The following is a 60,948-nucleotide window of genomic DNA, read 5'->3' on the forward strand; positions in this document are numbered from 1 at the left end:
TAAAGTTTAAAAGCACGCAAACAGGTACGTGCACAAATGTATACAGAGAGAAGAATCTTATATATTAACTTCTGGCTCAAATGCTCCTTAAATATGGAGCATTTCACCAAATAACAACCACTCGGCTGCTGAAAGCCCACCGATCTTTTTACCGGTTTGCAAATTTGTCCAAGTCGTACCTGATTTTCCAAGTATATTTTTAACGAAACAAGACAAAAATCTACAGTCGCCCCCAGACCATTTTGACACCATCCCGGCTAGGCCACAAAAAGCTGTGAATTCTTTTTAATCTGTGTACTCTATTGATCAGCTGAGCTATCATTTATGACAGATTCAGCTCTTCCATTTTTAAAGCCTGGGGGACTGAATTTAGGACTGTCTGTGTGCAAAATAGGAGTCTTATTTATTCATAAATAGCATTTATACAAGTAGTCCTCGACTTACAATAGTTTGTTTAGTGATCTTTCAAAGTTACAGTGGCACTGAGAAAAGGACTTATGACCGTTTTTTTTCACTTATTACCGTTGCAGCATCCCCACGGTCATGTGATCAAAAGTCAAATGCTCGGCAACTGACACATATTTATGACGGTTGCAGTGTCCCGGGGTCATGTGATCCCCTTTTGTAACCTTCTTCTGACAAGCAAAGTTAATGAATGGGGAAGCCGGATTCATTTAACAACTGTGTTACTGACTTGACAACTGCAGTGATTTGCTTAACAACTGGCAAGAACGGTCGCAAAATGGAGCAAAGCTCACCTAACAAATATTTCACTTAGCAACAGGCGTTTTGGGCTCAATTGTGGTCGTAAGTCGAGGACTACCTATCTATTATAGAATAGAATAGAATAGAATAGAATAGAATAGAATAGAATAGAATAGAATAGAATAGAATAGAAGCTGAAAGGGACTTTGGAGGTCTTCTAGTCCAGCCCCCCACTCAAGCAGGAGAACCTATACCATTTCTGATAAGTGACTGTCTAGTTAAGTATAAAACATTAAAAACAATACGATGACACTGCAGCTCTTGTTTTTATAGCTTTCCAGAGCCCGACACACTCTAGAGTCAGCATCATAATATCATAGAGTTGGAAGGGACCATAGAGGTCATCTAGTCCAGTCTCCTATTTGAGGCAGGATCCACTGAAGAGCCTTTTGGATGTAGTGGTTAAGAAGCTGGGTTAAAAACTGGGACACTGTGAATTTTAAGGCCCCATAAGGCACGAAAGCTGGCTGGGTGACTTGAAGCCAGCCCTTCTCTTTCAACCCAACCTGACCGACAGGATTGTTGTGGTGTGGAAAATAGGCTGTGGGAACATTATATATGCCACTTGGAAATGCGAAATATGTAAGGTCCTATGATAAATCTAATAATACATGTGAAAACTTTGGACAGCCTCCAATGAAAGGGGACATATTACGAACTGCGGAGTCCTTGGCGTTCTCTGAGCTTGGTTGTTTTTCTTGTAGACCTTTCATTACCAAACAAAGTAACATCATCAGCGTTACTAGGGAGTGGAGTTTGTTCTCTTTTTATATAAACAGAGAGCAAACCCCACGCCCTTCCAGCACTGATGATGTTACCTAGTTTGGGTATTGAAATGTCTGCAAGAAAACAAGCAAGACCAGAGAGCATCAAGGTCCCCGCAGTTCAACCCTGAGCTACAAATATTATCTTCCACTGTACACATCATGAAACGTGGATTTGATTTGCTATGGCATTTGATTTGAAACTGGCATCAGGAAATTACCCCTAAAGTCATACCTGGAGATGTATACAGGTAGCCCTCGACGTATGATCATAATTGAGTCCCAAATGTTTGTTGTTAAGCAAGACAGTTGTGAATTTTGTCCCATTTTATGATCTGCCTTGCCACAATGGTTAAGTGAATCATTGCAGTTGTTAAGTTAGTGATATGATTGTTAAGTGAATCTGGCTTTCCAATTGACAGAATTTCACAAAAGGCCCCAGGATGCTGCAACCATCATAAATACGAGCTTCTGAATCTTGATCACATGACCACAGGGATGCTGCAACGGTCATAAGTGTGAATAACGGTCATCAGTCACTTTTTTCCAGTGCCGTTATAACTTCATACGAACTACCTGTTAATTGAATAAAATTTATAGAAGGAGAATTGGAAGCGCCCAAGGCAGATACTGTATGCCAGCACCAAGCTCACTTCGTCCCGTGCGCTCCCACAGGGAGGGCCTTCTCAGGATACCGACGGTTAAGGAATGCCGGCAGGTTATTCCCAGGGGAAGAGCGTTCTCGGTGGGTGCGCCGGCCCTATGGAACCAACTCCCCATGGAACTTAGGACTGCCCCTGACCTTCGCTCATTCCGCAGGGACCTGAAAACTTGGCTCTGTGAGCTGTGTGGCCCAGGCTGAGGGGTTTTAATTTTTATTGGGTTTTAGTTTTAAATTTCAGGGACTTCATTTAATTAATTGTCTTAATCTGATTTTAATTTTTGTATGTTTGTTTTAATCCTCCCTGTACACCGCCCTGAGTCCTCCGGGAATAGGGCGGTATATAAATTCTATAAAATAAAATAAAATAAATAAGCAATCCACCACACGGTTTCCTCAAGATCCTATGTTGATATCCCTGACTGACTGCTTTATTTTTGCATTGCTTTTCTTTGAAAAGCATTGGATGGCGGGTAAAAAGAAAACAGATGTATTAACAGCAAAGGACACCCCATCCCTTTTATACAATATTCATGCGGTAAGCTCATAGCTCCAGGCTGGGCTTCAGATGTTACTGTGTCTCCTAGAAACATTTTACGGATGAGGAGAAACTCTTTTGTGCCCAACTGAGAATAGTAAGAATTCAAAGGCAGCAGATAAGGGGAACACCATGGCACTTGGTGAAACTGTGGAACTTACTACCACAAGATAAAAGGACAGCTTGAAAGAGAATAGAATAGAATAGAATAGAATAGAATAGAATAGAATAGAATAGAATAGAATAGAATAGAATAGAATAGAATAGAATAGAATAGAATAGAATAGAATAGAATGGAATGGAATAGAATGGAATGGAACAGAATTATAGAATAGAATAGAATAGAATAGAATAGAATAGAATAGAATAGAATAGAATAGAATAGAATAGAATAGAATAGAATAGAATAGAATGGAATAGAATGGAATGGAACAGAATTATAGAATAGAATAGAATAGAATAGAATAGAATAGAATGGAATGGAATGGAATGGAATGGAATGGAATGGAATGGAATAGAATAGAATAGAATAGAATAGAATAGAATAGAATAGAATAGAATAGAATAGAATAGAATAGAATAGAGCAGAGCAGAGCTGGAAGGGACCTTGGAGGTCTTCTAGTTCAGCCCCTTGCTCAAGCACGAGAACCTATAGTACCATCTCAGACAGGTGAATGTCTAGCCTCTTCTTAAAAACCTCCAGCGATGGAGCGCCCACGATTTCTGGGGGCAAGCTGTTCCACTGGTTGATTGTCCTCACTGTCAGGAAGTTCCTCCTTAATTCCAGGTTGCTTCTCTCTTTGATCAGTTCCCAACCATTGTTTCTCATCCTACCCTCTGGTGCTTTAGAGAATAATGTGACACCCCCCCCCTCTGCCTTGTGGCAGCCCCTCAGATACTGGAACACTGCTATCATGTCTCCCATATTTCTTCTTTTCTTTAGACAAATTCATGGAAGAAATGATTATCAACAAGCAGTCGTCACAATACAAGTGTCCTTCACTTACTGACCATTCATTTACTGACCATTCAAAGTTGAAGAATTCTGAGAGTTGAAGTCCACGAGTCATAAAAGAGCCAAGGTTGCCTACCCCTGCCCTATACCATTTCAGACAAATGGCTGTCCAATCTCTTCTTAAAAACTTCCAGCATTCACAGCTTCCGGAGGCAGGTTATTCCACTGATTAATTGTTCTAACAGTCACAAAATTTCTCCTTAGTTCTAGGTTGCTTCTCTCCTGGTTAAATAAATCTGGACTACCTGTGCAATAATATTAGCCACTAAACAGTGGCTAATATTAACCCCAATGGTCCAAAACAAGCCATATTCACACCCCAAGGCTGCAAACTGGATTGGTTCATTTTAACCAAAGTTAAACCGGAAGGAACACACATTTTTCAGGCAGGGGTCTTCAAACTTGGACCTTTGATGACTTGTGGACTTCAACTCCCAGAATTCCTCAGCTAGGCACGCTTTGCAAGTTTGAAGACCCCTGCTTTAATGCAACAGCAGCTTCTGTTCTTTCCCCGTGGAATTTGCTCTCTCAAGAGTCAGTTGATTGCAGTAACACAGATGTTGCAGGAAATAATTAAATAGAAGCAAATCAAAATCGGGTTGGGATGTGATGAGAAGTTGCAATTGGAAAAGGAGCCAGATCTAATCTTGTTCAATGCCCAAGATGGCACCAGAAGACAAACAGGATAGGAGCCACAAGATTACTGAGGCTGATTCATAACTTAGATCAATGTTTCTCAACCCTGGCCTCTTGAAGGTCCGTGGACTTCAACTCCTACAATTCTGGGAGTTGGTCCACACACCTTCGAGCGGACCAGGTTGAGAAACACTGGCTTAGGCAAATAAAAAAATATATGATCTAAATCAAGAAGAGATCACTCAGAAACGACGATGGTGAAGAAAAAGAGAAGGAGGGATCTAACTGAAAGGTAAGAAGCCAACAGTCCTCCAGACCGCTCAAGTGACAACGCAAGACTTAAGTCAACTAAACAAATCCAAGACAATTTAAGTCAACTAAATAAATCCAAGACGATTCTACTTCATCCATTCTGTTTGCAAAAAAAATTGGAAACCACTTTCTCTTATTCATCAGATGGAATTATCAATTATTCAGGGAATAAATAGGCAGATTATCATCATCATCATCATCATCGTCATATCACGCATTGATTGCAGTTGTCTCTGCCATCCACACCGTACGTTCACGTTGCTTCTTGATTGGAAAGCTAAATCTGCTGTGCCAATGCGGGGTGGGGAGGTCATTGTTCCCCAAATTTCTAAATTCACCCTCCCTCCAACAAAGGAAAAAAGAGGGGCGGCCTCTTGCAAACAATGCTGCTGTTTCCTTCTATTTACCCCACCCACCCCCATTAACATGCTCCCCAGCCCTCTTTAAAAAAAAAAAAACAGGCCACGTGCTGCCTCCTGCCCTTCGCCCACCTACCCTTGGGGGCGGGCACCTAGATTTCTCAGTAGTATTCTCTATTTCCCTCCCCCCCCCCGTTTCTATACCCCCCTCCTCCCCAAACCTTCGCCCTACTCCAAGTATCCGTCCTCTGGAGCTTTGTCTACTGAAGGCAGGGCTGGCTGGTGTGTGTGGGGGGGTGTTTGTTAGGGGGAGTGGGGAAGGAAGGCAGAAGTCTCCTTGGAAGCCTTACCGCCTTCTCCTAGCGGAAAAGAGGAAGAGCCCCCCCCACCCAAAAAAGAAGGACCCACCCTCTTTTTTCGGGGGTTTTTTGTGTGTGTGTTCTTTCTCTCTGTGTCCCTTTCGCCTGCGGTCCTCCCTCCCTCCCTCCCTCCATGGCTCCATTCATTCATTCCTTCGCTCATTCGTTCTCTACATTCCTTTCTTCGTAAATGCTCCCGTCTCTTCCCCCCCCCCCGCACATTTCCCTTCTTTCTTCCTTCTCTCCCTCTTCCTTCCCTCCCGCCTTCCTTCCTTCCTTCCTTTCTTCTCTTCCCCTCCCTGTCTTACTTCTTTCTTTCTTTCCTTCCTTCTCTTCCCTTCCCTGTCTTCCTTCTTTCTTTCCTTCCTTCCTTCCTCCCTGCCTTGCTTCCTTATCTTTTTCTTCTTTATCCCCCTTTCCTTCTTCTCCTTCCTCTTCCCTCCCTCCCTTCCTTTTTTCTTTCCTCCCTTCCTTCTCTCCCTCCCTCCCTCCCTCCCTGCCCTGCTTCCTTATCTTTCTCTTCTTTTATCCCCCTTTCCTTCTTCTCCTTCCTTCCGTCTCCCTGTCTTTCTTCCTTCCTTTTTTCTTTCTCTTTCCTTCCTTCCTTCTCTCCCTCCCTCCCTCCCTCCCTGCCCTGCTTCCTTATCTTTCTCTTCTTTATTCCCCTTTCCTTCTTCTCCTTCCTTCCGTCTCCCTGTCTTCCTTCCTTCCTTTTTTCTTTCTCTTTCCTTCCTTCCTTCTCTCCCTCCCTCCCTGCCTGCCCTGCTTCCTAATCTTTCTCTTCTCCTTCCTTCCTTCCTTCCTTCCTTCCTTCCTTCCTTCCTTCCTTCCTTCCTTCCTTCCTTCCTTCCTTCCTCCCTCCCTCCCTCCCTCCCTCCCTCCCTCCCTCCTTCCCTCCCTTCCAGCCTACCTCGATCTTGTCCACGCTCCGGGCGCAGCCCACCACTTTCAGCCCGTGCTGCACCAGCGCCCGAGCCACGGCCGCTCCGATGCCTACCGACGCGCCCGTCACCAACGCCACCCGGTTCTTCCAGCGCTCCATGATCCCCGAGCCGCGCTGCGCCGCCTGCCAGCGCCCGCCTGCCTGCCTGCCTGCAACCGCGACCGCTTCCTCCCTCCCTCCCTCCCTCCCCGAAGCGCTGGAGCCCGTCCGGCGAAGCTTCTCCCGGGAGGCGGAGGAGGGAGGAGAGGAGGAGGAGGAGGAGGAGGAGGAACCGACCGGCGCACTCGCCTCCTTCTCGAAGGGCAGCCTCGCCATTCGGCTGGCGAGAGAAGCCGGCAGGAGGCGGGGAAGCGACGCGGCCCCCTCGCTGGGCAGGGTGGAAAGTTTCCCTTGCCCCAGGGCTCTGTTCTGGGCCCAGGGCTCTTCAACATCTTCATCAACGATTTGGACGAGGGGATAGATGGGGAACTCATCACATTTGCAGACGACACCAAGCTGGCAGGAGTAGCCAATACTCCAGTCCAGAAGACAGGCTTAAGATACAGGAGGATCTGGACAGACTCGAACACTGGGCGCTATCTAACAAAATGAAATTCAGTGGTGAAAAAAGTAAGGTTCTGCATTTAGGCAGGAAAAATCAAATGCACAGGTATAGTATAGGTGGTACCTTGCTCAATAGTAGCAACTGTGAGAGGGATCTCGGAGTCCTAGTGGACAATCACTTCAATATGAGCCAGCCGTGTGCTGCAGCTGCCAAAAAAGCCAACACAGTGCTAGGCTGCATTAACAGAGGGATAGAATCAAGATCACGTGAAGTACTAATACCACTTTACAATGCCTTGGTAAGGCCACACCTGGAATACTGCATCCAGTTTTGGTCACCACGATGTAAAAAAGATGTCGAGACTCTAGAAAGGGTACAAAGAAGAGCAACAAAGATGATTGGGGGACTGGAGGCTAAAACATATAGGGAACGGTTGCTGGAATTGGGTATGTGTAGTTTAATGAAGAGAAGAGTGAGGGGTGACATGATAGCAGTGTTCCAGTATCTCAGGGGCTGCCACAAAGAAGAGGGAGTCAAGCTATTCTCCAAAGCACCTGAAAGCAGGACAAGAAGCAACGGAGGGAAACTAGTCAAGGAGAGAAGCAAGCTAGAACTAAGGAGAAATTTGCCAGCGGGTGGGGCCTCCTCCGGCCGCCCCCGGGAGCATCGGAGGAGTCTACTCGCGGGAAGGGGCGAGCATCGGGACAGCCCTGCCTCCTAGCCGGGGCCCCAACCTGCCCGGCCAGCTGGCTTTCTGGTGCCTTTGCCTCCACTTGTAGCCCGGGAGTGAGCCAGGCTTAAGATATTTAGGGGCAGTGCTTTTTTTTTTTTTTTTTGTAAAAGAAAAAGGTGCCGGGAACTCACATATGTCATACAACCTGCCTTGCCTACCCTACAAGGTTCCATCCAAAAAAGGTGCCGGAACTCCGTTCTGAGTGTTCTATGACAAAAAAAGCCTGGGACTGGAGGCTAAAACATATAAGGAACCGTGGCCGGAATAGTGACAGATTTTATTTTCCTGGGCTCCAAGATCACCACAGATGGGGACTGCAGCCAAGAAATTAAAAGACGCTTGCTCCTCGGGAGGAAAGCCACGGCAAATCTAGACAGCACCCTAAAAAGCAGAGACATCACCCTGCCAACAAAAGTGCGTATAGTCAAGGCTATGGTCTTCCCAGTTGCAATGTATGGCAGTGAAAGTTGGACCGTAAGAAAGGCTGAGCGCCAAAGAATTGAGGCCTTTGAACTCTGGTGCTGGAGAAGACTCCTGCGAGTCCCTTGGACTGCAAGGCAATCAAACCGGTCAGTCCAACACTGACTGCTCTTTAGAAGGCCAGATCCTGAAGCTAAAACTCAAATACTTTGGCCCCCTAATGAGAAGGAAGGACTCACTGGAGAAGAGCCTAATGCTGGGAAAGATTGAGGGCAAGAGAAGAAGGGGACGACAAAGAATGAGGTGGCTGGATGGAGTCACTGAAGCAGTAGGTGTGAGCCTAAATGGACTCCAGAAGATGGTAGAGGACAGGAAGGCCTGGAGGTACGTTGTCCATAGGGTCGCGATGGGTTGGACACGACTTCGCAGCTAACAACAACAAGTTTAATGAAGAGAAGGGGGAGGGGGGACATGATAGCATTCTTCCAGTATCTCAGGGGCTGCCCCAAAGAAGAGGGAGTCAAGCTATTCTCCAAAGTGTCTGAAGGTAGGACAAGAAGCAACGGATGGAAACTAACCGAGGAGAGTAGCAACCTAGAACTAAGGAGAAATTTCCTAATAGTTAGAACAATTGACCAGTGGAACAACCTGCCTCCAGAAGTTGTGAATGCTCCAGCACTTTTAAGAAGAGATTGGACAACCACTTGTCTGAAATGGTATACGGTTTCCTGCCTGAACTGGGGGTTGGACTAGAAGACCTCCAAGGTCCCTTCCAACTCTGTTGTTCTGTATTCTGTATATATCCTTAGGGTCTGGTTATAAAACGGTCTTTTCCTGTTATTTGGATCCAGCCGTGTGAGTGGATAGGGGTTCTCCGATCTTCCCAGCCTTGGCACCCCTGGCAGAGTCTCACAATAGAGGCAGAAAGGGTCAGCCAGGCCACGCCAAATGTCGTGCCAATCTAGATGTCTGCTGACTCAAAGGTGGTAGTGAAGCCTTCATCGTGAGAAGGTCCTCAAAGAAGGAACATGGACCTCCAAGCCATCCTCAGCCATGGAACTCTGCTGGTTAACTTAAGCCCAGTCCTTTCTGCACCTGGTCTACCCTGCTGGGCTGTTGTGAGGCAAAATGAGGTGCTGGATGAAATCGAAGCTGTGGTTGTAAACCTCAAATCTAGTGAAATATGAATCTTTAAGATAATCACGGTCTTTTGAATAATAACTAGGGGGAGCTAGGGAAGTAATTGAGAAGAGGCAGTCTCTCTTCTGCTATTCCTGGCTATGAAGCATTTACAAAATGGTGGCTCATGACCATCTAAAATGCGGATGGGGCCTTGATCACATGACCACAGCCTCCATTTTGATTTTTTGGGACACCCTCTAAAAAAATCACCTTGAATCTTCAATTGTGGTGGCAATAATCTGTAGTCCTAGGAGAAAAGCCCCGAATCTAACTTTGTGACGCAAGGAGAGAAAACACACAAGGAGACACAACAAACCAGACTTTATCCAAGCACCTGCTGGGCATAACCTGGGGTGGGTGGGGGGTTCATGTTCTCTATTGAAGGGTCTTCTTCGCTGCAAGTTTTCAATCTCTTTGTCCCTATTTAAGGCTGTGTCAGACCTGCCACCTATTTTTTGTGGCTTTCCCCTAACGTTTCTTCGTCAGTTGAACATCTGACTGCCAGCAATTTGATCCTGACAGGGCTCAAGGTTGACTCAGCCTTCCATCCTTCTGAGGTCTGTAAAATGAAGGCCCAGATTGTCCCTCAAGAAAAGGGCGGTATATAAATCTAAATAAATAAATAAATAAATAAATAAATAAATAAATAAATAAATAAATAAATAAATAAATAAATAAAAATAAATAAATAAAATGCTGACCCTGCAAACTGCTTAGAGAGGGCTGTAAAAAGCCCTGTGAAGCGGTATGTAAGTCTTAAGTCAGGGAATCTTCAAACTTGGCCCTTTTATGACTTGTGAACTTCAACTCCCAGAATTCTTCAGCCAGCATGCCTGGCTGAGGAATTCTGGGAGTGGAAGTCCACAAGTCACAAAAGGGCCAAGTTTGAAGACCCCTGGTCTAAGTGCTATTGCTATTGCTGTCTTTAAGAAAGCTTCTGAAGGATTGATGGGGCTGGTGCAAAGGCCCAGCTTGGGGTGCACCAAGTGTGCCTACACCAATTGGTGTGCACCAGTACTTCCGTTCTGAATGCATTTTTCCTGCCGTTTTATCACTTTTGTTGCGTGCGTGCCTTCCCCCACTATTTTTATGAAAAAAGAAAGCCTAGAAACAGCGCTGAGGAGAGCAACGAAGATAATAAAGGGTCTGGAAGCTAAATGGTACGATGAACGGCTAAAGGAACTAGGTATGAATAGCCTAATGAAGAGAAGGATTGGTGTGTGGGGGGGGGGAATATGACAGCCATCTTCCAACTCTTGAAGGTCATCGCGATGAGGTTGACTTATTCGCCACAGCACCTGAGGGCAGGTTAAGAAGCAGTGGGTGGAAGCTCCTCAGAAGGAAATCCAACCTGGAACTAAGGAGAATTTTCCTGTCAGTGAGAAGAGTTAGCCAGTGGAACTGCTTGCCTCCAGACGTTGTGGGTGCTCCATCACTGGAGGTTTTCAAGAAAAGATTTGATCACCATCTGTCCAGGATGGTATCAGGACTCCTGTCTTGGGCAGGGGGTTGGACTAGAAGACCTCCAAGGTCCCTTCCATCCTATGATTCTATAGTGGGGTTTGCAGTACAGAGAGTACAAATAAACAAGTATTATTTCAGCCTAAATGTAGAGTGCCAGGTGGAGGCAGCTCTCATGTGAAACCACAAACCAGTCTGGCTAATTTTGAAAACGATGGTTAAGATAATCATAAATGATAAGACTGCGCAAAGTGCCAACGTGGGCCCTAGCAAATAATTTCCAATACAGGTATATAAATTCTCTCTTCTTCTCCCCCCCTTCCCTTCCTCCATTCAGCCTTCTTTTTTAAGAGTTGGCAGATTAAAAACCACAGAACATAAGAAGCTTAAGAAAATCCCATTTGAAACACGAATATAACACAGCATGGAGGCCGTGTTTGCACAACACCCTGAATGGTAAAACTAGCAAATTGTAAACATCTGAGCTGAATGTACCGCGTGAACTGCGCCAGCTTGCTTAGTTTATGGTTGACTGGATCACGGGAACTCAGGTTTATTGGAAAGTCCGTGGTTATGGACCAAGGCTTATGTTTTATGCAACAGGGCACACAGTATCAGTTTTAAAAAGCGATGTTAAAGCATCACCCCTTTTCCTTTGTGCTTTCTTTATGCAAGCCTCTATTGCAGTATTTTTCAGCCTCAGCTACTTTTAGACGCGTTGACTTCTATTCCCCGAATTCCTTAGCTGGCTGGGGATTTCTGGCAGTTGAAGTCCACACCTCTTATAGTTGCTGAGATTAAGAAATGCTGCTCTATTGGATCTAAGCATTTGGCGGTTCTCCTATAAACATACAATCTAAGCAGGGATGGGAGACCCATCAGGAAATTAAAAAAAATGAACAGGTGACCATGGCAGGACACTTTCTCTATCAGTGCCAAGAAAAGTGCATGATGGTACCTGCGGAGTCCCCTAGGAGTTCATTTTTATCATGATTACTGGATCCATAAGACACAAACTCTGGGATGTAAACCAGGCTTTTTTAATTGATCCCTTTGAACCTTCACTTTCTCCCCCCCCCCGCCCCTTTATTATGAAAGATGCGGCCTAACAAGCACATTGCTATAAACCGTGTTCTCACTCTAGGTGATAAAATATTCTACCATTAAAAAAAAAAGTTTCAACTGCTAAAAATTACACCTAACTCCAGCAAACCATCGGCATCTTCCGATTTCACCAAGAACAGCAGAAACGAACACACTTTGTCTTTTCTTATTTTTTTTTTTACTATGCATCTTAATAAATATTCTTTATTTTTAAATTTTGCACATCGCGCTTCCAACATATTACATCCAGAACATCTTTTTTAATTTTTTTTTTGCAAATGGATGTCTACTTTGTAAAATCTTTATATTGAGCTCATTGTCATTTCTGTACAGAATTATAAGTACAACATTACTTTTTTTGCCACTAAGCTGCTTTTTTTTGTTGTTTTCCTGTTTGATAAGTGTCACAGTTAAGAGAAACATTGAATGAAAAGAGGTGGCTTTAACTTATGATGGTTTGGGGCTGGTCTCAAGTTTTAGTCAAAAACTAGAGACGCGAAAACTGGAAATAGGGCTGGGGGGCGCGGGGAACCAAATTAAAGGGATTAAATTCCACCAGCCTCCTGCGGAGAGGAGAGGAAGGGAAAGAAAGAAAGAAAGAAAGAAAGAAAGAAAGAAAGAAAGAAAGAAAGAAAGAAAGAAAGAAAGAAAGAAAGAAAGAAAGACACCGTCTTTTTTTTTCTTTTTTAAAAAAGGTACGATTTTGTTTAGTTGCTAGAGAGACTGTTTTCCGAAGAGAGAAAACGCACAGTAGTCATTTTTGACAGTTTGACTGAAAGACAGAGCTAATTTTATTCGTTTTAGTTTGCGCCGGCTGTTGTCAACCAACCGCTGCAGACGGGCCTCTTGTGATCGTTCAAGCGGCAGTATCTGTTGAACTTCTCCTTCAGATGCTGCCGGTACCGTTCTCTATTGCTGTAAAAGGACTTGTTGTTGGCCATGAAGGACTGGATCTCATCTTGGGAGATGAATATTTCTTCATCGGAAGTGCATTCGGACTCGTCCTGGAAAGAAACAGGGGGAGAGAGAGAGGAGAAATACAGGTCTGTCCCTGACTTGCAAGCCATTCGTTTAGTGACTTGTTCGAAGCTTACAACGGCACTGGAAAAGGGTTAAACTTACGACTACTTTTGACACAACCATGGCAGCGTCTTTATGGTCACCTGATCAAAGCCCAGTTTTAAGTTTTTTCGTGGTGGCTGTCTGCTGAATGTAATCATTGTTAAATGAACTCTTTTTAACCAGTAGGTTACTTGCAGGATAGCAAGAGCATGTAGACTTATAGACTGCTTCACTGTGCTTTACAGCCCTCTCTAAGCGGTTTTGCAGTCGGCGTATCCCCCCCCCACAACAACTGGGGTCATTTTACCGACCTCAGAAGGAGGGAAGGCTGAGTCAACCTTCAGATGGTATCGGACTCCTGGCAGTGGGCCGAATTAGCCTGCAATAGCACTTAGACTTATACACCACTTCATAGTGCTTTTATAGCACTCTCTAAGCGGTTTGCAGAGCCAGCATCTTGCCCCCCAACAATCTGGGTCCTCATTTAACCTACCTCGGAAGGATGGAAGGCTGAGTCAACCTTGACTCGGTGAGAATCAAACTGCTGGCAGTCGGCAGAGTTTGCCTGCAATAGCACTTAGGTTTATATACCACTTCACAGTGACTTTATAGCACTCTCTAAGCGGTTTACAAAATCGGCACATTGCCCCCAACAATCTGGGTCCTCATTTTACCGACCTCGGAAGGATGGAAGGCTGAGTCAACCTTGAGACCCCTCAGGATTGAACTGCTGGCAGTGGGCAGAGTTAGCCTGCAATACTGCATTCTAACCACTGTGCCACCCCCGGCTCTTAGCAGAAGTAAATTCTGCTTTCTGGCCAAATGGAAGATGCTGGAAATTGTGGTCACATGACAGCTGATCACATGATCGTGGTGGTGGTGGGAGGGGCACCATTGGAACTTTGAGCTTGGGTCCTAAGCTCTGGGATGGTCTGTTGTAATTTCAAAAAGTCGCTAAGCAAGCCACAGTTATGTCCTTTTTGAGTGACAGTTATCTTTGGACTTAAATTGTTTGTGATGTATTGTGTCCAGGGACACAAACTGCGAGGGATGTAGGAGAAGAGCCGTGTGAGTTTACGATGTTAAAAAAAAAATATCCAAAGCCTGGTAACGTCTTTTCTGATTAACCCGTTGCATTAAAAGCCAGAAGCTGCAGCTTACATTGTCAGAGGCCCTGAGCGGTTAGGCTGAGACCGATAGAGCATTTAAATTGGGTGGCTGAATGAATAAATAAATAAATGAATTAAAATGACAAACAAACAAATAAGTTGCAATAAATAAATGACAAAGATGATGACGGAACTGGAGACTAAAACATATGAAGAACAGTTGCAGGAATTGGGTATATGTCTAGTCTAGTGAAAAATGAGGACTAGGGATGATATGATGGCAGTGTCCCAGTATCTCAGGGATTGCCCCAAAGAAGAGGGAGTCAAGCTATTCTCCAAAGCACCTGAAGGCAGGACAAGAAGCAACGGATGGAAACCAATCAAAGAAAGAAGCAACCTAGAATTAAGGAGAAACTTCCTGACAGTGAGAACAATTAACCCGTGGAACCACCTGCCTCCAGAAGCAGTGAATGCTCCAACACTGGAAGTTTTTAAGAAGAGACTGGACAGCCATTTGTCTGAAATGGTATAGGGTTTCCTGCCTGAGCAGGGGGTTGGACTAGATGACCTCCAAGGTCCCTTCCAACTCTGTTATTCTATGTTCTATATTCTATGAGTAAGTGAATGAATACATGAATAAGTGAATAAATAAGTATACTGCTCAAAAAAATAAAGGGAACACTTAAACAACACAATGTACTGTATTTAATAGTAGGATGTCTTATCTTGTGTTCCCTTTATTTTTTTGAGCAGTATAAATAAATGAGTGAATAAATGGGTAAGTAAATAATTGAATAAGTGAATCAATGAATAAGTAAATAAATGGATGGATGGATAAGTGAATGAATAAATGACTGAACAGATAAGGAAATAAATGAATGACAAAATGGGTAAGCGAATGACTGACTGACTGAATGAATAAGTGAATAAATAAAAGAATGAACCAATGGGTAAGTAAATGAATGAATACACGAATGAATAAATAAATGTGTGAATTAATCTCACACTTTGCCCTATCTTATCTCGAGCTTATATCAATTCTCCCAATCATTAGCTCCAACATTTCTTGAAAGACAAGAGACTTAACCACCTGGGTCCATATTAACCAACGCTGCCTTCCCACTCCCCTCGCCTAATAAAAGCAGACTACAAGGCCAACTCATCCGTGAAAGTCCCAAAGGTGCTTTTTCGAAAGGCAACTGAACTTCCTTTGTTTTTCCTTGAAGACATTTCACTTCTCATCCAAGAAGCTTCTTCGGCTTTGACCAGATGGTGGGGAATGGGAGGATATATATACTCCTTGCAGACCACTGGTCAATTGCATCCTTTTAGAGAATACTTGAGGCCACCTGGAGGTTTGTCTTGTATCCTCAGGGTCACCTGAGTGGTGCAAATGGGTGTGGAGCCTTCTTGGAACTGTTGAAAGGACTGTGTTGTACACCGGAGATAAATGATGTTGTGTCTCTCCCCTTCTGTTGAGAGAAGGCTGTTCAATTTGGACATAGATGGCCTCTTTGACCCCTCTTTCAAACCAGCGGTTGTCTCTGTCCAGAGTGTGAACACAGATAAACTTCCAAGTGGCCTCAACGACTCTCTAAACTAGGGGTCTTCAAACTTAGCCCGTTTATGACTTGCGGACTTCAACTCCCAGAATTCCTCAGCCAGCATGCATGCTAGCTGAGGAATTCTGGGAGTTGAAGTTCGCAAGTCATAACAGGGCCAAGTTTGAAGACCCCTGCTCTAAAAGAAGGCAAATGACCAGCTGTCTGCAAGGAGTATAAATCTTTCCCTTCTCCGCCACCCAGTCAGAGCTGAAGAAGCTTCTTGGATGAGAAGCGAAACGTCGTCAAGGAAAAACAAAAGAAACCCCAGTGGCTTCTCGAAAAAGCACTTTGGGGACAGCCGCGACCTGGATGACTGAGAATCTGCGTGGATGCTCCTCTTTGTAACTTACCAGGAGTTCCACCAAGCTCTTCGTGCCTTTCCCCGATTCGGGAGCAGGAGCCGCCTCGGAAGATTCCACACACAACAAGGCTGTTTTCCTGTGCTCCAGCCAAGGTACCGTAGGCGGCCCGGCTTTTTCTGTGCGACAACAGATATCGGCATGGGGGGTTTTGGTCTTCTCTCGGTGGAAGTCTGTGTGCGTGGCAGTCCCTGGACCCTCTCGGTTGCTTGTCTCCACCGTGCAGCTACTCAGCTTTTGGATCTGGAGAAGAGAATCAACACATCAGAGGAAGGGGGGAAAGTGCAGCCACCTGCCAAGTAGTTCCGTTTAGTGCAAGGGTCTTCAAACTTGGCTGAGGAATTCTGGGAATTGAAGTCCACAAGTCATACAAGGGCCAAATTTGAAGACCCCTGTTCTAAGTGAACCTGTTTTCACCAATGGGTGGTTTTAGGCAAAATATGGCCAAAAAAAAAACCCCACTGACAATTGCAGTCACATGACTGCGGGATGCTGCAAATGGGCCACGTAAGCGAGCTAACTGCCCAAAATGTAATCATGTGATCATTTTGTGTGTATGTGTGTGTGTCTTGTGTGCAGGTGCGCGTGTGTGTAATAACTTTGAAAATGGGTCCTGAGTAGCTTTTGGGGAGTTTGTTGTAACTTTGAATAGTTGCTAAACAACCGGTAGTAAGTCAAGAGGTGCCTACAATAGTGTCAAGTGTGAAGAATCAGGGCTACAGGTTAAATACCAGTTAAGCTGATTTATGGCTCCTGCCTGTACATAAGAATCTAGTCAACTAACGATCAGCAGTCAATGGGCGCTAGAGAAGAGTTAACAGAATGAAAAGGGGCTGGATTTAAACCGCTTGTGGGAACATAAGAATTCTAGGCTGATTCCTGCCTTGACTCCATCTCCAGGCTCTGCCTCTCCGAATAACAAGAGTTGGAAGGGACCTTGGAGGTCTTCTAGTCCAACCCCCTGCTCAAGCGGGAAACCCTATACCATTTCAGACAAATGGTTGTCCAGTCCCTTCTCAAAAATCCCCACTGTGTTGGAGCACCTTCTGGAGGCAACACGTTCGACTGATTAATTGTCCTAACTGCCAGGAAGTTTCTCCTTAATTCTAGGTCGATTCCCTCCTTGATTAGTTTCCATTCATTGCTTCTTCTTCTGCCTTCAGGTGCTTTGGAGAATAGACTGACACTGACACACACACACACAAACAAACACACACACACCTCTTCTCTGTGACAGCCCCTCAAATATTGGAACACTGCTATCAGGCCTTCTTTTCCCTAGACTAGAGTTACCTACCCTAATTCCTGAAACTGTTCCTCGTGTGTTTTACTTCCAATCGCCTAATCATCTCTGCTGCTTTTCTCGGCACTCTTTCCAAAGACTCAATCTCTTTTTTATAATATGGTGACCCAAACTGGATGCCGTACTCCAAGTGTGGCCTTACCAAGGCACTTTACCAAGTGGTATTAGTACTTCATGTGATCTTGATTCGGTCCCTCTGTTAATGCAGCCTAGCACTGTGTTGGCTTTTTTTGGCAGCTGCAGCACACGGCTGGCTCCTATTTAAGTGATGGTCTACTACAGGGGTGTCAAACTCAATTTCATTGAGGGCCGCATCAGCATTGCGGTTGCCCTCAAGGGGCCGGGTGGGTGTGGCCTACTGGGTGGGCGTGGCTAGAGTGCGTATGGCCTACTGGGTGAGCATGGCCAGCTCTACATCGTTCTCATCAAGGGTGCCTATGGGGACCTGGGCAGGAGTGGGACAGATCTGGGGGTCTCTGGCAGAAGGAGGGTCTCTGGGCCAGGGCCAAGGCAGTGGGGGCCGTTCCCTCACTGTTTCCAGGATGGCTTCGCGGGCCGCATGAAACCACTTCGCGGGTCGGATCTGACCCCCGGGCCTTGTGTTTGACATGTTTGGTCTACTAGGACAATCCTTGTCCTACAAACTGACCCCAATCAACTTCTCATCATTTATCAAATCCCCAGTTGACCCTTAGCCATTTAATGTCCCCTTTTTGACGTCCAAACGCTTATTGAACCCTTGGACATTCCTACTCAGCTTTGGGGGTTGATACTGACCACTATGGGAAACTCTGGTTTAGACCACCCTCTCTCAGACCATTGTCCAAAAGAGCTAGGAGAGCTCTGTTTTGTGGAGCTGTGTTGAAATCCACTTGGCAGCTTTGCAAGTCTCCTTCCTGTTTGTTTGTTTGTTTTTTAATCTTAACTCTCTAGAGCCTTCAGAATTTGTTTGCATTTCTCCAGGTACAGTTGGTTGGGCTGTCTTTGTTGTTCAGGAGATGGGGACAACAAGGACTGCTATATCTGGTTAGATCTCTTTCAGTCTCTCTAAAGTTTGTCTACCTGCCCCCATTTTCCAATTTGCTCAAGGGTGTTATTTGTCTATACTTAGATTTATTTATATGGTCACACAATTCAAATGTGATTTTAGTTGGGAATGAAAAAGAATCATCAAATCAAATGGGGGGAAAAATAGCAACCAAATACATACCATTCAAACCAACAGACAGTAATCAGAACTCAAAATCCTAATCAAATCAGAATAATCAATCAGAAATCAGAGCTAATCAAATCAGAATCAATAAAGAATCAGAATTACCCAGAATTAAACAAATCAAATCAGAGCTAATCAAATCAGAATAATAGAAATCCCATCAGTCAGAAATCAGAAAAATCAATCAGAAATCAGAACTAATCAAATCAGAATAATCAATTAAAAATCAGAGCTAACCAGAATTAAACAAATCAAATCAGAACTAATCAAATCAGAATAATCAATCAGAAATCCTATCAGTCAGAAATCAGAATAATCAATCAGAAATCAGAACTAATCAAATCAGAATAATCAATCAGAAAACAGAACTAATCAAATCAGAATAATCAATCAGAAATCCTATCAGTCAGAAATCAGAACAATCAGTCAGAAATCAGAACTAATCGATAAAAAAAATCACAATTAATCAATCAGAACGAAAATGTTCTGCAACTCATCAACTGGGTATTCACTTATCCTGATGCACGCATTGGGGGACATACAAGTCTTGTTTGCCTTTCCTCGGAGGCGGGGGACACTGTGTTTACAAAGGGAGGGGGTCCACCCCTCCTGGGCCCCACCCAATGGCACAGTTTTGGGGAAAGGACCCAGAGTCTTCCCTCCCTCTTGGGGTGTGTGAGATGCATGACCCCCCCCACCCCCCAATGAGGGTTTCCCATGGAACTGAATTCCCTTGGAGCTGCTTCTGGGCTCTGCCTCTTTAGGAAAGCTTTTAAAACTTGGCCCTTCCAGCTGGGGCAGGGCAATTAGCAAATCCCATAACTGTTTGATCATTTCATTTTTATATTCTCCAAGGCCTTATTACTACATGTATCCCTTCCCATTCCATTGGGGCTTTAGGAAACATTTTAAAACCCTCAGCTGAATAATAATAATAATAATAATAATAATAATAATAATAATAATAATAATAATAATAATAATAATAATAATAAGTAGTAGTAGTAGTAGTAGTAGTAGTAGTAGTAGTAGTAGTTGGAAGGGACCTTGGAGGTCATCTAGTCCAACCCCCTGCTCAGGCAGGAAACCCTATACCATTTCAGGCAAATGGCTGTCCAGTCTCTTCTTAAAAACTTCCAGTGTTGGAGCATTCACCACTTCTGGAGGCAGGTTGTTCCATGGGTTAATTGTTCTCACTGTCAGGAAGTTTCTCCTTAGTTCTAGGTTGCTTCTCTCCTTGATTAGTTTCCATCCGTTGCTTCTTGTCCTGCTCTCAGGTGCTTTGGGGAATAGCCTGACTCCCTCTTCTTTGGGGCAGCCCCTGAGATATTGGAAGACTGCTATCATGTCACCCCTCACCCTTCATTAAACTACACATACCCAATTCCAGCAACTGTTCCCTATATGTTTTAGCCTCCAGTCCCGCAATCATCTTTGTTGCTCTTCTCTGTACTCTTTCTAGAGTCTCAACATTGTTTTTACATCGTGGTGACCAAAACTGGATTCAGTCTCTTCTTAAAAACTTCCAAAAATTTGACACGGGGCGGCCCTCTAAAATGAATTGCACAGACCGATCGACCAATAAAATTTCAAAAGGGATGATGGTCCGAGGAAAGACAGGACATTTTGCGTCCAAACCGTTTGGCAGCCTTGTTGCTGCTACGTGCAAAGACATTTGGGCTGTGCTCAAAACTGCACCCACATCCTAAACCCCGGGGCCGCAACCCGTTCAGAACCGGGCTATGGAAGTGGTGGACGAGCGGGCATGAGGAGCTGCACTTGTGCGCAAATGTAGCTGTGAGCTCACGCTCACCTGCTGCTTGTGTGGAACCATCCCTTCTCCCCCACCCCCACCCTGTCGTAAAAAGCCAGAAACGTTGAAGACCTCTGTCTGGTGGTGGGATTCAGCTGGTTTGTACCACATCGGCAGAACCAGTAGCTAATTTTTTTGTTGCCCAGGCCGAGAACGGACTTCCGGAAGCGGCATCCACACAGATAACCAACCCTCTGACAAGCAAATTCAACGAAGAAGCCAGATTCATTTAACAACCGGGTGACCAAAAACGGCAGGGATTCACTTAACACCGGTGGCAAGAAAGCTCGTAAAATGGGGCAAAACTTACCCCGAATAGCTATCTTGCTTAGCGACAGAAATTTTGGACTCAACTGTGGTCGTAAGTTGAAGATTATCCGTATATCCTGGGAGTTTGCTCCATGAGCAGCTCAGAGTGCAAAAGTCAGATTCACTTAACAACCAGGTTACTAATTTGACATCTGCAGTCATTCATTTAACCACTGAGGCAAGGAAGGTCCCAAAATGAGGCAAAATTCCCTTGATAAATTTCTCGCTTAGCGACAGAAAACTGGGGCTCAACTGTGGCCATAAGTCGAGGAGTGCCTGTACGTGTACCTATGACAGTGTTTCTTAACCTCAGCAACCTGAAGTTGTGTGGACTTCAGTTCTGGCTGGGGAATTCTGGGGGTTGAAGTCCACATATCTTCAACTTCCAAGACTTGAACACTGGGCGCTATCTAACAAAATGAAACTCAATGGTGAAAAAATTAAGGTCCTACATTTAGGCAAGAAAAACCAAATGTACAGGTATAGTATAGGGGGTACCTTGCTCAATAGTAGCAACTGTGAGAGGGATCTCGGAGTCCTAGTGGACTTAAATAGGAGCCAGCCATGTGCTGCAGCTGCCAAAAAAGCCAACACAGTGCTAGGCTGCATTAACAGAGGGATAGAATCAAGATCAAGTGAAGTACTAATACCACTTTACAAGGCCTTGGTAAGGCCACACTTGGAATACTGCGTCCAGTTTTGGTCACCACGATGTAAAAAAGATGTTGGAGGCTAAAACATATAAGGAATGGTTGCTGGAATTGGGTATGTCTAGTCTAATGAAGAGAAGGACGAGGGGGGACATGATAGCAGTCTTCCAGTATCTCAGGGGCTGCCCCAAAGAAGAGGGAGTCAAGCTATTCTCCAAAGCCCCTGAAGGCAGGAGAAGAAGCAAGAGATGGAAACTAACCAAGGAGAGAAGCAACCTGGAACTAAGGAGAAACTTCCTGACAGTTAGAACGATTAAGCAGTGGAACAACCTGCCTCCAGAAGCTATGAATGCTCCAACACTGGAAGTTTTTAAGAAGAGACTGGACAACCATTTGTCTGAAATGGAATAGGGTTTCCTGCCTGAGCAGGGGGTTGGACTAGATGACCTCCAAGGTCCCTTCCAACTTTATGATGATGATTATAACTTGCCAAGACTGAGAAACGTTGTCTTGTTTGGTTTGGTTTGATTAAAAATTACTTCCATTCATTTCCACTGAGACATTCCTCTCAACCATTTATCCACACCTCTATCCAACTGCCCCTTTATTCATAAACGCCGAGTATTAATTTATGGCTAATCCAGTTCCTCATTAACCGGCTTCATTGTCTCCTTTTAAAAAAAAAAATCACACTAACAAAGTTGGACAGCTTTTCTCCAACAATGATGCTGAACTCCCAGCCGTGTCATCTGCTGCCCTCACGCTGGCTAAGGGGCCGTGGGAATGACATGTTTGGGGAAGAAAAGAGGTCAGGGGGAAGCTGGCCGACAAAAACCCTGACCCCCAAATGCCCCCGCTTACGTGCTCAGCTTCGCACTTCTTGTTTTTCTTTTTCTTCTTCTTGTTTTTGCCTTTCGTGGTAGAGTCTTCCGAATTTGCCCAGCATTCCACGCAACTGTCCCCATCCTCTTCTTTGTCTTCGCAACGGTGAATGCACGAATCGTCCCCTGCAAGAAAGAGAGGCTGGAGTGGAGTGGGGAGGAGACACCCCCCCCAACACCCCACAGGAGCCCTGCCTTCCGTCCAAATCGTGCTCCGATGTATGTCGGAGAGCAACCTCTGCAGTGGGGATCAAACAGGGAATTAGCCTGGACTCATTATATAGATGCAAGAGGGCAAAGGTTTGACCTCCCCTGAATGGCCTTTGGGCCTTATCTAGTTGTCTACGGGAGATTCTCGGTTCTTCCAGGTCATGGTTGTCCCAAAGGTGCTTTTTCAGGAGGCAACTGGACTTTCTTGTCATGGCTAAGGCAGACTAGAACTCACAGTCTCCTAGTGATTGGCCCAAAGGCACCCAGCTGGCTTTCATGCTAAGGCAGGATTCGAATTCACCACCTCCTGGAGATTGGCCCAAAGCCACTTACCTGCCTTTCATGCTAAAGCTGGACTAGAAATTACTGTCTCCTTATGATTGGCCCAAAGTCACTGAACTGTCTTTCATGCTAAGCCAGACTACAACTCACTGTCTCCTGGTGACTGGCCCAAAGTCACCCAGTTGGCTTTCACGGCTAAGACAGGACTAGAATTCAGTCTCCTAGTGATTGGTCCGAGGTCACCCAGCTGGCTTTCATGACTAAGGCAGGACTAGAACTCAGTGTCTCTTGGTGACTGGCCCAAAGTCACCCAGCTGGCTTTCATGCTAAGGCAGGATTCGGATTCACCACCTCCGGGTGATTAGCCCAAAGTCACCCACCCACCTGTCATGTTAAGCGGGACTAAAACTCACTGTCTCCTTGTGATTGGCACTTTCAGGCTAAGCTAGACTAGAACTCAATTTTAGTGATTCCACTGAAACACACAATGTGCCAGACTAAATAGATCAAGAATGGGGAGTAAGGACTGATCAATTCACTAGATCAGGGGTAGGCCACCTTGGCTCTTTTATGACTTGTGGACTTCAACTCCCAGAATTCCTAAGCCAGCCATGCTGAGGAGAAAGGGAGAGGTTTCCATACTGAGCCATGCTGGCTCAGGAATTCTGGGAGTTGAAGTCCACGAGTCATAAAAGAGCCGAGGTTGCCTAGCTGTGAGGTAGTCCTTGACGTACGAACACAGCTGCGGCCAAGCTTTTAGCAAGACAGCTGTTAATGCACCATCCGCATCATGGCCACCTTTAGGGGTTAGCACTTCCTTAAAACTTTTTTCTTTTTCCGATGGGCCTTTAAGTCAGTCTCGACTTTTGGAAGAGGCTGCCAAAGAGGGGAAAAACCTGGAAGAAGGAGAAACCCCACAACCCCTTTAACGGTATTCCTACCATGTTCATCGTGGTTGCAAATTCCTTCGGTGCAAGCGATGTCCGAGCCCTCTCGTGAACCAGTTTCGCTGCCTTCCATGCTGGAAGAATAGCCACAATCGCTGCCATTACAGTGAGCAGATAAACCTGCAAGAGATGTAGGCACCATTCACACGAATGGCCAAAGACACAGCCCGGCCTTGTAAGGCACCCCACCGGATGGGAACCCACTGACCTCTGTATCACAGAGTTCCCCAACATTTCCAGTTTTGTGGACCAGTTGGGAGGGGGGGGACGGGGGACAGAGGGAATGGTTCCACACAAGCAGCCAGCAAGCGGGCGCGCGCAGTTCCATTTGCGTGAGCGGCGTATACATGCACCTGCTGCTCACTTAAATGGAGCATGCACGTTCGCCCGCTGCTCGTGCAAGACAAGATTTGCACGTGCGCACTCTCCAGCCATTTCTGCAGCCTGCTTGCAAACCCCTCATGGCCCACGAGTGGCCCAGGGGCCCACAGCTTGGGGACCCCCTGCTTTTAACGTATACCATTTAAAATTTTATAATCATTAAAGTGGTAAGAAAATGTCACGAGGTGGCCCCGTTTTTGAAAGATCTATTTTGACCACCACTGTGTAACGTGTGTGTGTGTGTGTGTGTGTGTGTGTGTGTGTGTGTGTGTGTGTGTGTGTGTTGTATAGATGTATATTTATTTTGGTTTATTTATCTGCATCCTGCCTTTTATTAGTTGGTTCACATGGTGTGGTAGGATGGAGGGTTTGTTGTCACTGTGTGTTGGGGGGAGAGAGCACGGGGGGGAGGCTCAGCTAATCTCAATGTACACATGTTGTACTTTGACAATAAAGGTTTATTATTATAATAAATAAATAAATAAATAAACAGAGCCTTGGTGGAGCAGTGGGCTAATGCCTCCTTAAGTAACACCAGCTGCCTGCAATTAGTGCAGGTTCGCATCCCACCAGGCTCAAGGTTGACTCAGCCTTCCATCCTTCCCAGGTAGGTAAAATGAGGACCCAGATTGTTGGGGGCAATTAAGCTGACTTTGTAATAATGCCGCTTGGGGTGTGTGTGTGAAAGCCCTAATAAGCAGGCATATACATAGAATGAAGGCTACTGCTAAGCTTGTAAGCCGCCCTGAGTCTTCGGAGAAGGGCGGGATATAAATGGAATTTAAAAAATATATATTATTATTATTTTTAGAATTAACTCAAGGTGGCAAAGTCACCTGGCCATCTTTCATGACTAAGGTGGGACTAGAACTCACTTTCTTGTGGTGACTGGCCCCAAAATCACCCAACCAGCTTAGAACTCACAATTTCCTGATTGCCCCAAAGTTAGTTACCCAGCTGATTTTCATGGCAGGACTAGAACTCTTTAAGTTTCCTGGTTTCTAGCCTGGTGCCATAACCACTAGACCAAACTGGCGTGTGTGTGTGTGTGTGTGTGTGTGTGTGTGTGTGTGTGTGTGTAGAGAATGGTACGTCAAGTGTACAGGAGTACCCACTGGCAGAAAAGTCTGCTGGATTTGGTTTGAATCTATTGCATGTTGAGTTAAACACACAAGTAAAATACTCATGGCCCCAAAGTCTGTTATTGGCTTTAATTGAACAGAATCTGGAGGACCACGGGTTCCATAATCCTGCTTGATCATTAAAAGCATGGCTAGATTATACCATCCCCCTAAGTTCGGAGATTTTGTTCTCCCGTGGCAGAGCCACAGGGAACAAAAAAGCTTTCCGTTTCTCATTCACTGCAGCTTGCGTCAGCCAAGCACAATGCTTGGACAATCCAAGTTTTTATCACCAAACAACAACAACAAAAGAAACACCTCACACCAAAATACCCAAGCTTAAGACTGTTCCAAACAAGCACAGTCAACTCGAACCACAGCTGAGAATTTGGCCACAAAACTGAATTGCGGTGAACCGAAATTAAAAACAAAACCTCACCCTCCTGGCAGCTGTGAAATGGGAACAAAGCCACCAATGTTATTATTTTCTTTGCCTTTTATTTATTGTTCTTGACGGCCAGAGGTACTTCTTTCTCGAGACACTTCAGATCAGGGGTCTTCAAACCTGGTCCTTTTATGACTGGTGGACTTCAACTCCCAGAATTCCTCAGCCAGGCACGCACGCCTGGCTTGAGGAATTCTGGGAGTTGAAGTCCACCAGTCATAAAAGGGCCAAGTCTGAAGACCCTTGCTTAAGATATAAAAATGCACAAACATTCAATATAATGTTATGCAGGTGGTCCTCGCTTAATGACCAGTAGCTTCCCTTGTCAGTGTTGTTGGAAGTGGTCTTGGTGGTTCCTTGATTAGGCTGTTGTTTACCATTTGGTTGCTTGTCTGAGTTGGCAGTTCCTGTGCATATAAACAGAACGCAACCCCCACTTCCTTCTAGCACTGATGACGTTACCTAGTTGGGTCCCGAAACGTCTGCAAGAAAACCGCCAAGCTCAGAGAGCACCGAGGATCCCACAATCCTTTCTGCTCCTCCTCCTGTCTGCAACCCCCCCACTCCCCTCTAGCACTGATGATGTTACCTAGTTGGGAAATGAAATGTCTGCAAGAAAGCAACAAAGTTCACCAAAGACCCCATAGTAAATGATATCCCAATCAAGGAATGAACAACTCAAAACTTATCATTAAACAACAGCCTCTTCTAGGAAGCAGGAAGAACACACCCACCAACATTTAATTTAATTTAATTTAATTTAATTTAATTTAATTTAATTTAATTTAATAATATTTCTATACCGCCCTTCTCCCGAAGGACTCAGGGCGGTGAACAGGGCAAGAATAAAAATACAGAATTACAAAAGTTAAAAAATGATTAAATACATGCCCACTAAAAAACAATCAATACATATTAAAACCCCAATAAAATACCCCACCAATCCCCCGTCAGGCCAGGCCGGCTTGTTCGAACAAGTATGTTTTGAGATCGCGGCGAAAGGAGCGAAGGTCGGGCGCCATCCGGAGCTCAACCGGAAGCTGATTCCATAGCTCTGGGGCGCCCACAGAGAAGGCCCTCCCCCTGGGGGACACCAATCGACATTCTCTGATCGGTGGCACCCTGAGGAGGCCCTCTCTGTGGGAGCGCACTGGGCGGAGGGAAGTTGATGCCGGCAGCAGGTGTTCCCTAAGGTACTCCGGACCCCTGCCATGTAGGGCTTTAAACACCATTACTAGTACCTTGAATCTCACCCGGAAGACAACTGGTAACCAATGCAGCTCACGGAGCAGAGGTGTAACCTGGGAGTATTGGGAGACTCCCAACACAACTCTGTACCAGTTGGAGCCTCCGGGTGGTCCTCAAGGGCAGCCCCATGTAGATTGATAGGACAAGCCATTTTATACATAAACAGTGCAAACCCCTCTCCCTTCCAGCATGGATAATGTTACCTAGTTGGGTCATGAAATGTTTGCACACACACACACACACACACACACACACACACACACACACACACACAAAATAAGCTCAGAAGCACCAAGGACCCCACACAAACCAATCAATTTGGTTATTTAACCAGAACTTAACCCCTGCCCTCACACCCCCCCCCAAGATGGCTTGACCTACCTTTCTTTATTTTAGGTGAACCCGGTAAAGCGCCAGCAGTGGGACAAGTGCAAGAAGCATTTGCGTTGGTGACAATGACCTCGACGCAGCTGCTCTGTTCTTCCGTGTTGCCGCAGGCTGTGCATCCGGTTTCCAAGAAGTTTTCCTTCAAAGAGAGAGGAAGGAATGTCAGCGCCACGCCCGGCTCGCGTGTGTGCAAGCAGGCAGCGACTTGCGGGCCAGGAGATCCAGCTGCTGCAAATGAGGGATCGTGTCGCTTGAGGATGTTCCTTAGAGCAGGGGCCTTCAAACTTGGCCCTTTTATGACTTCTGGATTTCAACTCCCAGAATTCCTCAGCCAACATGGGGGAACTGTGGCCCCTTCATGACTTGTGGACTTCAACTCCCAGAATTCCTCAGCCAACATGGGGGAACTGTGGCCCCTTCATGACTTGTGGACTTCAACTCCCAGAATTCCTCAGCCAACATGGGGGAACTATGGCCCCTTCATGACTTGTGGACTTCAACTCCCAGAATTCCTCAGCCAACATGGGGGAACTATGGCCCCTTCATGACTTGTGGACTTCAACTCCCAGAATTCCTCAGCCAACATGGGGGAACTATGGCCCCTTCATGACTTGTGGACTTCAACTCCCAGAATTCCTCAGCCAACATGGGGGAACTGTGGCCCCTTCATGACTTGTGGACTTCAACTCCCAGAATTCCTCAGCCAACATGGGGGAACTATGGCCCCTTCATGACTTGTGGACTTCAACTCCCAGAATTCCTCAGCCAACATGGGGGAACTATGGCCCCTTCATGACTTGTGGACTTCAACTCCCAGAATTCCTCAGCCAGCGTGCCTGGCTGAGGAATTCTGGGAGTTGAAGTCCACAAGTCATAAAAGGGCCAGGTTTGAAGTCCCCTGCCTTAGAGCATCCTCGGGAAAACCGGGAAATGCTGGGACTGCGTGGAAGAGCTGCCAACAGCTACCGGTGGTCCCCAACTTACGGGCTGTCCTTTAACGACCATCCAGAGAAACAACGGACCCGCCAAAATACTTGCGACCCATTTTCAAAGTTATGATGGCTGCGCACACATACCAGCAGTCACATGATTACACTTGGGGGGCACCTAGCAACAGGTTCTCTGTGGAGATTCAGGTCAGGATTGTTCCAAAGATGCTTTTCCAGGAGGCAACTGGACTTTCTTGGTTTTTTTCCTTTGAAGACGTTTCGCTTCTCATCCAAGAAGCTTCTTCAGCTCCAAATGGATGGTGGGGAACAGAAGGATTTATACTCCTTGCAGACAGCTGGTCATTTGCATCCTTTTAGAGAGTCGTTGAGGCCACTTGGAGGTTTACCTGTGTCCTCAGTCACCTGAGTGGTGCAAATGGATGTGGAGCCTTCTGGGAACTGCTGAAAAGACTGTGTTGTAGACTGGAGATAGATTTTGTCGTATCCCTCCCCCTCTGTTGAGGGAGGGCTGTTCAATTTCGACATAGATGGCCTCTTTGTCCCCTCTTTCAAACCAGCGGTCCTCTCTATCCAGAATATGGACACAGATAAACCTCCAAATGGCCTCCAGGACTCTCTAAAAGGAATGCAAATGACCAGCTGTCTGCAAGGAATATAAATCCTTCCGTTCCCCACCATCCAGTCAGAGCCGAAGAAGCTTCTGGGATGAGAAACGAAACATTTTCAAAGGAAAAACAAGAAAGTCCAGTTGCCTCCTGAAAAAACATCTTTGGGGCAACGGAGTCACCTTTTCGTGATTGGCAACTTGTTGTCTAGCCTCCAGTGTTTGCAGATAATCCTTAACTTACAACAATTCTATTAGTGACCGTCTGAAGTTACAAGGGCACTGAAAAAAGTGACTTACGACCATTTTCCCACGCTTATGGCCACTGCAGCATCCCCGTGCTCACGTGATCAAAATTTGAATGCTTGGCAATGGACTCGTACTTATGACGCTTGCACTGCCTAGGGTGTGTGTGTGTGTGTGTGGGGGGAGATCATGTGATACCCCTTTTGTGACCTTCTGACGAACAAAGTCGATGTGGGGAGGGGGGGAGCCAGATTGACTTAACAACCTTGTTACTAACTTAACAACAGCAGGGATTCACTTAAGAAACGCTGTAAAATGGATCAACCCCGGCAACCGTCATAAATACATGCCGGTTGCTAAGCACCCAAATTTTGATTGCATGACCACAGGGATGCTGCAACAGTCTTAAGTCGCTTTTTTTTTCCAGTGAATGGTCGTAAGTCAAGGGCTACCTGCCTTTCCATCCTGGAGGCAGAGAATCAAGATCACGCGAAGTATTAGTACCGCTTTATAAAAACCTTAGTGAGACCACACCTGGAATATTGCAGCCAATTTTGGTCACCTTATCACAAAAAAGAATTTGGGAAAAATTCAGAGAAGAGCAACGAAGATGATCAAAGGCCTGGAGACTAAAACGTACGAAGAACGGCTACGGGACTTGGGTCTGGCTAGTCTAAAGAAAAGAAGAAATAGGGGAGACATGATAGCAGAGGCAGAGGAACTAGAGATCAAATTGCCAACATACGCTGGATCATGGAGAAAGCTAGGGAGTTCCAGAAAAACATCTATTTCTGCTTCATTGACTATGCTAAAGCCTTTGATTGTGTGGATCACAACAAACTGTGGCAAGTTCTTAAAGAGATGGGAGTATCAGACCATCTTATTTGTCTCGAGAAACCTATATGCAGACCAAGAAGCAACAGTGAGAACTGGACACGGAACCACTGATTGGTTCAAAATTGGGAAAGGAGTCCGGCAAGGCTGTATACTGTCACCCTGCCTGTTTAACTTATATGCAGAGCACATCATGAGAAAGGCAGGGCTAGATGAATCAAAAGTTGGAATTAAGATTGCCGGGAGAAATATCAACAACCTAAGATATGCAGATGATACCACTCTAATGGCAGAAAGTGAAGAGGAACTAAAGAGCCTCTTGTTGCAAGTGAAGAAGGAGAGTGAAAAAGTTGGGTTGAAACTAAACATTAAGAAAACCAAGATCATGGCATCCGGCCCTCTCAATTCCTGGCAAATAGATGGGGAAGAAATGGAGGTAGTGACAGATTTTATTTTCCTGGGCTCCAAGATCACTGCAGATGGGGACTGCAGCCAAGAAATTAAAAGACGCTTGCTCCTGGGGAGGAAAGCCATGGCAAATCTAGACAGCACACTAAAAAGCAGAGACATCACCCTGTCAACACAAGTGCGTATAGTCAAGGCTATGGTCTTCCCAGTTGCAATGTATGGCAGTGAAAGCTGGACCATACGAAAGCCTGAGCGCCAAAGAATGGAGGCCTTTGAACTATGGTGCTGGAGAAGACTCCTGCGAATCCCTTGGACTGCAAGGCAATCAAACCGGCCAGTCCTAGAGGAGATCAACCCTGACTGCTCTTTAGAAGGCCAGATCCTGTAGTTGAAACTCAAATACTTTGGCCACCCAATGAGAAGGAAGGACTCACTGGAGAAGAGCCTAATGCTGGGAAAGGTTGAGGGCAAGAGAAGAAGGGGACGACAGAGAATGAGATGGCTGGATGGAGTCACTGAAGCAGTAGGCGTGAGCTTAAATGGACTCCAGAAGATGGTAGAGGACAGGAAGGCCTGGAGGAACATTGTCCATGGGGTCGCGATGGGTCAGACGCGATTTCGCAACTAACAACAACAAAAGCATCTGAGGGGCTACCACAAGACAGACAGGGCCAGGTTGTTCACCAAAGCACCAGAGGGAAGGACGAGAAACAATGGTTGGAAACTGATCAAAGAGGGAAGCAACCTGGAATTAAGGAGAAAGTTCTTGACAATGAGGACAATCAACCAGTGGAACAACCTGCCTTCAGAAATCATGGGCGCTCCATCATTGGAGATTTTCAAGAAGAGGCTAGACAGTCACCTGCCTGAGATGGTATAGGTTCTCCTGCTTGAACAGGGGGCTGGACTAGAAGACCTCCAAGGTCCCTTCCGGTCTATTCTATTCAATTCAGGAGAAAACAAGCTGTGGAAGTCCGTCTCTCCCAGAACTTCAAAACCAGGCAGGAGAGCCTGGACAGTTGCTTGTCTGAAATTATATAAGATCTCCTGCTTGAGCAGGGGGCTGGACTAGACGACCTCCAAAGGTCCCTTCCAGCTCTATTCTGATTCTGAATCCATCAGCACTCCTCACCTTCTCTTGGCTCCGCACGTCCTTCTCCTCCATCACTTGCAAAGGAGCAGGGATCTCACAGACGCATTTATTTTTCCTCCGATTCTTCCGTTTCTGGCGCTTCTTCTCCTGCTTGAGTTCCCGCACCCTCTCCTCTTCGGAAAACTCTTCACACAGCTGCTCCAGCCGGCTGATGCCTTGCACCCGCTCCACTGCCATCTGCGGAGGAAGACAGCGATCAGCAGGGCAGCATAAAGGGGGCTTTTTGCTCCTTCCCCCCCAATTTTTAGCATTTTATTGGATCATAGAATAAAACACAAAAATACAAAAGCAAATAGTAGGACATAGTGGGGAGGGAAAAGGGAAAGGAAGGGGGGAGAATATATATATATATATATGGATCTTTGGTTATTTGGTTTTTTCCCGCGTAGAACTAAAGGTGTAGGGGCGACGTTTCGACGGAATCTCATCCGTCATCATCAGGCTGGTGGCTTCTTATATATATACATATATATATATATATATATATATATATATATATATATATATATATATATATGTATATATATAAGAAGCCACCAGCCTGATGATGACGGATGAGATTCCGTCGAAACGTCGCCCCTACACCTTTAGTTCTACGCGGGGAAAAACCCAAATAACCAAAGATCCACATATGAATACCCGCGAAAACCTCAGAAAACAAATTCAGCCATACCCTTCTGAGATTCGAACCTGAAGGGTATGGATATATATAAAAATGGACCTTTGGTCATTCGGGTTTTTTCCGGGTAGAATTGAAGGTGTAGGCGCAACGTTTCGACGGAATCCCATCCGTCATCATTAGGCTGGTGGCTTCTGCTTCCTTCTTCTGGGAGAAGCATGTGGTAGTGGCTGTTTGTTCCTCTTTTTTAAACTGCCAGAGGGGGTGTGTTCTGTGGGTGGAGGTGTGCTCTGATTGGGTGGGGGATTAAGTGTGTTCTGATTGGGTGGGAGTGTGTTTTGAATGGTGGGTGTGTGGGTGGGGGTGTGTTTTGAGTGGATGGGCTGGTCTCAGCTGCCAGCCTTAGACCTGAGCTGGTGAGTTGTGCTGCTTTTGTTCGGCTTCGTGTTTGTGGTGGTGCCATGTTTTTATAGTGGGTGTCAGTTTGCTTATTGTGTGGTTTGGAGGGGTTTAAAGTGGCTGATGTTGCAGCTGTAGTTAGGTTTCTGTTTTGTGGTTGTGCCTCGTTATCATTGTGGGTTCGGATTTGCTTTTTGAATGGTTGTGTGGTGGTGATGTCATGTGATGTTCAAACCAGGAAGAGTCTGGTGGCATCCTTTCTGATTACACATTTTATTACAAGGCTGCAGCTCATCATAAAAGCTGATGCCTTTGAATAACAATTGTGAGCTTGGTGGAAAAAGTGCTACCACAGCCCTGATTTTTGAAACTATAATGTGTGGTCCTTGATGCTCTCTGAGCTTGGCTGATTTCTTGCAGGTGTTTCATTATCCAGTTAGGCCACATCATCATTACTAGTAGGAAGTGGGGTTTGGCTCTCTCCCTACTCCCTTCAAACACTGATGATGTTGCCTAGCTGGGTCATGAAACGTCTGCAAGAAAACAACCAAGCTCAGAGAGCACCAAGGGCTCCACAGTTCATCCCTGAGCCACAGATATTCTCTTCTATTGATGACAAGATTCTTTAAGGGAGAAAGCAGGGATTTTTGCAGCCCAAAGGGCCCAATTTCTATGCCCAGGGATCACCAAGAAAGGGAAACTTCCTGTTCCCTTTCCCTCCAGGTAAAAGCAAGGAAACAGAGAGGCTACCTCAAAGCTTTTGCGTAAAGCGTCGACTCCCAGATAGAAAAGCATCTGCCACGTCTGTTCCTCGGCCCGCAGCTTCTGCCAGATGCGGTGCAGCCGTTCATAAAGGTGGATGCCCAAGCAGGTCAGAACCTCTTCTTGGGCAATGTCTATTGTCTTTGCATGTCTTTCTCGTCTCCTGGGGGAAAACAAAAAAAAGGAACAGGGAAACGTGGCAAGGGGGTCCTAAGTCAGGCAAGTCTCCTTTTGTAACTCAAACCTAGTTTAGGAGTCCTCAGCACTGGCTTTTTGTAATCTGTACGTCCAGGTAGTCCTTGACTCAGGGCCATTCATTTAATGACGATTCGAACTTATGACAGCCTCAAAAAAAACCTTACGTCTCCCATCCTCAAGGTTACGACTTATTGCCCTACTCCTGAAGTCACACGATTGCAATTCGGATGGCAACTGACTCACATTTATGACTGTGTCGTGGTCCCCACGATCGCGATTTGTCACCTTCTGAGCCGCAAAAATCAATTGGGGAAGCTGGATTTGCTTAAGGACCATGTGGTTCCCTGAAATGACCACAGGATTCGTTTGCTTACTTGCTTATTTATTTCATTCGTTTAATGTTTGGGATAAAAATAGTTAGAAAATCGGATCCGATCGTGTGATGGCTCGCTTGCATCACTTAGGGACCAAAATTCTACCGATCATCCGAGCTCCACCCTTTTTATGGATCTGTGTGGTACTGGGCTATGGATATGAGGGATGGGCTGTGGATCGTGATCTTGGGCCCGCCAACTTGTCCCTCTCAATATCCCTTTCTAAATGCCACTGGAGAGAAGTGATTTCCAACGGGGCTGTTTAATTTCCGATGAAAATTCATTTCTAATTGGCGAGTTTGTATCCCTTTAGAGCAGGGGTCTTCAAACTTGGCCCGTTTATGACTTGTGGACTTCAACTCCCAGAATTCCTCAGCCAGCCATGCTGGGAGTTGAAGTCCACGAGTCATGCTGGCTGAGGAATTCTGGGAGTTGAAGTCCACAAGTCATAAAAGGGCCAAGTTTGAAGACCCTTGCTTTAGAGCAGTGTTTCCCAACCTCGGCCGTTTCTGTCTTGGTGGACTTCAACTCCCAGAATTCCACTGACCGCATGGCCATTGTGAAGAATTCTGGCAGCTGAAGTCATAAATGTTAAAAACGGTCCTAAGCAGTGGTGGGATTCAGCCGGTTCGCACCACTTCGGCAGAACCGGTAGCTAATTTTTTTGTTGCCCAGGCCCAGAATGGACTTCCAGAAGTGGCATCCACACAGAGAACCGGTTGCTCACATATCTGAATCCCACCACTGGTCCTAAGTGATTATTTTCCAGGGCTGTTGTAATTCCAAACGGTCACTAAACTATTGACTGTAAGTCGAGGACTGCCTGGGTACCAGAAGGGAGAGACAGAACAAGCAACCGATCCATGGAGCAGTTGGTGCAAACAGCTTAAGTTACTTTTCAAAAGGAATCCATGCAACAACAACAAAATTCATTTACCCAACTCCTTCAAAACATCTCAAAAACCATGCTGGTAAAGGTGGGTTTTTTTTTGGTGGGTGGGAGGATTGAACCTTCTTTTTCACTTTTACATGGAAAAAACAGGACCGCAAACTTGCTTTAATAAAACACATTAGTGACACCCCTCTGTGGGCTTGCTTATTTAGGAGAGCACCTTTCTCCTTCTGTCCAGGCCACATTTGCAGAGGCACCAAGGAGAACATCTTAACAAACTGCATCACTGTCTGGTTTGGTGGCAGCAGAGCCTCAGACAGAAGGTCCACACCAGGGGTAGGCAACCTCGGCTCTTTTATGACTTGTGGACTTCAACTCCCAGAATTCCTGAGCCAGCCTGGAACAGCTTGGAAACCTCTCCCTTTCCCCTCAGCATGATTGGCTCAGGAATTCTGGGAGTTGAAGTCCACGAGTCATAAAAAGAGCCAAGGTTGCCTACCCCTGAACTAGGCTAAGTTTAGAGTTAAACACTGGCCAAGGTTATTCTCTGAGTGTCACTGCAGAGAGGCAATTAATGATTTTTTCCCCTCTTTTATTTTATTTTCCGCACAACAGCAACCCTGTGTGGTGGGTTGGGCTTAGAAAGAGTGACTGGCCCAAAGTTACCCAGTCGGCTTTCATGGCTAAGGCCGGACTAGAACTCACAGTCTGCCACTTTCTATCCTGGTGCCTTAATCAGGGGTAGGCAACCTTGGTTCTTTTATGACTCGTGGACTTCAACTCCCAGAATTCCTGAGCCAGCCTGACTCAGCTTGGAAACCTCTCCCTTTCGCCTCAGCATGGCTGTCTCAGGAATTCTGGGAGTTGAAGTCCGTGAGTCATAAAAGAGCCAAGCTTGCCTACCCCTGGTCCATACAGAGTGTGGTAAGGACAGCCGAGAAGATCATAAGAAACTCGCTTCCTGGTATTCAGGATGCTGCTTATAAGCGCTTATATGTGCTTAGAGCTCGGAGCTTTGTTAAGAGGCCCCACATACCCACTTCACAGACTCTTCCTGTTGAAATGGGTCACGGCAACACCATCAGAAGCATTTTGCAGTCAAAATGGCTTGCTGCCAAGTTGTAGGAAAGTTCACTGGTTGAGTCAGAGGTTGGAATGGGTTGACCCGAAAGCATTCTGCACCGTTTGGAAACCAGGATCAGAGACGGATTTATTGATTTATATCCTGCCTTTATTTTTTTTTATGACTAACTCAAGACGCCAAACATATCCAACGCACCTTCCTCCTCCTACTTTTCCCACAACAACCCTGTGAGGTGGGCTGGATTGAGAGAGAAGAATTGACCCAAAGTCACCCAGCTGGATTTCATGCCTAAGGCGGGACTAGAACTCCCTGTCTCCTGGTGATTGGCCCAAAGTCACCCAGCCAGCTTTCATACCTACGGCAGGATTAGAACTCACTGTCTCCTGGTGATTGGCCTAAAGTCACTCAGCCGGCTTTCACACCTTATGCAAAACTAGAACTCACCTTCTCCTGGCTATGGACATAAAGTCACCCAGCTGCTTTTCCTGGCTAAGAATGGATTGAGCTCACAGTCTTCTGCTTTCTAGCCTGGTGCCTTAACCACTAGACCAGGGGGTCTTCAAACTTGGCCCTTTTATGACTTGTGGGCTTCAACTCCCAGAATCCCTCAGCCAGGCACGCTGGCTGAGGAATTCTGGGAGTTGAAGTCCATAAGTCACAAAACGGCCAAATTTGAAGACGCCTTGCGCTAGACTAAACTGCCTTTTTGAAACTGGACTGCAGGCAGATTGAGAAAAGAGATTCCCCCAAAGAACCCCCATATAAAACCACTGCTTGCAAAGGAAATCTTTGGCTTGCGTGGCGAACCCAGGTCCCAGCAGCACCGAGCAAAGCCACTCAGAAGGCCCCTTGAGTCGACGGGGGCCAGCAGCACGGCAGGCCGCGGGAGAGCTGCGACAGACCCGCTCTCGCAATGTATATCTTCGAGACAGAAATATACATTTTCTTTTGAGAAATAGAAGCAAAAGCGCTAGAAAGCCCAGTCTAGCCAATTACATACTCGTACCCTCCTGCGAACTCGGGTTCGGCTCGGCCGAGGAGGTGGGCGATGAAGTCGGTCTCGCAGCAGACATGAATGTGGTGCTCATGGGGGCAGCAGCGCAGGCCCTCGTAAAGGGTGGCACAATAACCTTTCTCTTTGCTGCAGTCCAGCTCGCCGATCAGGATGGTGTAAGCCCGCAAGACTTTGTTTTTGCAGTCGGTGCAAAACCTAGTTCAAAAAAAAAAAAAAGGGAATTATAGTACCGGATGTCTTTTTTTAAAACCTAGTTTAGAAAAGGGAATTGGAGTATGTCTTTTTTAAAAACCTACTTCAGAAAAGGGAATTAGAGTATGTCTTTTTTAAAAACCCACTTCAGAAAAGGGAATTAGAGTATGTCTTTTTTTAAAACCTAGTTCAAAAAAGGGAATTAGAATGTCTTTTTTAAAACCTCGTTCAAAAAATGGAAGAGTATAGGAAAGCCATGGCAAATCTAGACAGCACACTAAAAAGCAGAGACATCACCCTGCCAACACAAGTGCGTATAGTCAAGGCTATGGTCTTCCCAGTTGCAATGTATGGCAGTGAAAGCTGGACCATACGAAAGCCTGAGCGCCAAAGAATGGAGGCCTTTGAACTATGGTGCTGGAGAAGACTCCTGCGAGTCCCTTGGACTGCAAGGCGATCAAACCGGTCAGTCCTACAGGAGATCAACCCTGACTGCTCTTTAGAAGGCCAGATCCTGAAGTGGAAACTCAAATACTTTGGCCACCTAATGAGAAGGAAGGACTCACTGGAGAAGAGCCTAATGCTGGGAAAGGTTGAGGGCAAGAGAAGAAGGGGATGACAGAGAATGAGGTGGCTGGATGGAGTCACTAAAGCAGTAGGCGTGAGCTTAAACGGATTCCAGAAAATGGTAGAGGACAGGAAGGCCTGGAGGAACATTGTCCATAGGGTCGCGATGGGTGGGACACGACTTTGCAACTAACAACAACAAGGCAACCTTGGCTCGATTATGACTTGTGGACTTCAACTCCCAGAATTCCTGAGCCAGCCATGCTGAGGAGAAATGGAGAAGTTTCCATGCTGAGCCATAGTGGCTCAGGAATTCTGGGAGTTGAAGTCCACTAGTCATAATTGAGCCAAGGTTACCTACCCTATTTAGGGAATGATAAACCATGCTGACAATTAATCTAAGAATTAATGCTTAGAATTTTGTAATGACTGACAATTACCTCTCACAATGATACGATTTCATACAGCTCTGTTCTCACTTATTGTTTTTTAGTATATCAGATTTTCCTTTTTTCGTTTCATAAGATCGTGCGCGTTTATTTTAGATAAGGATAAACCATGGTGACAATCAATATAAGCATCAGTGCTTAAGAGTTTTGTAATGAATGACAATTATTTTTCAAGGTAAAAGAGAGAATTAGGGCTTAATATTGTTTTCGCACTGTTTTTTTAGCATTTTCCTTTTCCCCCTTTTTATAATATGTGCCTTTATTTCAGATCAGGATAATGTGCTGACATCAATATCAATATTTATTTATTTTTATTTAATTTAATTTATATACCGCCCTTCTCCCGAAGGACTCAGGGCCGTGTACAGGGCAATAAATACCAAAAGTACAAAATACAAAAATTAAAAACAAATTAAACAATTGTGCCCGAATACAATAAATAAATTAAAAACAGTAATTAAAACCCCAAGCCCATCAGACCAGGCCGGCTTGTTCAAATAAATAAGTTTTTAGATCACGTCGGAAGGAGCGAAGGTCGGGAGCCATCCGGAGCTCAACCGATAAACGGTTCCAAAGGTCTGGCGCGCCCACAGAGAACGCCCTCCCCCTGGGGGCCATCAGTCGGCATTCTCTGACCGGTGGCACCCTGAGGAGGCCCTCTCTGTGGGAGCACACTGGGCGGAGGGAAGTTGATGCCGGCCGCAGGTGCTCCCTTAGGTACTCTGGACCCATGCCATGTAGGGCTTTATAGGTCATCACCAGCACCTTGAATCTCACCCGGAGGGCAACTGGAAGCCAATGCAGCTCACGGAGCAGAGGTGTAACATGGGAGTATCGGGGGAACCCCAACACAACTCGCGCGGCTGCATTCTGCACCAGTTGAAGCCTCCGAGTGGTCCTCAAGGGCAGCCCCATGTAGAGAGCATTGCAGTAGTCTTAACCGAGAGGTCACGAGCGCATGAGTGACTGTACGCAAGGCATCCCGGTCCAGATAGGGCTGCAACTGGCACACCAGGCGAACCTGGGCGAAGGCCCCCCTAGTCACAGTTATTATATGATCTTCTAAGGAAAGCTAATATTAATGCTTAAAAGTTTTGTAATGATGGATAATTACTTCTCAAGATGATTTAATGAATTTAGTACTAAGTATTCATTGAATTACAGTATGTAATCTATGAAATAGTGAATTTTAAGTTCTGACCACATTCTTCATTTACTCATATTTCATTTTCCATCCACTATGGTTTTTTCCTCTTTTTCTTTTTTTTATTTACTTATTTATTTTATTCTTTAAATCAGGAGTCTTCAAACTTGGCCCTTTTATGACTTGTGGACTTCAACTCCCAGAATTCCTCAGCCAGGCTGGCTGAGGAATTCTGGGAATTGAAGTCCACAAGTCATAAAAGGGCCAAGTTTGAAGACCCCTGCTTTAAATGTTTAAAAGGAGGCTGGGAAAGTGTTCAAGAAGAGAGAGAAACATACACACTGTATACTTTTTCTGGCTTTAACACACACACACACACACACACACACACACACACACACACACACACACACACAGACACAGAAGCACTCAAACAGACTCTAATCGCCTTTCTTGTGGTATCCAATCTAAAATGGCAAATCAAGTACAGGTAGTCCTCGACTTAGAACAATTCATTTAGTGGCTGTTCAAAGTGACGACGGCAATGGAAAAAGTGACTTTTGACTGTTTTTCACCCTTACGACCATTGCAGCATCCACGCGATCAAAATTCAGAGGCTTGGCAACTGGCATGTATTTATGACGGTTGCAGTGTCCCGGGGGTCACGTGACCCCCTGCTGCCGCCTTCTGACGAGCAAAGTCAAAGGGGAAGCCAGATTCACTTTAACAACTTAACAAGCGCAGTGATACATTTAACGGTTGTGGAAAGAGAGGTCATGAAATGGGGCAAAACTCACTCAACAACTGTCTCGCTTTGCAACAGAATGTTTTAGCTCAATGCTGGTCGTAAGTCGAGGACAACCCGTAAATGAGTTTGTAGGCTCCTGAGATGCTGATCAAAATAATCTAAAAAAATAAAATAAAATAAAAACTGCCGAGTTGTTATTCAGATGCCGAGTCGTGTCTGATTCTTCACAATTCCGCAGACCACAACATGCCGGGCCTCCAGTGTCTCCCAGAGTTTGCCCAAATTCACATTCCTTGTGTCCATGGCACCATCTAACCACCTCATGCTCCCGGCGGTCAGCGGTGGGATTCAGCCGGTTCGCACCACTTTGGCAGAACTGGTAGCTAATTTTTTGTTGCCCAGACCCAGAATGGATGTCTGGAAGCGGCATCCACACAGAGAACCGGTTGCTCGCATATTTGAATCCCACCACTGTCTGCGGTCCCTTCTCCTTTAGCCTTCCATCTTTCCCAAAATCAGGGTCTTCTCCGAGGAGTCGCCCTTTCCTTCCCATTTGGTGGCCAAAGTATTTGATCTTCAGGCTCTGTCCTTCCAAAGGAAAAGCAGGGTTGATTACCTTAAAAAGCTTCTATAAATAATAATGATAATGATAATAATAATAATAAAGTTGGAAGGGACCTTGGAGGTCATCTAGTCCAACATCCTGTTTAGGCAGGGAACCCTGTATTATTTCAGACAAATGGCTGTCCAGTCTCTTCTGAAAAACTTCTGGAGGCAGGTGGTTCTGTCAGGCAATTTCTCCTTAGTTCTAGCTTGCTTCTCTCCTTGATTAGTTTCCATCCGTGGCTTCTTGTCCTGCCTTCAGGTGCTTTGGAGAACAGCTTGACTCCCTCTTCTTTGGGGCAGCCCCTGAGATACTGGAACGCTGCTATCATGTCCCCCCTCGTCCTTCTCATTAAACTAGGTAAAGGTAAAGGTTCCCCCGCACATGCGTGCTAGTCGTTTCCGACTCTAGGGGCCGGTGCTCATCTCCGTTTCAAAGCCAAAGAACCAGCGCTTGTCCGAGGACATCTCTGTGGTCATGTGGCCGGTATGACTAGACGCCAAAGGCGCACGGAAGGCTGTTACCTTCCCACCGTAGCGGTCGCTATTTTTCTACCTGCATTTTTACGTGCTTTCGAACTGCTAGGTTGGCAGAAGCTGGGACGAGTAACAGGCGCTCACTCTGCTATGCGGCACTCGGGATTCGACCCGCCAAACTGCCGACCTTCTGATCGACAAGCTCAGCGTCCTAACCCACTGAGTCACCGCGTCCCTTCATTAAACTAGACATACCCAATTCCAGCAACCGTTCCTTATATGTTTTAGCCTCCAGTCCCCTGATCGTCTTTGTTGCTCTACTCTGCACTCTTTCTGGATTCAGTTCCTATCAATCCGCCCCCAGACGCTCCTTTACTGACCACGCGGTGTAAAATGCCGAGCAGGAAGAGAAGGAAAAAGCCCAGCCACTCACCTGTGCTTTCGGAGATACGTTTCTAGTGTTTCTAATAGACAGTTAGAATCGATTAAGACTACTTCATCTCGACATTCCTGGGACATGAGTTCCCATATATCCATCCAGCAACCTCTGAAGAGGGAGCAAAAAGAGAGAGAGAGACAGAGAATATTTATTTAGGGAATTTATATGGCCATCCACCTCACTTGCATCTGGGTGGCATTCAACATTACAAAAAAATACATAAAAATGTAAAACCTGTACAAGTTGGAGAAAAAGACCACAAAGACACGCACCCACATTCAGCACAGCGCCGCAACGGGCTGCAATCCCATACTCGGTGGGGTGAGGGGGGAGCACCGAATATAAAGCCGTGTGAATTAAATAGCCGTGGTTCTGCAGCATTCACATGTCAGGGAAACCTAACAGTTTCCAATAGCTTGCAAGAGGTTAGTGTTGATCTATAGCCGCGGCGGCAAACCTATGGCACGCATGCCACACGTGGCACGCAGAGCCCTCTCTGTGGGCACGCGTGCCATCGCCCCAGTCCTTGGGCCCTCAGCTAGGTTTTATAAAACCTTTTCGCTTTAGGCCTCCGCCATGTGCAAAAAAAAGAAAAGAAAAAAAAAAGGTTCAATCAGTCAATTTCAGCTTCTCGCGGGGAAAAAAAAAAGATCTCACAAAGTTGGAATCGATTGATTGAACTTTCCAGTCCCACCCAGTCTGCCATTACCACTGCAGCCACGCCCACCCAATGAGCCATGCCCACCCAATGGGCCACGCCCACCCGGCACCCAATGATACATAAGTGGCTTTTGGGTTGCAGTTTGGGTACTCAAGTCTCTAAAACAGGGGTGTCAAACTCAATTTCATTGAGGGCCGCATCAGCATTGCGGTTGCCCTCAAGGGGCTGGGTGGCTATGGCTAGGGTGGGCGTGGACTACTGGGTGGGCGTGGCTAGAGTGCATATGGCCTACTGGGTGGGCATGGCCAGCTCTACATCGTTCACATCAAGGGTGCCTATGGGGGCCCGGGCAGGAGTGGGACAGATCTGAGGGTCTCTGGCAGAAGGAGGGTCTCTGGGCCAGGGCCAAGGCAGTGGGGGCCGTTCCCTCACTGTTTCCAGGATGGCTTCGCGGGCTGCATGAAACCACTTCACGGGCCAGATCCAGCCCCCGGGCCTTGTGTTTGACATGTCTGCTCTAAAAGGTTCGCCATCACTGATCTATAAGCAGCCCTTGACTTATGACTGGTGACTTAACAATCATTTGAAGTTACAGCAGAAGTGGAAAAGAGGATTTATGACTAGAATCCAAAGTTTCAATGATCACGCCCCCCCCCCTCCTGGTCACTTGACCACATTTTGGACCCTCAATAACACGGACACATTTAAGGTTGTTTGACGTGTCCCACGGCCAGAGGACTGTTTTTTACCATGATTTTCCTGAAAAACACCACTTCCTTTCAGGTTTTGGCAAAACCACCCAACAGCTAACGGTGTGTTTGCTGAAGAACTGCTGCCAATTTCTTGGTTGTTGATGTTTTGACAGTGTTGTTTTGTATTTTTTAATCATTATAATTTTGGCCCTTCGAAAATTAGGGGCAGCATTTGTGTTCTGTTTTACCTGGTTTTGCACAAAATCTACACAACCAGGTGTTTAAGAAACAAACAAAACGGATAAAGGAGTCCCTGTATATTTTACTCCGCTAATAGTTGCCGACGAGCAGGAACGGTGATCAAGTCTGTTTCAAGGCCACTGGGCCAGTGCTTTCCGAAAACATTTCCTCGGTTATGTGGCCAGTATGATGTCATGGAATGCTGTTACATTCCCAACGAAGGGAATGTATTTCAGGTAGTCCTTGACTTACAACGGTTCGTGTAGTGACCGTCTGAAGTTACAACAGTACTGAAAAACCTGACTTACGACCGTTTTTCACGCTTATGACCTTTGCAGCATCCCCATTGGTCACGTGATCAAAATTCAGACGTTTGGCCACTGGCTCATATTTGATTAGGGTTCTAGTGTCCCGGGGTCACGAGATCCCCTTTTGCGACCTTCTGACAAGCAAAGTCAGTGGGGGAAGCCCGATTCCCTTAACAGCTGTGCGACTAACTTAACAACTGCAGTGATTCACTTAACAACCGTGTCAAGAAAGACTGTAAAAAAAAAATGAGGCAAACTCGTTTTATCCAATGTCTCACTTCGCGATAGACAATTTTGACCTTGGCTGTGGTCGTAAGTCAAGGACTACCGAGATCTGCTCGCATTTGTGTGCTTTCGAACCGCTAGGTTGGGCAGGAGCTGAGGTGAGGACGGGAGCTCACCCCTGCTGCGTAGTGCTCGGGTCTCGAACCTGGGCTGCCGGCTTTCCAGCCGACAAGCCCAGCGTCTTAACCCAATGAGCCACCGTGTCGGCCTATTTAAGAAGCAAACGATTCAATATTTATCCGGTATGGTTTACCTGCTGGCTCCCTGGAAAGGTCCACAGTGGAAAGTGATCCTACACTTGCTCTCCTTCCTGTCTTCTTCGCTAGATCTTTTATCTGCACCTAACTTCTCTCTGCTCGGGGTGCTACCGTTCCCTTCGCTAGGGTATACAGCATTAAAAGAAGAATTCAGATGTATTACCACTGGGTCAAATGGATGCATTTCTCTTGTGGATCCTCAGGCCTCCCCGGCCCTTCACGGACCCACGTTTAAAACCCTCACAAGGCAGAAAATTGATTATGCCACAAGGGTGGAACAACCAGGCCTCCATCTGCGGTTATTGTACTCTGCTCGACTCATCAACAAAGATAAAAGGACAAGGCCCCATAACGGCATCAAAGGAGCCACGCAGGCTTAGAACGGACAAGCAGAGCAATGAAAGGAAGAAGAAAAAAAATCCACAGGCCTGGAAATTTGGTAACCGCCGAACAGCCCCATAAGCGTGAATTATATAATGCTTAAGAAACGGCCCCCCTTGCCACCGAAGAAGAGTTAAAATTCAGTTTCCACTGAATTTCCAGAGACCGAAGGGAAAAGTTCAGAGCTTGCTGTATACAGGCAGTCTTCGACTTACGATGGTACATTTACCGTATTTTCTGGCGTATAAGACGACTTTCTAACCCATGAAAATCATCTCAAAAGTTGGGGGGTTGTCTTATACACCCAGTCGTCTTATACGCCGGAAAATCAGCGAGCCCGGGAAGGCACGCCCTCCCCTCTCACTGTGGAGGAAGCAGGGCAGGCTGGAGTCTGGCAGGAGCCGGCAGGGCAGTCCTGCGCACGCGCGCGCTCCCCAGCTGTTAAGGAGCACTCCTTAGCAGCTGGGGAGCGCGCACGTGTGCAGGACTGCCCTGCCGGCTCCCGCCCGACGCTCTTCCCTCTTGAGGCAGCATCCCCGAGGACTCCTTAGGAGCCGGGGAGCGATGCTGCCTCAAGAGGGAAAAGCGTCGGGCGGGAGCCAGCAGGGCAGTCCTGAAAATCATCTCAAAAGTTGGGGGGTCGTCTTATACGCCCAGTCACCGTTCAAAGTTACAGTGGCACTGAAAAAAAGTGACATGATCGTTTTACACACTTACGACCGTTAAGAGCATCCCCATGGTCATGTGATCAGAATTCGGACGCTTGGCAACTGGTTCATATTTATGACGGTTCCAGAGTCTCCGGGGGTCACGTGATTCCCCCTTGGCGACTTTCTGACAAGCAATGGGGAAGCCAGATTCACTTAACAACCGTGTGACTAATGAAACAACTGCAGCAATTCACTTACCAACTGGGCCAAGAAAGGTCGTAAAACGGGGCAAAACAGCTGTCCCACTAAGCAACAGAAATGTTGGGCTCAGTTGCGATCGTAAGTCGAGGACTCCCTGTATATTCTGAAGCCACGGAGTTGATTTCTATTACAAAAATTGACTGTAATTTTTATTACCGTTCGTATGGGAAGTCTGAGATCCCCCAGAAAATGTTTTGTAGAGGGCGGGAAAAAAAAATCCATTTTACATCCCCGATGCTGTCACGTCCAATTGCACGCATGCTCCAAAAATAAACACAATGCTTGCCCTGATACAACATTTTGGGGGGTAAAAATATCACTAAAATGGGTTAAATTGCTTGTTTTCACTCGTGATGTTGGCTGGCGAGGGAAGATTTCCATTAAGACGGTGCCACCAAGGGGCAATTACTGGTGCCAACCTTCACCAAGGGTTTTTATACTCCTAATTTTTCATTGGTAAAGAAAGTCTGTTTTTAACTCTGCTTTTTTTTAACATGACGGTTTGAGGCCAGCAGGCACAAAAGCACCATTATTTTGCCCATTTCTTCTTTCTTTCCTACGTCCAGCTGTTTACCAACTAAGCCACTTCCTGCCAAGGGGTGGCCCCAAGCTGTGCCCAAAAAACCCCCCATCAGACTGGCACCCGTTTGGTGGGTGTGCTTTTTATTAACACTTACCCCAAGGGTTTCGGTTTGTGTGTGTCCAACGAATGCAATTGGCACCGCTTGTTCTTCTTACTTTTCGGAATTGCATCAATCATTTCATTTAATTTGGACCTTTGGGGAGGGGGGGGGGATGGAAAAAAAAAGCTTAAAAAAAAACAACGGAGAAGCCCATTCAAGCATTGTTATTTCCCATCCAACGTGATTTTGGTACAAAGTCCCGCCACACTTGCCCTTTCCCAAGTTTTGACTCTACAGGTGGCCCTCAACTTACGACAGTTCATTTGGCGACCGTTCAAAGTTACAACCCAGTCCTGAGTGATATGGCAAGACGCTGGCCCTCAGTGATCTTACCCGTGCACGTAGAAAAGCGTGTAAAGCTTCTTGGCATCCCTCATGCAGCTGGGAGTGACGGAAAGAATGCCCTTTGAGCCGACCGTGAGGGGCTCGAGGGCGGGGTTGCCGGACTCCACCAGCTGAGAGAAGAGGCGCTCCACGCTACGGCGGCAGCCAACGCAGGGGACAAGCTGAGAAAGGGCGCTCAGGACTTCGCGTGACGTCACCATCATGGCGATGCTCAAATCTTGCTGCTTGAGCATGCTATGCCTCTGGAGAAGGGAAAGAGGAAGAGGTTTAAAGCGGATCAGGGCAGTGCAGACCGTCGTAGGTCGGAAAGTATGTTTGTTTGTTTGCAACATTTATACAGCCACGCATCTTAAGAGAGTAACAGAGTTGGAAGGGACCTTGGAGGTCTTCTAGTCCAACCCCCTGCTCAGGCAGGAAACCCTATATACCAGACATGTCAAACACAAGGCCCGGGGGCCAGATCCGGCCCACAAAGTGGTTTCATGTGGCCCGCAAAGCCATCCTGGAAAGAGTGAGGGAACGGCCCCCACTGCCTTGGCCCTGGCCCAGAGACCCTCCTTCTGCCAGAGACCCTCAGATCTGTCCCACTCCTGCCCAGACCCCCATAGGCACCCTTGATGAGAACGATGTAGAGCTGGCCACGCCCACCCAGTAGGTCATACCCACTCTAGCCACGCCCACCCAGTAGGCCACACCCACCCAGGCCATACCCACCCGGCCCCCTGAGGGCAACCGCAATGCTGATGCGGCCCTCAATGAAATTGAGCTCGCACGAGGCCCAGAACACCTGATGCTCATATGAGGCCCCTGAATGCCCGTGATGCTTGAGTGGGCCTACAAAGCTCGCACAAGGCCCAGAATGCCTGTGACGCTCATGTGAGTGGGCCCACAAAGCTCGCACGAGGCCCAGAATGCCTGTGACGCTCACGTGAGTGGGCCCACAAAGCTCGCACGAGGCCCAGAACGCCTGTGACGCTCACGTGAGTGGGTCCACAAAGCTCGCATGAGGCCCAGAACGCCTGTGACGCTCGCCTGAGGTCCCCGAATGCCCGTGACGCTTGCCTGAGTGGGGCTGTGAGCACACAGGTGTGCATGCGCACACACACACATACCCATCAGCCAGCCACTCACGCAGCCCGGTTGTGAATAGGCCAGAGACCAGCAGTGGGACACAGCCCATAGGTTGGGGATCCCTGCTCTAATCTTTGTGATTTTTTTTTAAAGCCCCAGCCCTCAGATCTTGCAACGTGAGATACTGCCGTACCTGAATGAACTGCTTCAACTGGGCTCCGTTGTGCTGATGTCCATCAAGGCTTAGCATGTTATCAGGAAATTCCATCACCATCTGCGTGAAAAGAACGTGGACAGTTGAGTTGTGGCGCCAGGTAGAAAAGCAGGACTGGAAGCCACAGGGAACATTTGTACTCTTTCCGCCGCAGCCCTTTCGCCCCCCGGGGGATGTTCATCGTTACATAAAACCCACGGATGTGAGGGTAAGATTCTGGCAGGGTGCCCATGCTGCAGAAAGGACATGGCCATTTTAAGACCTGGTCTGCGAGTCACGTACAAGTAGACGTCGACTTACATCAGTTCATTTTTGTGACCGTTCAAAATTGCAACAGCCCTGAAAAAAGTGAATTAGGACCGTTTCTCACACCGCCGACCGTTGCAGCATCCCCTGCTGTCACGATTAAAATTCAGACGCTTGCCATCTGGTTCACATTTATGACAGTGGCTGTGTCCCCAGGGGTCAGGTGACCGCTTTTAGCAGCGTTCTGACAAGCAAAGTCAATGGGGAAGCCAGATTCAAGGAACAACCGTGTTACTACAATTGCAATGATTCGCTTAAGCAACAGTGGCAAGGAAATTTGTGAAAATGGGGCAAAACTCGCTTAAGCAATGTTTCCCCTTAGCGACATAAATGACGGGCTCCATTGTGGTCGTAACTGTAGTCACTCTTGTCACTTCCTTCGAGGCAATCTATCCAAAGTCACACATTTGAAGAGCCCTCCCTGCTGAAGTCGCTAGATTCATATATATCAGTAGAGACAAGTAATGCGGACAGTCCTTGACTTACAACCATTTGTTTAGTGACCGTTTGCGTGAAACTTGCGAGAAGCAGCACAACTTCCAATTTTATGGTTGTGGCCACCGTTTTTCTGCTTTGGGGACCCCTTTCCTTCCTCCTATTACATCTCCTCCTCCATTTAACAGGCCTGGATTTTTCAGCGACGTCTCCCCTGCTGTTTTATTCCGGCTACTCTTTGTACCTAGTTCATTTCAGATTTCTTCAGAATATATACAGGTAGTCCTCGACTTACAACAGTTCCTTTAGTGACCATTCAAAGTTACAACAGCTCTCAGAAAAAGTGGATTATGATCGTTTTGCACGTTGACGACCATTGTAGCATCCCCCATGGTCACATGATCAAAATTCAGATGCTTGACAAGTTGCTTCCTATTTTAGGACGGTCGTCGTATGCCGGGGATAGGTGATAAGCTTTTTGTGACCGTCTGACAAGCAAAGTCAATGGGGAAAGCAGATTCACTTAACAACCGTGCTACTAACTTCACCATTGCAATGATTCACTTCACGATGGTGGCAAGCCCGTTTAACCAATGTTTCACTTAGCGACATAAATTTTTGGTTCCGTTGTGGTCGTAACTCGAAAGCTACCTGTACTGACAATTTATTCCCGGGTGCAATTGAAGGTGCTGGTCAACACCTTTAAAGGGCCAGGTTATCTGCAGGACTGCTGTTCCCTATAGGCATCTACTCATCCTACCAGGTCAGATATGGTCCCTTCCTCCTAAATATTGCCATCTGATGGGAGCTAAGAAGCCCACCTTTTCTGTGACAGCCCCAGCCTTATGGAAGGGGTCCCCAACCCCCGGTCCATGGACCAGTACCGGGCCGCGGCATGCCAGCAACCGGGCGCACAAACAAGCAAAGCCCCATCTGTGGGATGCAGGCAGCACACAAAACCACGTCCCCCTCTGGTCTGCGGAAAAACCTCTCTCCAAGTAACTGGTCCCTGGTGCCCAAAAGGTTGGGGACCTCTGCCTTATGGTGCATTCTACCCTTTGAAGTTGGGCAGTTAAAGTTAGGCTTTAACTGTCCCTAAGACTTTGAAGATCTCCCAAGTGTTGGGAAAAAAATTACCGGATGCCCCTTTAGCACAGATTGGTGCTAATGGGTGCCAAACTGTTTTTAACGTTTTACGTTTCAAACTGGCTTATAGTTTTAATATGATTTTACACAGGTGCGTTGTCCTTATCTTACAACCGTTCGTTTCATGACTGTTCCAAACTACAATGGCACTGAAAAAGGTGGCTTATGACCTGTTCTCACACTGATGACTGGAGCAGCATCCCCACAGCCACACGGTCAAACTCGGGGTGCTTGGCTACCGGCGTGTGTTTACGAGGGGTTGTAACGCCCCAGGATCCTGGGTTTGTCATTTGCAAGCTTGCCATTTTTTACACGTCCGTTGCAGCCGTTCCCTCCCCACCCCCCATTGGTCACATGATCAAAATTCGGGCACTTGGCAACTGACATGTATTCATGAGGGTTGCAGTGTCCCGGGATCATGCGATTTATTGACAAGCAAAGTCAACGGGGGAATGCCAGATTCGCTTCATGACTGCATGGTTCGCTTAATGACGGCACGATTCGCTGAACAGCCCCGGCGAAAAGGGTTGGAAATGTGAAACGACTTGCTCAGCAACCCACCTTTTCCATGCTTGGCAACGGAAACGTGGGGATCAATTGTGACCGTACGTAGAGAACTACCTGTATGTCTTTTAATTTGGATGGGGAGTTCATCCAGAGTTGTTGAAAAGTTCGACGGGTGGATAAATCTTTTAAATAATCTTTTAAATATTTAACGGCTAAGCAGCACGCTGCTCACAAGGGCCTGGTCTCAACTAACCCTTGCCCCGCCCGCCCCCAGTTCCAAACCTTTGAAGTGGATTGCTCAACTTGTTCTCTGATGAGGTCAAGGGTCTTTAAGGAAGGATCTTGACTGCTTCTGACGGAATGCAAAGGAAAGACCTTTGATCTTCTAATCCAACGTTCCTCTGCCTCATATCATAAAGATTTATTTATTTATTTATTTTATTTAGATTTATATACCGCCCTTTCCCGAAGGACTCAGGGCGGTTTACAGGGCATTTAAAAAACAGTCAATACAAACGTTAAAATAAATTAAAAGATTAAATAAAACCCTGAGAAAATTAAAACCCAGTTAAAATTAAAATTAAAAATATTCTCAGCCTGGGCCAGAGAGCTCGAAGAGCCAGCTCTTCAGGTCCCGGCGGAATGAACGGAGGTCGGGGGCAGTCCTAAGCTCTGCAGGCAGCTGGTTCCACAGGGCAGGCGCACCCACTGAGAAGGCCCTACCCCTGGGTTGCAGTCTTTAACCGGTGGCACCCTGAGGAGACCCTCCCTGTGGGAGCGCACTGGACGAAGGGAACTTGATGCCGGCAGCAGGTGCTCCCGTAGATAATCCGGACCCAAGCCATTTAGGGCTTTATAGGTCATCACCAGCACCTTGAATCTCACCCAGAGGGCAACTGGAAGCCAATGCAGCTCGCGGAGTAGAGGTGTCACATGGGAGTATCAAGAGACCCCCATCACGACTCGCGCAGCCGCATTCTGCACCAGTTGAAGCCTCCGGATGGGTGCCCTCTCTATGCAAGCATTCTCTGGGATGAGAAACAATGGTTGGAAACTGACCAAGGAGAGAAGCAACCTGGAATTAAGAAGAAACTTCCTGACAGCGAGGACAATCAGCCAGTGGAACAGCTTGCCACCAGAAATCGTGGGTGCTCCATCACGGGAGGTTTTTAAGAAGAGACTGGACAATCATTTCTCTGAGACGGTTCTCCTGCTCGAGCAGGGGGCTGGACTAGATCATCTCCAAGATCCCTTCCAGCTCTATTCTATTCTCTATTCTATTCTATTCTATTCTATTCTATTATTATTATCTGATAAAGGAGAATAATTGTAGCTCGGGCGGTGATGCGACCGTCAAAATTGCAAGAACAGGTTGTAAAGCACCTTTTCCAAGTCTCTTGCAACTTTGAATAGTCCTTAAATGAATGGTCGTAAACCGAAGACTACCTATAATCAAGATTAACTGTTTACGTCAGTACAGACCCCAGGCTTTTAGCTGATTTGGTTAAGGGTATTATATATATATAAGGGACGCGGTGGCTCAGTGGGTTAGGACGCTAAGCTTGTCGATCAGAAGGTCGGCAGTTTGGCGGGTCGAATCCCGAGTGCCACTTAACAGAGTTAGCGCCTGTTACTCTGCCAACCTAGCAGTTCGAAAGCACATAAAAATGCAAGTAGAAAAATAGGGACCACTACGGTGGGAAGGTAACAGCGTTCCATGCACCTTTGGCGTCTAGTCATGCCGGCCACATGACCATGGAGACGTCCTCGGACAAGCGCTGGCTCTTCGGCTTTGAAACAGAGATGAGCACTGGCCCCTAGAATCGGAAACGACTAGCACGCATGTGCAGGGGGAACCTTTACCTTTACCTATTTATATATATATATATATATATATATATATATATATATATATATATATATATATATATATATATATATATATATGTATATATATATGTGTGTGTGTGTATATATATATATATATATATATATATATATATATATATATATGTATATATATATGTGTGTGTGTGTGTGTACACACACACACACACACACACACACACATATATATATAAAACGTTTTTTATGTAATGACCTGGTTCATACAACAGGTTAAATCAATTGTTGCTGACCGAGAATCGAATGGAATCTGGAAGGGACCTTGGAGGTCTTCTAGTCCAGCCCCCTGCTCAGGCGGGCACGCGGTCCTAGGCCTTCAGCTGTGTTTTATAAAACCTTTTCACTTTAGGCCTCAACTGCCATGTGCAAAAAAAAAAAAGGTTGAATCAATCCATTTGAACTTTTCACAGGAAAAAAAAAAGATCTCGCAAAGTTGGAATTGATTGATTGAACTTTTTAGTCCCACGCAGTCTGCTGTTACCACCACAGCCACGCCCACCCAATGGGCCACACCCACCCGGCACCCGACAATCCATAAGTGGGTTTTGGGTTGCAGTTTGGGCACTCGGTCTCTAAAAGGTTTGCCATCACTGCCCTATGCCATCTCAGACAGGTGACTGTCTAACCTCTTCTTAGAAAACCTCCAGTGATGGAGCGCCCACGATTTCTGGAGGCAAGCTGTTCCACTGGTTGATTGTCCTCACTAGGAAGTTTCTCCTTAATTCCAGGTTGCTTCTCTCCTTGATCAGTTTCCAACCATTGTTTCTCGTCCTTCCCTCTGGTGCTTTGGTGAATAACGTGACCCCCCTCTTCTTTGTGGCAGCCCCTCAAATACCGGAATACTGCTATCATGTCTCCCATTTTTTCCTTTTTAGACTAGCCCACAGGTCTGCAACCCGCGGCTCCGGAGCCGCATGCGGCTCTTTCAGCCGTCTCCTGCAGCTCCCAGTCCTCTGCCATGTGCAGTCCCCCCCCCAAAAAAAAGTGGGACTAAAAAAGTTCAACCAATCAATTCAAATATGCAGGGTAGGTGCATATCTCGCCTTGGCTCCACTCTTCAGTCAAACCCTGTTCTGCGCATGCGCCATGTATGCACATGTGCACACATTTTTTGCGGCTCCCAGTTTTTCCTTTTGTGAGGGAACCGGTTCCGAGTGGCTCTTTCACTGTTTCAGGTTGCTGACCCCTGGCACTAGACAAACACAAGTCGTGCAGCCGTTCTTCATATCTTGTAGTCTCCAGGTCTTTGATCATCTTAGTTGCTCTTCTCTGAACTTTTTGCAAGGTCTCAACAGGTGTGGCCTTACTAGGGTTTTATAAAGCGGTACTAATACTGAGCGTAGACTATAATACATCTGATCCGCAATCCTCAACCTACGACCACAACTGCTAAGCAGGTCAACACACACCCAAATCCCATCTCCGGCATTCAAAGAACCTGAAAAACATTGGCCAGTCAGAAAAGTAAAAGACAATGCTGCACAATGGTTAGAGCAGAGAGGGTGAACTTACAGCTTACCTACTTCTTAGGCAACACTGCCCCTGAAAAATAAGTGGAAGTGAAGACTTCAAGCAAACTGCCTATTTTTAAAAAAAAAAAGAAAAAGAAAAAAAAAAGGATAATTGACAAGAATTTTGTGGCCCATTGAGGGTAATTTCATCTTTTAATGCAGGCCCCAACAGAAAAAAATATCAAGCAAGGACTGATCACTCATTGTCGTAAAAAGGCATCACAGGACCCCGGGACACTGCGACCGTCATAAACATGAGTCAGGTGCCAAGTGTCTGAATTTTGATCACATGACCATGGGGATGCTGCAATGGTAAGTGTGAAAAACGGTCATGTCACTTTTTCCCCAGTGACGTTGTAACTTTGAACTGTCTCTAAACAAACTGTTGTAAGTCAAGGACTATCCATATACCATCTTCAGGGCCTGGAGAATAATAACTATAATTAAGACTGGTTGGTACGTATGGACAATTAAGACCAGGGGTCTTCAAACTTGGCCCTTTTATGACTTGTGGACTTCAACTCCCAGAAGTCCACAAGTCATAAAAGGGCCAAGTTTGAAGACCCCCCGATTAAGATCATCCAGGATCGTAGCTGATTTCTGTGGTCGTACGTACAGTTACGTAGCCAGCCCTTACAGAGATTCATAGAATCTTAAGATCTGGAAAACTTCCCTTGAGGTCATCTAGCCCAACCCCCTGTACAGTGCAGGAAACCAAATTAAATCAACCCTGACGGGCAAGCTTGAGCACGTCCAGCAAAGATAAGTCATCTGTTCTATTTTCAAACCACACTCCTGTATCTTTTTAGAACTAATCCCAGGTCTGCTCTGAGATAATTGTCAGAAGTTATATTTAAATGTAATCTACCTACAGATCCAACAGTGACCTTAGATCCTTTTAAAGCGCTCTACCTTTCTGAAGTTATCAGTCCCGTTTCCAGAGCACCGTGGTGGTGCTCGGCTGAGGATTGGCAGGCAGTGTGAGCAGCCTTGCACAACCAGATGTTCACACACAACTACGAGATGCTGTGCAGTCCGGCATAAGGATGCAGGCATCACCAAAACCCCGATTTGTTTCATTGAACAGCCTCAAATCTCGCACAATCAACTCTGATCCACAAGAACTGATGCAGGAAGATTTGAGCCATTTTTATGTGTGTTTTTTTTTTAAAGTTGGGAATGTATTCCTGGCACAATAGCATCCAAGAACAATGTGCTTCCATTCCCCATGCATTCAAAGACCAGGGTGACCTCCTTGTTAATACATGTACTCCTCAAATTATGACGGCAATTGGGACCTGAATTCCCACTGCCGAGTGATGTAGTCATAAAGCGCGATGTCACGTGGACTACATGACAGGTAGTCCTCGAGTTACGACCACAACTGAGCCCAAAATTTAAGTTGCTATGTGAAGCATCTGTTAAAGGGGTTTGCCCCATTTTACGACTTTCCTCGCCACCGCCGTGAAGTGAATCATTGCGATTGTGAACTTAGCAGCACGGTTGTTAAGTGAAATCTGGTTTCCCCATTGACTTTGCTGCTCAGAAGATCCCAAAAGCTGATCGTGTGACCCCGGGACACGGCGACCGTCAACTTGTCAAGCATCTGAATTTTGATCACGTGAAAAACGGTCATAAGCCACTTTTTCTCAGTGCCGTTGTAACTCTGAAATGGTCACTAAAGGAACTGTTGTAAGTTGATATATCTGTGTGTGTGTGTGTGTGTGTGTGTGTGTGTGTGTGTATATGTATAAAAAAGGTAAAGGTTCCCCCGCACATGCGTGCTAGTCGTTTCCGACTCTAGGGGCCGGTGCTCATCTCCGTTTCAAAGCCGAAGAGCCAGCGCTTGTCCGAGGACGTCTCCGTGGTCATGTGGCCGGCATGACTAGACGCCAAAGGCGCACGGAACGCTGTTACCTTCCCACTGTAGTGGTCCCTATTTTTCTACTTGCATTTTTACGTGCTTTCAAACTGCTAGGTTGGCAGAAGCTGGGATGAGTAACAGGCGCTCACTCTGTTACACGGCACTCGGGATTCGACCCGCCAAACTGCTGACCTTCCGATCGACAAGCTCAGTGTCCTAACCCACTGAGCCACCCCGTCCCTTATATATACATTTTTCTACTTGCATTTTTACGTGCAAGAAGCTGGGACGAGTAACAGGCGCTCACTGTTACACGGCACTCGGGATTCGACCCGCCAAACTGCTGACCTTCCGATCAACAAGCTCAGTGTCCTAACCCACTGAGCCACCGCGTCGCTATATATATATCTGTATGTATGTGTATACACACACACACACACACACACACACACGTATATATATGACACAGGTAATAAAGATTTGTCCCATGTTTGGGGCCTAGCAAGGTAATCTAAAAATAGTTAACAAGCATTTGAGACATATATATATATATACACACACACACACATATATAATGTATATATATATGTCTGTGTGTGTGTGTGTGTGTAGAATAGGGGCGGGGCTTACATTGCTCCACCTTGGCCACCATTTTGAATTTTTGGAGCCCTTCCCTGTGGACACCACTGAATAAAGGGACGCCTGGGTTATTCTTGCTATTTCTGTGAATCTTCTCAAGTTGGGTGCGTATGTTTAGTGACCGTTCAATGCCCCAGAAAAAAGGGGACTTATGACTGTTCTTCAGAGTATCCCGCAAACAGTCACTAAACAAGTGGTTGTAAGTCAAGGACTGTCCACATTCCTCGTCTCTACTGATATAATATGGATCTAGGGACTTGATTGAGCAGGGAGGGGGTCTTCAAATGTGTGACTTTGGGTAGATTGCCTCGAAGGAAGTGACAGAGTGACTACAGGTGGTCCTCAACGTATGACCACAATGGAGCCCAACATTTATGTCGCTAAGTGAAACATTGGTTAAGTGAGTTTTTGCCCCATTTTCACCAATTTCCTTGCCACCGTTGGTTAAGGGAATCATTGCCATTGTTAAGTTGGTAACATGGTTGTTCATTGAATCTGGCTTCCCCATTGACTTGGCTTGTCAGAAGGCTGCTAAAGGAGGTCACATGACCCCTGGGGAACATGGCAACCGTCATAAATATGAACCAGTTGGCAAGCCTCTGAATTTTGAGCTCGTGATCGTGCGGATGCTGTAACGGTTGTAAGTGTGAAAAACAATCGTAAGTCCTTTTTTTCAGTGCTGTTGTAACTTTGAACAGTCAATAAATGAACTGATGTAAGTCGAGGACTTATGACCGTTTTTCACACTGATGACCGCTGCAGCATCCCCAGGGTCATGTGATCAAAATTCAGATGCTGGGCAACTGGCATGTACTTATGGCAGTTGCAGTGTCCTGGGTGTGTGTGTGTGTGTGTGTGTCACATGATCCCCTTTGGCGACCTTCTGACAAGCAAAGTCAACGGGGAAGCCAGATTAACTTAACAACCCCGTTACTAACGGAACAACTGCAGGGATTCACTTAAACAAATAGAATAGAATAACAGAGTTGGAAGGGACTTTGGAGGTCTTCTAGTCCAACCCCCCCGCTCAGGCAGGAATCCCTCTACCATTTCAGACAAATGGCTGTCCAGTGTTACAGCGGCTGTGATTCACTTCGCAACTGTGGCAGGAAAGGTCATAAAATGGGGCAAAACTCTCTTTAACAACTGCCTTGCTTAGCGACAGAAATTTTGCACTTCCTGTACAGACCAATAAGGCCCCGATATGCAAGTCCTTGGTGCTCTCCGACTTTCAGGGTCCGCTTGCAGACATTTCATTGACCCAAGTGAGTCTCTTCATCAGTAGGTACAGACAGTCCTTGAGTTGCAACCGTGATGGAACTTGCCCAATATGGTCATAAGTCATAACACTCATGTCACGCGACCGACGTGATTTCGCATTCTTTGAGGCGGTCATTAAGGGAACACTGCAGTCATTAAGAGAACCAACGGTTGGCTATGGGTGCACTGTTGCTGAAAACCAGGAGTAACTGCGGTACATGTGGACATGTTGACAAAACACCCAACAACCACAACTAAGGAGAAATTTCTTGACAGTGAGGACAATTAACCTGTGGGACCCCTTGCCACCAGAAGGCGTGGGTGCTCCATCACTGGAAGTTTTAAAGAGGAGACTGGACAACCATTTGTCTGAAATGGTCTAGGGCAGGGGTCTGCAGCCTTGACAACTTTAAGACTTGTGGACTTCAGCGCCCAGAATTCCTCAGCCAGCATAGTTGTCAAGGTTGCAGACCCCTGGTATAAGGTTTCCTGCCTGAGCAGGGGGTTGAACTAGAAGACATCCAAGGTCCCTTCCAACTCTAAATAATAATAATAATAATAATAATAATAATAATAATAATAATAATAATAATAATAATAATAATAATAATAAAGTTGGAAGGGACCTTGGAGGTCATCTAGTCCAACCCCCTGCTCAGGCAGGAAACCTTATACCATTTCAGGCAAATGGCTGTCCAGTCTCTTCTTAAAAACCTCCAGTGTTGGAGCATTCACCACTTCGGGAGGCAGGTTGTTCCACTGGTTAATTGTTCTCACTGTCAGGAAGTTTCTCCTTAGTTCTAGGTTGCTTCTCTCCTTGACTAGTTTCCATCCGTTGCTTCTTGTCCTGCTTTCAGGCGCTTGGAGAATAGCTTGACTCCCTCTTCTTTGTGGTAGCCCCTGAGATATTGGAACACTGTTATCATGTCACCATTATATTATTATTATTATTATTATTAATTATTATTATTTATTTTTATTATTATTATTATTATTATTATTATTATTATTATTATTATTATTATTATTATTATTATTATTATCATCATCATCATCATCATCATCCACCAAGGACCCCAAATTTGACCCTAAACGGCGTTTCACAAAAAGCAGCATTTGAACTGGGACACGTTAAAGGGAAAAATTCCTAGAGTGTACCAGTGCCTGGTCAGAAAATACCTGGCACTGGTGCACTCTAGGAATTTTTCCTTTTAACATGTCCCAGTTCAAATGCTGCCTTTTGTGAAACGCCACCCGAGGCGTTACAGCAATTGCCACCCTCATCACAACACTGCACTCTCAAGAGACACACCCACCACTTTAGAAAACACCACTAGGCTTATTAAAATAACAGCACTTTCAGCTGTGCAGTAGGTTCATGAAGCGATTCAGGCGAGATTCAAAGGTCCTGTCAAGTGATTGGCATAAAATAATAATAATAATAATAATAATAATAATAATAATAATAATAATAATAATAATAATAATAATAATAGTTTTATTATTGTTGTCTGTTGTTAGTAGTAGTAATAGTAGTAGTAGTAGTAATAATAATAATAATAATAATAATAATAATAATAATAATAATAATAATAATAGAGAACTATTGCTTTCTAGGCTTAGGCAGCCCAACTCATTTAATTCCTGTTAAGAAGAAAGCTGAGAAAATATAATCCAAAACATACAAAGGGCAAACAGGTTTCCACCTGGGTTAAGAATGAAGGGCCGCAGTTCAGCAGGGTTTCAATAAGTAGCTAAATTAGTCTTTGGTGATACAACGTATAACCATTTATTTAGTAACCACTGGAATTTACAAAGGCACTGGGGGGAAAAAAGTGACATATGACCATTTTTCACATTTAGGACAGTTGCAGCATCTCTATGGTCACGTGATCAAAATCTGAGTGCTTGGCAACTGGCAGGTACTTACGACGGTTGCATTGTCCTTGGGGGTCGTGTGATCACCTTTTGCGACCTTCTGACAAGCAAAGTCAATGGGGGAAGCCAGAGTCACCTAACAAACGTGGGACTCACTTAACAACCACGGTGATTCGCTTAACAACTCTGGCAAGAAAGGTGGCAAAATGGGGGCGAAACTCGCTTAACAACTGTCTCACTTAGCAACAGACATTTTGGGCTCTATTGTAGTCTTAAGTTGAGGACTACTTGCATACATTGTGCCAGAGGCGCCCAACAATCTGGACCAGGAATCCAAAAAGGCCTCTCATAGGAAACTGATCTCCAAGCCAAACAGCCCTCTGTTTAAGATTAAATTGTCCTCCTGAAGGAAGGAAGGAAGGAAGGAAGGAAGGAAGGAAGGAAGGAGAAAGAAAGAAAGAAAGAAAGAAAGAAAGAAAGAAAGAAAGAAAGAAAGAAAGAAAGAAAAAAGAAAAAGGAAGGAAAGAAAAAAGGAAAGAAGATAGGGAGAGAGAAGGAAGGAAGGAAGGAAGGAAGGAAGGAAGGAAGGAAGGAAGGAAGGAAGGAAGGAAAGAAGGAAGGAAGGAAGGAAGAAAGAGGAAGAAAGAAAAAAGAAAAAAGAAAGAAAGAAGGAAGGAAGGAAGGAAGAACAGATTGGAAGAATATTAAATGAGTGGAGAAAGGTTTAAGAAAAATCCACAAGTAAACTCTGAAATTTTGGGGGGATGTCGCCTTCCAACCAAGGAAGAAATTTCTCCACGATATTGGGTGCTTTGCTCTGCTGGGAATTGGGATCTTCCCTGCCCAAACCTGTATCTTGCACAATCACACCGGCCCGCAAGTGGACAATATAAGCAACCCGACCGTGCAACCCTAGTCCCCTTCCATCCATGTTTTAAAAAAAAAAAGAAAAGAAAGGAAAATTAAAACGCACACCCTCAAAACGAAGCGTGCAAAACTGGACAGGTGTGCCGTGCAGCTGAAGTTCACCCTCCACGGTCTGGGGACGAGGACAACTTGACCCCCTCGAGAGAGTTTAAAAGCTAAAGCAAACAACCCAGCGATCTTCTCCCCCCCCCTCCCCACCACAGTTCCATGTGTGGGTCCTTCGTTTCCCCAAACCACCCCACCCCACCAAGCCACACAAGGCCTCCGCCGGGCGATGGACACTCCGGTTCCAAAATGGCTTCGACTCTCTCTGGCTTAGGCCTCCGGAGTGAGTGCATGTGTGTTGCCCGTCTCTCTCTCTCTCTCTCTCTCTCTCTCTCTCTCTCTCTGTGCGCGCGTGCATGCATGCGTCTCCCAGACGTGGATAAGGGGGGAAAAAAAGCACATTACGGGCGTTGGAAGCAATCCGTGTGTACCAATTACTGCAAGGGGAGGGCTACGAGGCGGGGCCGGAGGCCTTTCCAGAGTCTGCTGTTGAGCATTGCAAGGAAGGGGGGGGGGAAGAAAAGAGAACTGCTTGCCTAGGGATTGCAAACCCCCCCCCCCCCCGTTGTGCTATGTTGCAACCACTCGCATGCTCCAGCGCAGAGTGAAGTGGCCCCCACAACTCACTCACCGTCAGGGTGTCATCGATGTAGAGGGGAATCTGCAGCCGCTCAAACAGGAATTCTTCCTCGCTGTCCCTGCAAACTGCGACCAGCCGTGCCATCTCTGTTGCCGTCTCTTCCTCCCAGCCTGAAAGCAGCCAAACCCAGGACAAGTAAAAACAAGCTTCAGTTCCTCTGCCACACTTTCACCAGCAGAGGGAAAGTCACGTTCGTTCCCCGGGCCAACGATTCGACACAAGAGGAAAGAGGGAGGAAGCGGAAGCAGAAGCAGAAGGAGGAGGAGAAGAAGGAGGAGGAGGAGAAGGAGAAGAAGGAGGAGGAGGAGGAGAAGAAGGAGGAGAAGGAGAAGAAGGAGCAGGAGAAGGAGAAGGAGAAGGAGAAGGAGAAGGAGGAGAAGAAGGAAGAGAAGAAGGAGGAGAAGGAGGAGGAGGAGGAGGAGGAGAAGGAGGAGAAGGAGAAGGAGGAGGAGGAGAAGGAGGAGGAGAAGAAGGAGGAGGAGAGGGAGGAGGAGGAGAAAGAGAAGAAGAAGGAGGAGGAGGAGGAGGAGGAGAAGAAGGAGGAGAAGGAGAAGAAGGAG

At 46.2% G+C, this 60,948-nt stretch overlaps 2 protein-coding genes across 3 annotated transcripts in view; both read right to left on the minus strand.

Annotated features, from left to right (window-relative positions):
• The window catches only part of DHRS11 (dehydrogenase/reductase 11), a 33,875-nt gene extending 26,962 nt beyond the window's left edge, over window positions 1-6,913 (minus strand). The window contains exon 1 of the mRNA XM_083379861.1: window positions 6,320-6,913. Within this exon, the coding sequence (XP_083235987.1) occupies window positions 6,320-6,667 (348 nt within the window). The 5' untranslated portion in view covers window positions 6,668-6,913. The remainder of the gene's footprint in view (window positions 1-6,319) is intronic.
• A 4,922-nt stretch (window positions 6,914-11,835) lies between these two features.
• Window positions 11,836-60,498, minus strand: GGNBP2 (gametogenetin binding protein 2). Of its 2 annotated transcripts, none has more exons than XM_083379721.1 (13): window positions 60,380-60,498; window positions 47,305-47,385; window positions 46,029-46,282; window positions 45,690-45,788; window positions 41,272-41,385; window positions 36,644-36,853; window positions 33,084-33,258; window positions 31,295-31,492; window positions 27,115-27,259; window positions 23,533-23,658; window positions 22,080-22,225; window positions 15,922-16,173; window positions 11,836-12,800 (listed from the first exon to the last, which is right to left on the minus strand). In XM_083379721.1, the coding sequence occupies exons 1-13, from the start codon at window positions 60,470-60,472 to the stop codon at window positions 12,597-12,599; spliced, it is 2,097 nt and encodes a 698-aa protein (XP_083235847.1). In that variant the 5' UTR covers window positions 60,473-60,498; the 3' UTR covers window positions 11,836-12,596. The 2 variants fall into 2 exon arrangements, with proteins under 2 accessions (XP_083235847.1, XP_083235848.1); XM_083379722.1 differs by having other exon boundaries at window positions 11,837-12,800; window positions 36,650-36,853.
• Window positions 60,499-60,948: the final 450 nt, after the last annotated feature.

This window comes from Vipera ursinii (assembly GCF_947247035.1).
Source record: "Vipera ursinii genome assembly, chromosome: 1".
Taxonomy (NCBI): Eukaryota; Metazoa; Chordata; class Lepidosauria; order Squamata; family Viperidae; genus Vipera; species Vipera ursinii.

Excerpts from the sequence above, each read along its gene's own strand:
- GGNBP2 (XM_083379721.1), bottom strand. The coding sequence starts at position 60,472 with ATGGCACGGCTGGTCGCAGTTTGCAGGGACAGCGAGGAAGAATTCCTG. Across the intron at positions 16,174-22,079 it reads AGAAGTGCGAAGCTGAGCAC|ATCCAAAAGCTGAGTAGCTG; the intron begins GTAAGCGGGGGC and ends TCTCTTCTCCAG. Across the intron at positions 12,801-15,921 it reads AGAGCTTGGTGGAACTCCTG|GACGAGTCCGAATGCACTTC; the intron begins GTAAGTTACAAA and ends GTTTCTTTCCAG.